This window comes from Primulina eburnea, chromosome 18 (assembly GCF_022965805.1).
Source record: "Primulina eburnea isolate SZY01 chromosome 18, ASM2296580v1, whole genome shotgun sequence".
NCBI classification, from domain to species: domain Eukaryota; kingdom Viridiplantae; phylum Streptophyta; class Magnoliopsida; order Lamiales; family Gesneriaceae; genus Primulina; species Primulina eburnea.
In genome coordinates, this window is record NC_133118.1 from 10,223,142 (window position 1) to 10,295,230 (window position 72,089).

The 72,089-nt window shown below is 38.5% G+C and overlaps 5 protein-coding genes across 6 annotated transcripts; 3 read left to right on the plus strand and 2 right to left on the minus strand.

Moving 5' to 3' along the window:
* Window positions 1-18,873: 18,873 nt before the first annotated feature.
* Window positions 18,874-19,919, plus strand: LOC140819103 (serine/threonine-protein phosphatase 7 long form homolog). Its single transcript, XM_073179112.1, has 3 exons — window positions 18,874-19,632; window positions 19,709-19,819; window positions 19,908-19,919. Exons 1-3 carry the CDS (start codon window positions 18,874-18,876, stop codon window positions 19,917-19,919), a joined length of 882 nt encoding a protein of 293 aa, XP_073035213.1.
* On the plus strand, window positions 19,256-21,022 carry LOC140819940 (uncharacterized). Its single transcript, XM_073180215.1, has 4 exons — window positions 19,256-19,632; window positions 19,729-19,824; window positions 19,908-19,995; window positions 20,067-21,022. Exons 3-4 carry the CDS (start codon window positions 19,981-19,983, stop codon window positions 20,961-20,963), a joined length of 912 nt encoding a protein of 303 aa, XP_073036316.1. The 5' UTR covers window positions 19,256-19,632; window positions 19,729-19,824; window positions 19,908-19,980; the 3' UTR covers window positions 20,964-21,022.
* Window positions 21,023-22,071: 1,049 nt separating this feature from the next.
* Window positions 22,072-23,970, minus strand: LOC140819104 (uncharacterized). The gene has a single exon (XM_073179113.1). The coding sequence runs from the start codon at window positions 23,968-23,970 to the stop codon at window positions 22,072-22,074; it is 1,899 nt and encodes a 632-aa protein (XP_073035214.1).
* A 1,566-nt stretch (window positions 23,971-25,536) lies between these two features.
* Window positions 25,537-37,150, plus strand: LOC140819383 (OVARIAN TUMOR DOMAIN-containing deubiquitinating enzyme 11-like). Of its 2 annotated transcripts, none has more exons than XM_073179460.1 (10): window positions 25,537-25,676; window positions 25,987-26,164; window positions 26,732-26,805; window positions 33,946-34,000; window positions 34,163-34,237; window positions 35,793-35,866; window positions 35,952-36,000; window positions 36,434-36,518; window positions 36,634-36,690; window positions 36,810-37,150. In XM_073179460.1, the coding sequence occupies exons 2-10, from the start codon at window positions 25,997-25,999 to the stop codon at window positions 36,851-36,853; spliced, it is 681 nt and encodes a 226-aa protein (XP_073035561.1). In that variant the 5' UTR covers window positions 25,537-25,676; window positions 25,987-25,996; the 3' UTR covers window positions 36,854-37,150. The 2 variants fall into 2 exon arrangements, with proteins under 2 accessions (XP_073035561.1, XP_073035562.1); XM_073179461.1 differs by having other exon boundaries at window positions 25,996-26,164.
* Window positions 31,051-33,935, minus strand: LOC140819382 (uncharacterized). Its single transcript, XM_073179458.1, has one exon. It carries the CDS (start codon window positions 33,169-33,171, stop codon window positions 31,057-31,059), a length of 2,115 nt encoding a protein of 704 aa, XP_073035559.1. The 5' UTR covers window positions 33,172-33,935; the 3' UTR covers window positions 31,051-31,056.
* Window positions 37,151-72,089: the final 34,939 nt, after the last annotated feature.

The window sequence follows — 72,089 nt, forward strand, 5'->3', positions numbered from 1 at the left end:
ATATTAACTGGACCTAATTACCTCACTTGGCTAAGAAATTTGAAAATAGTCTTAAATTCGGAAAGGGTAACATATACACTAACTCAGTCGCCCCCTGTTGAGGCTCCGACTGACTGCAATCCTGAGGAATTGCAGGCTTACAAGGAATGGTGTGACCATGACTTGATAGCCAGGTGTTATATGCTGACTTCTATGAACGATGAGCTACAGAGGCGTTTTGAGGATGCAAAGAGTGCTGCTGACATTCATTTGCATCTCAAAGAGCTCTTTGGAGAGCAAACGCGTCCTCTTAGGCATGCTACCGTCAAAGAGCTGATCACTTTGCGCATGCGAGATGGGGCCTCGGTCCATGAGCATGGCCTTAAGGTGATCGGGCTCGTGGACAAGCTCGTTGGCATGGATCTGATCCTGCCTTCGGAGTTGACCACCGACATGTTGCTGTTATCGCTGCCTAGCTCATTTGATCCTTTTGTGGTGAACTTCAACATGAACAAGATGGAACCGACCCTTGAGGAGTTGGTGAACATGCTTGTTACGTTTGAATCCACCATCAAGAAAGAGAAGTTGGTTCTTTATGTGGGTTCTTCATCTGGTACGAAGATTGATCCACATGGGAAGGGAAAGAAGAGTTCTTTCCAACGTCCCGAGAAGAACGTGCCCTTGTTGAGGCAATCTCCGAACCCTGTTGAGGCAGCCAGACCAGTTAAGGCTGACAAGACTAATGATGTATGTCATCACTGCAAGAAGCCTGGACATTGGAGGCGTATTTGCAAAGAATATCTTGCCCAGAAGTGTTCTGGAAACGGTATGTTCTAAATTTAAGTAAACATTTTAATTAACTCTACTTCTTGGGTATTAGATACCGGTTGTGACTCACATCTCTGTAATGGGTTATAGGTGATGGGAAGAAGTAGGAAGCCTAAGGAAGGTGTGACCTTCTTGAGGATGGGCAATGGAGCAAGAGTTGCTGCCAAGGCTATTAAGGATGTTTACTTATTGTTGAACAATGACTTTAAGTTAATTTTAAGAGATGTTTTGTTTGTACCTGTTTGGTGTAAAACATTGTTTCCATTTCTATTGTGATAAAAATGGATATTCTTGTTTATTTAGCAAAGGTGTTTGCAACATTTATAAGAATGAATGTTTAATTGGTACTTGAGAACTTGAAAAACGATCTCTATAACTTAAAAGTAAAAGATATTCTACTAAATGTCCATTCAAAGGCAGATACCATATGAGATATGGATGGGTAAGCCTCCCAAATATTCTTATCTTAGAATATGGGGAGCCCTGCTTATGTGAAGCAGGTAGTGGGAGATAAATTGGATTGTTGATCCATTTTATGTTACTTTGTGGGATATCCAAGGAATTAAGTTGGATATCATTTCTATCATCCCCAAGAAACAAAAGTGTTTGTTTCTAGGAATGCAACCCTTTTGGGAAAAGGATTTTCTATTGGATAGAAAAAGGGAGATGATAGAACTCGAAGAGGTTCGAGAGAAACCCACAATTATGGAACCCACACCCGATGAGCCAAGAGAGGAGATACAAGCTCCTAAAATATCCGAGAGACTCTCGAGACCACCTATGAGGTATGGTCAGCTTCTTGAAGAGGGCCATGATGAGCCTAACCATGGATGTGATCCAAGGACCTTCAAGGAAGCGTTATCGGATGCCGATTCATCCAAGTGGCTTGAAGCAATGGAATCTGAGATGAATTCCATGCATTCGAACCAAGTGTAGGATCTTGTGGATCCACCTGAGGGAACTGTTCCCATAGGGACTTGGGGCGGATGGGAAGGTATTGACTTTCAAGGCGCGATTGGTGGCAAAAGGATGTACTCAAAGACAAGGAGTTGACTTTGAGGAAACCTTTTCCCAGTCGTAATGTTCAAGTCCATAAGGATTTTGCTAGCCATAGCTGCATGGTATGACTATGAGATATGGCAGATGGATGTTAAGACAGTCTTTCTTAATGGGGATTTTAAGAAAGTGATTTACATGTCTCAACCTGAAGGGTTTACATCTATCGGAAGTGAGCATATGGTATGTAAACTTCAGAGATCTATTTATGATCTAAAGCAGGCATCAAGGAGTTGGAACCTTAGATTCGATAGTACAATCAAAGAGTTTGATTTACTAAAAATCATGAGGGACCCTGTGTGTATAAAAAGGTCAGTGGGAGTGTTGTGACATTCCTGGTGTTATATGTTGATGACATTCTACTCATTGGGAATGATGTAGGAATGTTGCAATCAACTGAGATATGGTTAGCAAGTAAGTTCTCGATGCAGGACTTGGGTGAAGCATCTTTTGTATTGGGATACATATCTATAGAGATAGATCGAAAAGATGGCTTGGTCTCACCCAGTCCACATACATGATACCATCGTGAAGCGGTTCTCGATGGATGCGTCCTTGAGAGGACATCTACCAATGTGTCATGGCGTGTCCCTATCCAAGTCTGTCTCCTGAGACTGATGCAGAGATAGTGACGATGACACGCATTCCGTATGCTTCGGCAATTGGTAACATCATGTATAGGATGATATCTACACGTCCTGACGTGGCGTTTTCACTATGTGTAGTGAAAAGATATCAATCGAACCCCGGTCTTCCACAACTAGAAAGCTGTGAAAGACATCCTCAAGTTGTTGAGAAGGATCAATAAGTTGTTCTTGGTCTATGGGGGTAGAGAACTGAAATTGGAAGGCTATACCGACTCTAGCTTCCAAAGCGATATCGATAACTCGAAGTCAACCTCTAGTTTTGTATTCATGCTCAACGGTGCTGCTGTCTCTTGGAAGAGTTCCAAGTAAGACAATAATACGGATTCCAGCACAGAGGCCGAATACATTGCTGCATCAGATGCAGCAAGAGAGGCTGTTTGGATAAGGAATTTCGTCCAAGAGTTGGACGTCATTCCTAATGGAATTGCTCCTATCCCGGTGTTGTGTGACAACACGGGAGCTATAGCTCAAGCAAAGGAGCCAAGGTCTCATCAGAAATCCAAACTAGTACTGAGAAAGTACCACATCCTCGGAGAGATTGTGGAATGAAGAGTAGTGTCTATTGACAAAGTCGGCTCCGCAGATTATGTTGTTGATCCACTAGCTAAGCCTTTACCTGGACCATTATTCGACAAGCATCGCGAATCAATGGGTTTTAAGCATATGGGTAGTTGGCTCTAGTGCAAGTGGGAGATTGTTAGAGTAGGTGCCCGTCGAGCCAAGTGTTGGCCGAGTGTTCACAATGAAACTCTATGTATAAGCAATCTTTATTTTAATAATATTTGAAATTATTACTTTGGCAAATCTTTATCTGTATACCCATGCTAGCTGCATAGATAAAGCCCTTGAATATACAAATAGTAGAAAGAATATGAGATGCTCATATGATGAGTATCATGAAACTCATATTTGTAATACTGTATATTCTAAACGGTTCCTAGTCGATTCAGCCACCACTAAGAAGGATATAGGCCGCTCGAGTTAGAGACTAGTATCTGCGATGTGAGTACCATGTTTCATTGGTAGGGGACATTGTGATGTCCGAACATGCAGATAGGTGCTCCTGGTAGAGTGCACTGAACAACCCTCCATAAAAGGACTTTCCAAGTGGTTCTCACTTATCGAGTGGAAAAGTCCTGGTTTATGGTTGTACAGAATTAGTCCTTATGACCCGGGACAACATTGAGACTCTATGTGCTAGAATTACACTTTGACTTGTTTACCGACTCTCATGGGGTCATCAGGTGGCAAGGTTGGGTGTTCTGTCGAAACACATAGGAGTCGATGCATTGTAGTCGGGGATTCACCGCTTACCTTCGGGTATGGATATCCTATGTGTAATCATGTGTATGTAGGTTGAAATCTCTGGCCAGAGTATGGTTGTAATTATGAAAGGTGTTTCATAGATTGCACCATCGATGCAACTACGACATGACACATAGTATCGATTCATTGACAACTCTCGATAAACCAATGGTTGTCGAATCGATCGGGATATATGAGTTGAAGGGACCGTACTGTACGCTAACCATAATTGAATGGTTCTTGCAGGCACTATCATGTGATACCTAGGGAATCACGTAAGCGATGCTGCTAGGCGTTTAACGTGATTGGTTGGGTACTATCAGACTTGAGTTCTGACGTTCTTACTATCAAGGAGTTGATAAGTAAGAATGGAGCAATTGGGGTATGCTCGAATAAGGACATGTTTAGTCCGAATCACATGGAGATGTGAACCCACGGCTAGTTGTATCAATGAACCATTGAGGGCCACACAAGTACTAGCTTTGTAAATCCCGATGAGAAGTAAAAATAGTTCAATGTGTTGAACGGCTTATAAAGGAGTTTATAAGCGTAAGGAAAATTAGAAGTATGACTTCTATAAAGGAAAAAAAAGTTCAATGTGTTGAACGACTTATAAATGAGTTTATAAGTGCAAAGAAAAATAGAAGTATGACTTCTATGAGAGAAATGTAAATTTTGATTTATGGAAGTGTTCCTAAATTAAAATTTGGCCAAGGAATAATGTAATTGAAAATTGTGATTTTCATAAACATTATAATGGACTAAATTAAATTAATTCAAGTGTTGAATTAATCAAACACTAGTGGGCCTTGTAGAGCCCAAATGATTAAATTAATTCAAGTGTTGGATTAATTAAATAATATTGAGTCTTGTAGAGCTCAATTAAAATAATTATTTAACTAGTGGGACTTGGGTAAATTCAAGTAATGTTTAATTAGTCTCAAATATGTTTGAGATAATTAAATTTAGTCCAAAGTTTTTAATTTGATTAAAAACTATATTGTATGCATGCATGGGAGGTGAAGGGTTGGAGATTACTTTTGAATAAAATAATGGCATGGCATGCTACTTTTCACTTTTGCTTTTTGCAACACCAAGACATGGAATTAAAATTATTCTACCTTCCCTCCCAAGTGACATGGCCGAAACTCATCAATTTTTCTCTCAAGTTTTTCTCCATTTTTGTGTTCTTGAATTGTTTAAGAACACACACTTCTCTTTGAAAAAATCCTCACATTTTTCTAGTGCAAATTGTGAGGGGATCTACCTAGTTGGTGGTGGGCCTAATTTGAAGGAAATTTTTCAAGGATTTGGAGGAGGAGCTTGTAGATCTTCATGCCTTGAAGAGCTTTGTTGTTTGACAACAAAGTTGGAGCCAACATCAACTTTTTAAAGTTGATAGGTAAAACTTCTAAACATCCTATGTATGTTTTTGATTTTGTAAATATTACACAAGATTCATTTGGGGTGGCCGAAATTTCCTCCTTAAAATTTCGAATTTTTGCTTCCGTTGCGGCTTCCGGCCACCGTAACCGGTCCGCTTTCATGTACGAACATGCAGATAGGTGCTCCTTGTAGAGTGCACTGAACAACCCTCCATAAAAGGACTTTCCAAGTGGTTCTCACTTATCGAGTGGAATAGTCCTAGTTTATGGTTGTACACCATTAGTCCTTATGACCCGGGACAACATTGAGACTCTATGTGCTAGAATTATACTTTGGCTTGTTTACCGACTCTCATGGGGTCATCAGGTGGCAAGGTTGGGTGTTCTTTCGAAACATATAGGAGTCGATGCATTGTAGTCGGGGATTCACCCCTTACCTTCGAGTATGGATATCTTATGTGTCCTCATGTGTATGTAGATTGAAATCTCTGATCAGAGTATGGTGGTAATTATGAAAGGGGTTTCATAGATTACACCATCGATGCAACTACAACATGACACATAGTATCGATTCATTGACAACTCTCGATAAACCAATGGTTGTCGAATCGGTCGGGATATATGAGTTGAAGGGACCGTTCTGTACGCTAACCATAATTGAATGGTTCTTGCAGGCACTATCATTTGATACCTAGGGAATCATGTAAGCGATGTTGCTAGGCGTTTAACATGATTCGTTGGGTGCTATCAGACTTGAGTTCTGACGTCCTTGTTATCAAAGAGTTGATAAGTAAGAATGGAGCAATTGGGGTATGCTCATATAAGGACATGTTTAGTCCGAATCACATGGAGATGTGAACCCACGGCTAGTTGTATTAATGAACCATTGAGGGCCACACAAGTGCTGGCTTTCTAGATCCCGTTGAGAAGTAAAATTAGTTCAATGTGTTGAACGACTTATAAATGAGTTTATAAGTGTATGGAAAAATAGAAGTATGACTTCTATGAGAGAAATGTAAATTTTAATTTATGGAAGTGTTCCTAAATTAAAATTTGGCCAATTGAATAATGTATTTGAAAATTGTGATTTTCATAAACGTTATTATGGACTAAATTAAATTAATTCAAGTGTTGAATTAATTAAACACTAGTGGACCTAGTAGAGTCCAAATAATTAAATTAATTCAGGTGTTGAATTAATTAAATTATATTGAGTCTTGTAGAGCTCAATTTAAATTAATTATTTAACTAGTGGGACTTGGGTAAATTCAAGTAATGTTTAATTAGTCTCAAATATGTTTGAGATAATTAAATTTAGTCCATGGTTTTTATTTTGATAATAAACCATATAATATGCATGCATGGGAGGTGAAGGGTTGGAGACAACTTTTGCAACTATCAAGGCTTGGCATGCTACTTTTGTCTCTACTTTTTGCAAGTCCAAGACAAGTCTCCCTTCCCCCATTCAAGACATGCAATGGCCGAAATTCCTCTAACAATTCTCTCAAGTTTTCTCTCAATTTTTCTCTTCAAGTGTTGAGGAAGAAAAATACTTCTCCTTGAAAAATCCTTTTATTTTTCTAGTGCAAAATAAAAGGGGTTCTAGTTTGCTAGTGGTGGGCCTAATTTTGAAGGAAAGATTCAAGAACAAGGTGAAGCTTGTAGATTGTCTTGCCATCAAGAGCTTAGTTGTATATCAACTAAGTTGGAGCCATCATCAACCTCAAGAGGTTGATAGGTAACTATTTCTAAACACACTATGAATGTCATTTTGTGTTTATTGTATTTGCTACACACTATCCTCATGGTGGCCGAAATTTTTCTTGTAAAAATCAAATTTTTAACTTCCGTTGCGCTTCCGGTCACCGTAACCGATCCCCTTTCATGATATTGATTTATGTTTCTGATTTGATACAGATTAAGAATATTTCTTATATATGCTTTTGTATATGCTTTTATATGATTGCATGTATACATTGTTTATACTGGGATATTTATATCTCACCGAGTTATCCGGCTGTTGTCTTGTTTTGTATGTGTGCATGACAACAGGTGGGGCTGGATCAGGGTCAAGAAGAGGATGAGAGAAGATTAGATAGCGTGGAGATCCGTGCGTCGAAGCAACATAGGATTCAGCACTGATATGTAGTTGAACCTAGTTGAATTCTTGTAGATAACACAAGATTTGTATGTTCATGTTTAATATGTAATTTGAGTAAATTACATTACGTTTCCGCTTTGTATTTTAAAAAAAATTTAGACCCTGTTTTATAATTGATTAATTAGTCCCAATAATAACTAAGAACTTGATTAGCGTCCGGGTCCCCACAGGTATCGTTCGGTTAGGAATTTGACAAAACTTTCAATAAGAGAATTCAAGATCATAAAAATGTTACACATGATGGAAAAAAATGGGCCGCGCGTGGCCACCAGATGGCCAGCCACGCGCCGGCACCATCAGCGTGTGTACCACACGCGCCGCCGGAACGGCGATTTTCCGGCGGCCGAACGTTCCTGAGGTTATTTCCGACTTTTTGGCCAACTTTCGTAATATTTGGATATACCTTATAATTAATATGAATTTTTGAAACTTAAGTAAAATCAACCGGGTTAAATTTTGAACAAAAAAATGATTTGGAAATGATCAGCTAATTAATTAAAAACCTCTAACATATAAATATCATTCATAATATATTTTAGGACTTGCTCCAGGAACTCGAAGTATTAATCAAGCCTAAACTGTAAGTTATCAGGTGAGGAAATTACTATTCATTCTTCTATTAAAGCCTTTGGCATTTGGCCTGGAAATTTCAATAGCATTGATTTAATGTTCAAATATCATCCACTATTCATTTCAATTACTGATATATTTTCTTGCATATTTATGAATGGATTGATATATCATGAATGAACGGAGTCATGGACAACGGATTTCGGTCCGGAAATTGAGTCCACTGGACAACGTGGCTTCGGCCCGGAAAATGAGTCCAATGAACAACGGGTCAAAAGTCCCGGGTATATGGTTCATCTGAACAACGCGCACCGAATATTCGGTCCGGAGAATGGTTCACCCGGCTCGTAAAAAGTGCTCAATTAGAGCCACCAATGTTAATTTATGGATTTTTCATTTATCTATTATTTCATTGCATATTATTCATAATATCTAAATTGTTATGCATATTATTACGATGAAGTGTTATTTAAAAGCTATATACTGATTTAAACTCACTAAGTCCTCAAAAACTTAACCATCTGTTTCTTTTCGTCTATTGTAATTTTCAGACACAGGAACCCCCGAATTGGAACAAGAGGAAAATAACTGAAGCTGAAATAAGAGCATTTGAAAGTTGGAATGATCTGTTTATAAATAAATGTTAAACTTCCGCTGTAATATAATTGTACATATGAATGTTAAACTTCCGCTGTAAAATAATTGTACATATTTGAAATAAGAATGTAAATATTTTTAGATAATCCTTAAATTATTGTAGAAAATATTAAATTTTTATCTACAATATCTTTCTAATAATAATAATGGTAAAAATAAAAATAGAAGTTCAATAAAGAAAGATGAAGGTAAATGTGGCACCTAGTAAGGGAATAATTATGAATTCCTAAACCAGGCGCCAAAAATACAAATCCGAACTCGGATTGAAATTTGGATGGCTAGATGTTGCACAAGTTCAATTCTAGGATGAAGGAAATCTTGCACTTTTCATGGAATTCCCAGAGCTTTTCTCGGTGTTTGCCTGCTGAAGAAATGGTGAACAAGAAACAACACATTATATTGCATGCTCAAGGCAAGTGTCATTATTTTTCACTCAACACGTGTGACCGCGGGTACGCTCCTTAATAACCGCGGGTGCGCCCAAGCTTCGGCAAGTCTTTTAATTTTTCAATATTCGACGACCGCGGGTGCGGTGTCTTTTAGACCGCGGGTGCGGTCTTGGTTCGTACCAAAATTCCTACCCTACTGGCCATCAACCGCGGGTGCGGTATGGCTTCGGCATCACCTTCAAAATTTCAGAATTAATGACCGTGGGTGTAGTCTTTTTCTAGGCGTGGGTGCGATCTTCCTTTATTCAAAAATTCTCATTACATGTCATGCATACTCATATCTTCCGAGTCTCACCTCAATGAAGACTAATAAAGAAATCTCAAGCCTTACAGTATCAGTTGAAGTACGCATGAACTGTATTATTATGACGTCTATAGTGACGTGGAATGACATTGAGTATTTTGTAATGAGTTGTGGCGTGCTTTATATGCTTCTGTGAATACGTGATTGCATTCATGTATTTATTTGAGTTGATACTATTAGTGCATTGCATTTCGAGCCTTGACTCCATTGATTGCTATCATTACTGATCTGTTGAGCTGTTTAGTCATCTATGGAGCGAGTGATAGGATTAGATCACTCTTGATATCTCATCGATGGAACGAGTGATAGAATTAGCACACTCCTGATGACTGCACGAGGACTGACCGGGTCGCTACCGGACACACGATGCTACGTGCATGGATGAGTGGCGGCATGATATTTCGTTGCTGTATTCCTGGCACGGGTGGCCACTGTTCCTGTTGCTGATGCGTTTCATTTGGACTCTGTTTTGGTATCCGTTATTCTGTTGTTACCGACACGCATTGCATTGCATTTTACTTGATTTTATTTCATGTCATTTATAATTGTCATAATTTTACTGTTTCGTCGTACTGAGGCCTGACCCCTCATTTCTGTTTATGTTGTGGTTGTTTTTTATGCCATAACTGATTATCCAGGAGGATTTGACATGTCTGATGGAGCGTCAGGTAGCGGTGCCCAATAATTGGATTATTGTCGAGAGTTCCCAGCTATATAAGTAAATATATGTATGTATTATCTTGACGAGTTATATATTTGCCAGGAGATGCCCTACGTAAAGTTGTAGTGTTACTTTTACAATGTTTTGGATTGTTGTTGTGTGATCGAGCCTTATCGGCTCTGCATATGTTAGTCCTCACGAGTGCAGCTATAGGTTTGTGAATTGATGTAATGACTTTTTTCCGAGTATATAAATGTTGTTTGTGTTGTTTGAAAATTTTTGGAATGTCCTACTTACGGAGAGGCCATGCAGAAATTTCTATTGGCCCAAAAGGAAAATTTTTAATCACTTTCTCTATTTGTATGAACGAATCATGGTTGTTTGATCATTAAACGATAATCAGGAGCACGGACCACAACAAAAATAAATTAAGTTATACAAAAATAAATAAATGATAACATTTACATATTAAAATAGAACTACACTGAAAATAAACAAATGCTAACATTTACATATTAAAATAGAATAGAAATTGTTGAAAATAATATTTAAAATGTGTGTGTTGAATATTTGAATGTTGAAAATAAGAGTTGTAAATATTGAAAATTAGTGTGTGATGATGTAGGTAATGATGTATTTTATTTTTGGATTATTTGTAAAGATTTCCTATAAATAGATCTCTCATTTGTGAAGAAAATCACAATTGATTAGAGAGAAAAATATTATAAAGTGTGTAATTTGGTAAATTTTGAGAGTTTGAGATTTTTACTTTATACCATAAATTTTTACTTTTTCACAACACGTTATCAGCACGAAGCTCTAAAAGTCCTCCATATTTTTCCAAGCTCCAAACAGAAGAAAAAGGTAAGAAAAGTAATAATATTTATTTTACTGTTATTTATTTATTGTGTATATATTTAATATATACTATAATGTTATTATTAGAAATAATAAAAATAAATTTTTCAAAAACTTGTTATAAATCCTGGGAGGATGTTAAGACGACATCCCACACTCCCGGTAAGGGATACGACAAGTATAAAAGCCTATAAGGTTTTTAAACAAAATAACTATGACACATCATTATAATAATGTGATATGATATACATAATTATTTAAACATAACTAATATTATATACATCATATTATTACCATAAAATTATACAAATACATACAATTATTTTTTGTACACCAACGTTCATAAACGGTAACAAAACGGCTAGTTTTTCCCTATAAATATGATCTCACAAACTCTTTCAATCACTCCAACTTTCTCTTCTTCTCTAAAAATTATTCTTCATCAAATTTTTCGAAGAAAAAAGAAGATGGCTTTCTCAAGGTTATTTTTAATTATTTTGGTTGTCATACTCACGAATCTTGTATTTATCGGAGAATATCCTCCTCATGTGTTTTCTTTATTTCTACAAATGCTTGTACTTGTTGTTTATCCATTATTTTGTCTTGCAATATTCATTAACTAATAAAATGTATCGTAAATTTTTTTAGTACCACCAAGCCAAATTTGACAAAGCTCGAATTTGTTGCGCTCGACATCACGGGAAAAAATTATATGCCATGGACTCTTGATGTAGAAATGCATCTTGAGTCATTGGGTCTAAGCGAGACCATTAAAGAAAATGGTATATCTTCATCACAAGAAAAAGCAAAAGCTATAATATTTTTGCGTCGACATCTCGATAAAGGTTTAAAATGTGAATATCTCATAGAAAAAGATCTCATGGCTCTGTGAAAAGGATTGAAAGAAAGATTTGAACATATAAGGGAAGTTATACTTCCGACCACCCGTGATGAATGGAATATGTTAAGATTCCAAGATTTTAAGAAATTCGGTGATTATAATTCAGCGATGTATCGAATAATCTCGCAGCTAAAATTTTGTGGACATGAGGTCACATAATCAGAAATGCTTGAAAAAACATTTTCCACATTTCACGCATCAAATATAACTTTACAGCAACAATATAGAGTGCGTGGATTTGCGAGATATTCTGAGCTCATCGCCTGTCTTCTTGTGGCGAAAAAGAATAATGAGCTGTTAATGAGAAATCATCAGGCACGACCCACTGGTTCAACGGCATTTCCTGAAGTAAATGTCGTAAACAAAAATGAATTTAAATCTGGAAACCCAAATCAAAGTTATAGACAAGATTTTGGTCGAGGACGAAATCGAGGTCGAGGTCGTGGTCGTGGATGTGGACGTGGTCGTGGTCGTGGACGCGGCCGTGGTTTTGAAAATAATCGAGATAGTTACTTTTATAACTCATCTCAAAAGAGCGACCCAAACCATCCACTAAAAAGGCATCATGAGAATACAAGTGTTAATGAAAATCACTCAAAAAGATTTGAAAGTTCTTGTTTCAGATGTGGTACTCCAGTACATTGGTCCAAAATTTGTCGAGCCCCTGAACACCTTTGTAAACTTTATAAAGAATCATTAAAGGGGAAAGAAAAGGAGACCAACTTCACTGAACGCAGTGACCGTTTGAGTGATTCAACTTATTTTGATGCTGGTGATTTTATGAATGATTTCTCTGGAAATGATCAATATGTTGGTGGGATAGAAATGAGCAATATTGATGTTGCAGATTTTCTCAATGATTTCTCTGAAAATGAACAATATAGTGGTAGAATATAAATGTACAATAATTTATTTTTCATGTATCCATATAATGTTTTATTGTATAATTATGATATGTGTTATATTTAAATATATATTACCAGTAATTTTACTTCATTGCATATTTTTTTGAAGTTCAAATATGGAAAATGCTATGAGAAAAGCTGAAGTTTGCATACCCTTTTCGACTCGAGTTCCATCGTAGATTATTTACAACCCAACAAAAAAACAAAGGATTCAGGTGTAACAGAACAAACGATGTCGAGCCAAGAGCATCTTCATTCCTCGATAAATCGAAAATAAGATGGTGGATCTAAAAATCCACAACGGATCGTGTCCTTCAAGTCGCACGTTGCTTTCTACCACATCGTTTCAAACGAAGTTTTACCATCACATTCACGTGCCTTTCTCGTAAGACCGAGCGAAATGAAAAAAATGAAAAAAAAAAAATCAAATCACACCATCTCTGTAATAGGTAAATGCCTCCTTTTCTCCTGAAGTTGTTGGAATTATTTGCAATAAGATATTGGCTACAATTGAAAAGGTCTTATCAATAAAATTTAGTGGTAAAACGCGCACTATCCTCCGAGATAAAATATATTTATTGGAACTAAAACCAACAAAAACAACGGTGAATACAATATCAGGTCATGTATAATTGATTAAAGGATGTGGTAAAGCACAATTTTTGTTACCTAATGGTACAAAATTTTTGATCAATGATGCTTTATATTCACCACAATCAAAAAGAAATTTGTTGAGTTTTAATGATATATATTCTCATGGGTATGATACTCAAACAATGAATAAAGGGAATGAGAAATATATGTGTCTTATCACATATAAATCACGAAAGAAATATGTGATTGAAAAACTACCAATGCTCCATACTGAATTGCATTATACACATATAAGTCTCATTGAATCAAACATGGTAGTTGATAATTCTTCCATATTAAAAAATTGGCATGACCGATTGGGACATCCTGGTTCAACAATGATGCGAAGAATTATAGAAATTACATATGTCATCCGCTGAAAGACCAGAAGATCTTTCAGAATAATAAGTTTCAATGTAAAGCATGTTCTCTTGGAAAACTTATTATAAGACCATCACCAGCCAAAATCCAAACTGAATCACCAATGTTTCTTGAACATATTTAGGGTGATATTTGTGGAACAATCCATCCACCATGTGGACAATTCAGATATTTTATGGTATTGATATATGCCTCCAGCAGATGGTCACATGTATGTTTATTGTCAACTCGAAATGTTGCATTTGCAAGATTACTTGCTCAAATAATAAAATTGAGGAATCAATTTCCCAATTATACAATCAAGAAAATTAGACTTGATAATGCTGGTGAATTTACTTCCCAAACTTTCTATGATTATTGTATGTCTATGGGAGTCATTGTTGAGCATCATGTTGCTCATGTACATACACAGAATGGATTGGCTGAATCATTGATTAAACGTCTGCAAATGATTGCTAGACCAATGATTATGAAAACAAAGCTCCCTATTTCTATATGGGGACATGCAATTTTACACGCTGCTTCATTAATTCGCATCAGACCAAGTGCATATCATAAATACTCCCCATTGCAGCTTGCATTTGGTAAAAAATCAGACATTTCTCATCTGAGAATTTTTGGATGTATGGTGTATGTGCCTATTGCACCACCACAATGAAAGAAAATGAGACCTCAAAGAAATGTTGGAATTTATATCGGTTATGATAGTCCATCAATCATTCGATATCTTGAACCTCAGACAGGCGATGTGTTCACAGCACGTTTTGCTGATTGTCATTTTAATGAGGAAATATTCCCAATGTTAGGGGGAGAACATAAACATACCGAAAAAGAAATTACATGGTATGTATCATCATTGTTACATCTGGATCCAAGAACAAAACAATGTGAAAAAGATGTACAACAAATTGTGCACTTGTAAAGAATAGCAAATCAAATACCAGATGCATTTGCAGACACAAAAGGGGTAACTAAATCATATATACATGCTGCAAATGCCCCTGCTGGAATTGAAATTCCAAAGAAACAAATTGAAGATACTCATGATGTCATTAAACGCCTGAAGCATGGAAGGCCAGTCGGTTCCAAGGATAAAAATCCTCGAAAAAGAAAATTCATAGAGAAACACGATGATCACAAAAGAGAAAATGATGTTCCTGAAGAAACACATGATAATCACAAAATAGAGAATGGTGTTCCTGAAGAAACATATGATGATAAAAATGTTCTGTCAGAACCACAAACTGACGAGAATCATGAAATCTCTATCAATTATATTAATACTGGAAAAATATGGAACCGAAAAGATATAGAAGAAATTGATGATATATTTTCTTATAATGTGGCAATCGACATCATAAATGATAATGAAGATCATGAACCAAAATCTTTTGGTGAATGTAAAAATCGGCAGGATTGGATAAAATGGAAAGAAGCCATCCAGGTTCAATTGGATTCGCTAAATAAACGTAATGTTTTTGGACTTATAGTCCTTACACCTGAAGGTGTAAAACCTGTTGGATACAAATGGGTTTTTATTCGAAAGCGAAATGAGAAAAATGAAATAGTAAGATATAAAGCTCGACTTGTCGCACAAGGTTTTTCTCAAAGGCCTGGAATTGATTATGAAGAAACGTATTCTCCCGTGATGGATGCAATTACGTTTCGGTATTTGATTAGCTTGGCGGTATATGAAAATTTAGAAATGCGTCTTATGGATGCTGTTACAGCTTACTTATATGGATCACTTGATAGTAATATATATATATGAAAATCCCTGAAGGATTTAAGATGCCTGAAGCACAAAGTTCAAAACCCAGAGAATGTTATTCTATGAAATTACAAAGATCATTATATGGGTTAAAGCAATCCGGTCGAATGTGGTATAATCGACTAAGTGATCACTTGATGAAAAAGGGATATGTAAATAATTCAATATGCCCTTGTGTTTTCATTAAGAAAACAACATCCGGATGCGTAATTATTGTTGTATATGTTGATGATTTAAACATCATTGGAACGAATAAGGAAATTCAAGAAGTTGTGTCATACTTGAAGGAAGAATTTGAAATGAAGGATCTTAGAAAAACCAAGTATTGTCTGGGTTTACAAATTGAACAAAAAGAATGCGGAATGTTTGTTCACAAGACAAATTATACAGAAAAGATCCTTAAACGTTTTCATATGGATAAATCAAATCCTTTAAGTACTCTAATGGTTGTTAGATCATTAAACATAGAAAAGGATCCATTCCGTCTATGTGAAGATGATGAAGATATTCTTGGTCCAGAAGTACCATATCTAAGTGTTATCGGTGCCCTTATGTATCTTACAAATTGTACAAGGCCTGATATATCTTTTGCCGTAAATTTGTTGGCAAGATTTAGCACATATCCATCAAAGAGACACTGGAACTGTAATGCCCGAGAATTAATCACTGTTAATCAAGGATTATTGATTTATAATTTAACGTGATTACGAAGGGGCCAACTGAGACATGATTTAAGATAATCTGCGGTCATTTATTTTGAATTTTAGAATGTGTTGCCGAAGCAACACCGCACCCGCGCTCATGGTTAGACCGCACCCGCGATCGATGTCCAGTAGGGTAGGAAATTTTATTCGAAGCAAGACCGCACCCGCGGTAAGAAACAAGACCGCACCCGCGGTCGTAGTTTCTGGAAAATGGATGTAGATCAGTACGCTGAGCGCACCCGCGGTCCGGAATGTAGCGCACCCGCGGTGTGACGTGTTTTGCGAAGGAATGGACACGTTTTGGAAATCATGCATGGTATATATATATATATGATAGCCATTCGTTCCTTCGGAATTAAACACAAAAAATCGAGAAAAGGGTCAGGAGAAGATTATGGAAAATCCTTACGCCTTTTGTGCAAAATCCGTCCGTCTGATTTTGAATCCGACTTCGGTATTGAGTTCCTATCGACGTAGGCTACAGCTAGACGTAAGTTTTACTACGTTTTGACATGTTTTGGAATTATGATATTGTCAGAATTGAATGGAACTCATATATGTTGTTCTTAACATGTTAGACATCATAGAATCGAAGTCAGATTAAGAAACGGACTGATTATGGAATTGTTATGAATTTTCTGGGGTATATTGATTTATACCGGACAGATTTGAATTACGGATTGTATTGGATATGGGTTATGGACTATAACTTCTATCTGGTGATGTGTTATTGACGGGAATATTGAAATTGTACCGTTATGCCGTTGATTTTGAATTAAATCAAGATTGATCAGATTGTTATTGATTTGAAAGGTATATTGACATGAGATTATTGATATTGTCATTGCCAGACAGACTGAGAATTCAGGACTTCGACTGAGCCAAAAACCGACGAAAGAAAGGTATAAGTCAATGTGGTATTGGGAGATCGACTTGAGTCGGATTAGACTTGAGTTTCCCTAAATCACATACTTTACTTTATTGCATTGATATTTGCATTGATTTGATTGATGTACTTGTTCTCTTGAATTATAGACAACAGGTAGTAGATGAGAAATCTTGTGACAGAAGTTCCTGATAGTGGTGGGATCGCCACGGGAACATTGCACGATGTCACAAGATAGTATAGAAATCTGGGGATGGAAGTGCCTGATAGTGGCGGGATCGCCACGGGCGCATTGCACGATGTCTCAAGATAAGGATATTAGCGATAGAGCTACAGTCCATGACGGTTAGGTCAGGACACCGGATGTTGGTTATATCGAGTAAATAGGATTGGAATTCTTCTATTACGGAATTCGATATAGGAATACCATATTTGGTTATATCGAGTAATAGGAACAGAGTTCCTTCTATTACGGAATTCGATAGAGGAACACCACATTTGGAAACCGGGATCCCTAGACTAGGATTGAGTCTAGTCTGAATTGTAGAATTGTAATTATGTTTCAGATATTGATACATATTACTGTTACCTGATTACATGCTTTATATTTGTTTATATGATTGCATGTTTCATTGATTTATACTGGGATTTATTCTCACCGGAGTTATCCGGCTGTTGTCTTGTCTGTATGTGTACATGACAACAGGTGGGACAAGATCAGGGTCCAGGAGATGAGGAGAGATCGTGATTAGAGTGGAGGCTCCGGACTTGGATTATGATGTATAATAGGGTTGTGACACTTGACATTAGTTGTTAAACCTTAGTTTAGTTGAATGCATGCAGTACAGGACTTGTATTGTATTTTATACTGATATGTATATGAGTTTGATTTCACTACGTTCCGCATTTAAAAAATAATAATTTAGATCCTGTTTTATAATTGTTTAATTAGTCCCAATGATGATTAAGAACTTGATTAGCGTCCGGGTCCCCACATGAACGGAATTAAACATATATTCCGTTATCTACGAGGAACGACAGACTTGGGACTTTTGTATTCAAAAGATGCTAATCCAAGTATAATTGGTTATGCCGATGCTGGATACTTATCTGATCCCCACAAGGCACGTTCTCAAACTGGATATGTATTTACTCGTGGAGGCACTGCAATTTCTTGGCGTTCACAGAAACAAACGCTCGTAACAACTTCATCAAATCATGCCGAGATTATTGCACTACATGAAGCAAGTCGTGAATGTGTGTGGTTAAAATCAATGACCCAACATATCCAAATTTCATGCTGATTATCATTCGACGAGAAGCCTATGATACTATATGAAGATAATGCTGCATGTGTTGCTCAAATAAAAGAAGGATACATAAAAAGCGACAGAACTATGGGTTTTTTTTTAAAACTAATTTAGATTTTAATTTTTTTTTCAAAAATAATGTAAGAAAAAAAAGGGTTTGCAAATTTACGGCAAACCGTGCTTTGTAAGCACGGACGCTGCACACGTGGAGCAGCGTCCGTGCTTACAAAGCACGGAGCATGCTCCACGTTGGACGAAGCGCGGACGCTCCAACGTGGAGTAGCGTCCGCGCTTCGTAAGCGCGGACGCTGCTCCACCTACTTTTTTTTTTATTTTTTTTGTTTTTTTGCATTCTTTTTCTTCTATTGGACCGACACTAATCTAGTTGGATTCGTTATCCTTCCTTCCTTCCTCCTCTTTCTACCTCTCATTTCTCATTCACCTGTTTCTCCTTCTTCCTGGAAAATTTTTTGAGATCGTTGTCGTAGAACAAAATTTAAAAGATCTATATCATATTTCAGAATGGCAGATAATCAAAGTCCAGAAGATCACAGTGTCCTCTATTTACAAGCGACACATATGTCTTCAAATGTTTCTTCCTCAACCGTTGATGATATTGTTAAAGTGAGGAGGTCAGACAATTTGATTTGGAAGTTATTTACTGATAATTACGTACACAATCGTGTCATTGCATATTTAAATCATATGGGTTTTTATGGAGTTTTAGAATGTGGTTCACAAGTTTATGACAATCATCTAATTACTGCTCTTGTTGAACGTTGTCGACGTGAGACACATACGTTTCATTTTACATGTGGTGAAGCAACAATCACGTTAGAAGATGTTTCGATAATTTGGGATCTACCAATTGATGGTGAAGCAGTAACATGGGTAGATGTGTCAAATAAAGTTGAGGAATGGCAACACATATGTTTGGATATGTTGGGATTTTTGCCAGCCTCAAAATATTTGAAAGGTGGTCATCTGTCTATGACTGCACTATATGATCATTGTATGTCTAACCTTGTTACTGATGATACTTCGGAAGTAGATGTTGTGAAATTTACACGTTGTATAGCGTTGATGATTATTGGAGGAATAATGTTACCTGACTATCAAGGAGGGTCTGCTAGACTAATATTTTTGCAACTGCTACGGGATATTGATACCGTGAAGTCGTATAATTGGGGTAGTGCAGTTTTAGCATTTCTATACCGTGAGTTGTGTAGCGCGTCACGTATAGAGAAGACAACAATTGCTGGACCTTTATATATCCTGCAGGTATATCGTTAATGTAATGTGATTATTTAACATAATTTTTATCTTAATTTTGTTTAACTATTTTTATTATTATAAGCATATATGGGCATGGAGCAGGATTAAATGTGTTAACCCCGACCGAGATGGGTTAACATTAGGTGTACCTCCCGTTGATCCAGATGCTTTTATTCCAATTTCTCCATATGGTGTACGGTAATCTGTAAAAAAATATTTTGTTTATATCATATATATCTTGTATAATTTTTTGATATGTAAGATTTTTTTTAAAATTGTAGGTGGAAGATTGAATTTAGTTACACACATTCGCCAACACATGCTGTAAGAAGTATAAGGGATTCTCTAGATCGTATGAACAATAACGAGGTATTATGTAATTTTAATATTTTTGTTTTGAATATATGAATTTGTAATTTGAACATTATAATTTTTTACAGTTTAATTGGGTCGTTTACCCAAAAAATGACATAGATGTGAAAACGATTACCGATTCATACGACAACAAAATATGGCGATGTGTTTGTCCCCTTATATGCTTCGACATCGTGGAGATGCATCGTCCTAATCGGGTGATGCGACAATTTCGAAGACGTCAATCAATTCCAAAGTCTGCCGTGGACAATGATGATATGCATAATATCACCAGAATAGGACATCGTAACACCGATTGGAGAGATTATCATAGACATTCAATTGGATTGTGGAACAATAGGCTGAGATATGTTGCTAAAGGAGTGCGACACGGGCGATCGATGCAAACAGACGAAGACTACTTCCAATGGTATAATCGAATAACTGTGCGCACCATATCACCTGCAGTTACTACTGTTGGTTTTCAACCACTTCCGTACAACACTTTTGTCGGACAACTTAATTTTGAACAAAATTTCAGTACGCCTTCTCCTTTCTCGCATCAGTCATCATTTGGGCGGGGAAGTGACATGGTTAGGCAACCAAGTGGGTTCGCAAGAAACTCTACTATTATTCCGTCAACTGAATGGAATGTTGCAGGAACCTCTACTTCTCAACCTGGTTTTTTCAGTGATTCAAGGTTTGTTGACTTTCGTTCGTTTGGTCAGCCGAATTTTCAGACTCCTTATTGGTCGAACACACAAAGTTTTACGAATTTGCTTAATGTTGGTCCTAAGCATCTTGTGCATGACACTCGACCACAAAGGAATATTATTTCACCTATCACTTTTCCAGGTTACTCGAACGAGGAAAATCCAGAGGATGTAGGATTGCGTAGAGGGACGAGGAGACGGAATCCACCTGATTGTGGTACCGGGAGCCATTTGTATCATTATAATTATGACGATGATTCTTCTACTTAATTGCAACTATATAATTTTTGTTATTGTATCGTTTGCTTTGTTGAATTGTCTAAATTGTCTTATTTATACTATATATTGATCGTAAACGAAACACGTCAAAAAAAAGCGAAATATCATATCAATTTTTTGATAAGTGCCGACTAAAAACAAACGTACATAAATTAAACAAACACGTCCAACATAATGTTTTTAATATTACATGTCTAAATACCAAATAATTACAAGTTTATATGAAGAATGGGGAAGAATGAGTTAAGGGAGAGGAGGGAGAACGTGGGATCTGCCATTCGCGACGGTTTCATAAACCGTCTCTAATAGCGACGGTTTTATCGTCGCTAATAGCGACGTTTTATTATAAACCGTCGCTAACAAGCGCTCGAGCGGTATTTATTCACCATTCGAGCGCGACTAGTTCTGGAGGATTTCCCACATAGTGCCGCGCCCGAGCGGTATTTTTTCACCGCTCGTGCGCGGATTCTTCTGGAGAACGCGGTCCGCTTTTGGAAATTCACCAGAACATACCGCGCCCGAGCGGTGAAAAAATACCTCTCGGGTTCGCATTTGCGACGGTTTTGTTTAAAACCTTCGCAAAAGGCGACGGTTTATTGGCGACGGTGTCTCTAACCGTCGCAAAAAGCGACAGAGGTTCAAAAACCGTCGCGAATTCCAGACCTACAGCTCTTTTCACGCACTCGCGGTGAAAAAATACCGCTCGGGCTTAGTTACAATGAGAGAAATTGTCCAAAATTAATAATGCGTTCCACAAACCAATTAAACTTATGAGTAATTGAACAAAATTAATTAAAAAAAATGGAAAAAAAGACATTAATAGTCTTTAAACATATCAAACCTCAGTACAAATTAACAAAATACTTCATCGATGTTGTCTATGTCTAGAAACGGCTGTGTCCATCTCGTTCCTCAATCGCGTTGTTCTGTCTCTACCAACTCTTCTTCTCTCACGTCTAACAGGGTTGTGGTGCAACTCAAATGTTGGAGGATCCCAGTATCGCTCATCTGCAAGTGGTTGAAATTGTGCTTCGTACATTGCCAAATACTCTGATATGTTATACCAGGGCTGCACAAGTGTCGTGGGATCCAATGAGTGCTACTTAGCTGTGCAAATAGCATGAGAACATGGGATGCCAAAAATGGTCCATTTACCACATGAACAATCACTGGTTGATAACTTGACGACCTGCATATGTTGGCCACGACTTGGTCTTCCTACAGTTGCGACCGAAGCAGTTTGCTCACGTACATCGTATTTGGCAACACGATGTTCACTAGATTTTCTCGACCATTCCTCAAACTTCCGACATGCATAATCTGACCACAACTGATTTTCCTGAACCATACGACCACCTTTTGTCACACGCTCAATAAAATATTGTACGCACCTCAGAAGTGTCAGGTGTACTATGGCAGATATTGGAAGTCTACGAGCACCCTTCAACACACTGTTTAAACACTCTGACATATTGGTTGTCATCACCCCACGACGCCAACCACCGTCATGAGCCAAGCTCCATTTCTCTTTTGCAATTCCATCCAAATATCGGTGAGCCAAAATGTTTTTTTGTTTGATTGCCTCCATTATTGATTCAAACTTACAAATTTGATTCTGTGTGCCTGCCGCCCAGCATAAATCTTTCAAATGCACGTCTTTGAATTTAGCATTGAAGTTTGAACAAACATGTCTCAAACAAAAACGATGCACACCGTAAGGAGGTTGAAAATACGGTAGATCTGCAGTTGCTCGAACGATTCCTTTATGCCTATCAGAAATAGGACACACACCATTTTCACCACGAACAACATGTTTTCCTAAGTTCTCCAAGAACCATTTCCAAGAATCAATTGTCTCTTCATCAACAATAGCAAATGCTAGCGGTAGAACCTGATTGTTCGCATCCAGAGTAACAGCGATCAACATTTTGTGCTTGTATTTGGTATACAAGTGTGTACCATCGACACTAATTATTTTCCGACAATGCCGAAAACCATCAACACATTGCCTGAATGCCCAAAAAACATAGTTCAGTGTCTGACTCATTTCATTGTGGACTCTGAGATGCTTCCACTCCACAGCTGTTCCCGAATTATATTTGCACAAAGCACACATATATTTGGGAAGTAATTGAACGGAGCTCTCCCATGTACCATAAGCAATTTCCATAGCACGTTTCAAACTACGCCATGCCTTTGTGTACGAGATTTGATATCCATATTTATCTTTCACATTTTCGATGATATACTTAATCTCGTAAGCAGGATCACAACGAACAACTCCCAGTAGCGTGTGTGCCACCATATCACTGTTCAAATTCTTATGGTCTACACCAACAGAGGTAGATATACATGTGTGAGGCCCGCCATATTTTGTTATTTTCCAATAATCAGTCTTGGCCTTCAAAGAAGCGCGAAGTCCCCATCGACAAATGACCGTAGAAGAATTGTTTTTACAACGTAACTTCCACAAACTGCATGTGCTTTCCACAACACGGTACTCACGCCTAACAACTCTGACTGAATAATCTTTCACAGATGCAATAAGATCATTCTTATCTTTAAATAACATATTAACGCATAATTCACCACTATCCGGATTGTAATAGCTTGATTGCACTCCAGAAGGTACATCGACAGAATCAGGACGCTCTTCCCCAAAAAATTTATTGAAAAACGATGGCATTTCAGAAGTGTTTGAAAGAAATGGTACGGTCTGCCTCTGTAATGTGTCACGAGGGGGTTGTCGAGATGATGTCCCCTCATCTGGATTTGTAAAAGTATTCACTTCATCATCAACATTCAATTCTTCATCTTCAGACTCGCTGTATGACATATCAGGTTCAGAATCAGTCCTCCAAATATCATCATTATTGGCCTGATCCGGACAACGAGTACTCGTATCTAATGTTGGATGCGGCCAATATGGAGCATTATTTTGCTCCGACGAGACATTGATATATTGATCCCAAGACCCACTTACATCATTGAAACTCATATTACCGAGTCCTTCAGTAACCTGTGGAACATAAGATTCTACATCCTGGAAACCACCATACGTACGTAGATGTACCGGGTTGATTATTGAAACCTGAATCGGATGCATGTGGAACGTAGGATTCAGGATCATCAAATCCAGCATCACGCTCAATTGAATTTGCTTCCACGTATAAATGCAACATACGCATATTGTCACATTGCATTATAAACTGTAGAGCATCATCATCAACGAGATTGACTTGAATTTCATGCCAAGATGATCTTTCCATGAATGAATATTTTGTTGACAACTTCAAAGAAAAATTCGTCGGATCGATTCCTAACATTTTATGCACAACTTCAACCAACTCCAACAAATTAATAGACCGTACTACTCGTATCGGTCTAACAAATGGAATGCTATATTCAACAGATCCATTATCGAGAACCACATGACCACCAAAATATAAGAGTATATCGATGTTAGACATTTTTCCAATGAAGATCTAAGAGGAAATTGAAGAAGAAATTGATCAACCAATAAATCTGAGAGGAAAATGAAGAGGAAATTGATCAACCATCCGTCGAATATATGATCTATATATTGAAATCAATTTTCATTGTATATAATCGAAGCACGTGAACTTCTGAAAATATCGTACAAAACAAAGAAAATGAATGCAAAAAAACAAAAGTCACGGTCAAAAGTAATTACGGAACGAAGAAAATGAATGGACCAAAAAAAAAAAAAGTAGGTGGAGCAGTAAGCGCGGACGCTGCTCCACGTGTGCAGCGTCCGTGCTTACAAAGCACGGTTTGCCGTAAATTTGCAATCCTTTTTTTTTTACATTATTTTTGAAAAAAAAATTAAAATTTAAATTAGTTTTGAAAAAAACCCCAGAACTAAACATATTCCTCCTAAATTTTTCGCATTCACCACGGAGCTTGAGAAAAATAAATGTATTGATGTTCGTCACATTCAATCAAGTGAAAACTCATCAGATCTCTTCACAAAGGCATTTCCTACGTCAATATTCAGAAAACATATATATAATATTGGGATGCGCAATCTACGAAATTTGTGAAGAATTGTTCGTGTCAACATGAGGGGGAGTTTACGTGACTGCACTCTTTTTTCCTTGCTATGGTTTTTATCCTAATGGGTTTTTCCTAGTAAGGTTTTTAACGAGGCAGTATAAAAACACGTAATGAAGACAATCATTATGATCATCATCACAAGGGGGAGTGTTGAAAAATAATATTTAAAATATGTGTGTTGAATATTTGAATGTTGAAAATAAGAGTTGTAAATATTGAAAATTAGTGTGTGATGATGTAGGTAATGATATATTTTATTTTTGGATTATTTGTAAAGATTTCCTATAAATAGATCTCTCATTTGTGAAGAAAATCACAATTAAGTAAAGAGAAAAATATTATAAAGTGTTTAGTTTGATAAATTTTGAGAGTTTGAAATTTTTATTTTTACTATAAATTTTTACTTTTTCACTGTAGAAATGATTTATTTGATTTTAAAATGATTTATGTTTAAAAATAAAATAAAATTTGATTTTATGTACGGTGGTTGGAAAATGTGGGATTCCCCACAGAGTTCATTCCTCAACCTCTTCGTTCTTCCCCATTTTCATCAAACATCCAAAATTTCTGGATTCCATTAAAAAATTTTCCGAATACCCATTAATCCTTTTACATTATTTTTCATAGGTACGTCTCAATTTCCAGTTTAACACTGTAATTCCTTGTATTTTTGGCACAATTCTTGTTTTCTTCCTCTTTTTTAAGCATCCTTCTTTCTTTTAATCTGATGGGGAGTCTGTTGTTCGGACATCAAGATCTTCATAATCTAATTTGGATCATCATGTTAATCCGACCCATTTGTAAAGATTTCCTTTTTGGGACTTATTTTAGGTTATCGGATCAAAAAAATTTATTTTATGATGATTGTGTGGAATTTCACTTTTGTTTGTGATCCATTTGTCGGTTGTTTCTGATTGAAATGTATTTCATTGTTGAGGTGTCTTAGTATGAGTGGGTTCTATGGAAACGCAAGTGTTAGCTCAGGTTCTAGTTGGAATAGCAGCTCAAATGATACTGAGGATGATCATGCCATTGCTACCATCTTAGCTGAAGAAGAAAGATTGAAACATGATGGCAAGCTTGGCAAAAGGCTTTCTCATCTTGACTCGATCCCGGTATATATAAGATCATTTGAGTGCCGATTTCTGTTTAATATTCTCCATTATGATTTTCTGGGATTGTTGTTATGGTAATTGGTAAAAAGAAAAAGAGTAGTGAAATATTTTTTTGACTATGGGTTAGTGACTAAATCTGATTTTTTTTGTTGGATTTGGGGGTGGGATTCAATCATGAATCTTGTATAAGCTTGACCACGAAAATAGTTTTTTTTGTTTTTTGAAGTAGTTTATTGAGTCTAATAATATTTGTTGTTAATATAAGGTATATTATGAAATGTACGTAGACAATGACCAAATAAGTGGCTAGCATGTTCCCAAATGGGTGGTGTTTATTTGCATATGGCTTGAATCGCTTCTTGTGGTTAATAACATATGGATTTATTTGTTGATTAATATTATTAGGAAGAATAGTTAGCCATTTGCTTTCTCCTTCTCGAAACTATTTATGGATGGTAATCATGACCATGCTGTTCATACTTGATACTAGATAAGAACTCACAGAAGTGAAATCTGTGTTGGCTTACTTCGGTACTATGCAGACTTACAAGTTTATGGTATTGGCAGCACATTCCTCGGGTCATTGGGGGTATTCCTGATGCAAATGATGCAACTTTAGATCACGAGAGGCTATCAAAGAGGTTGTTACTTATTTATGACTTACTTCTGATTATTTTAGTGTACAATAAATTTTTAAAGAAATCTAATAAATCGTGGCATCATGTTAAAAGTTGCGGAAATCACTACTAAAAACAACAATTATGTTTATGGGCTGTTTTAGTGCAAGAAGGTCGGCCGGTGGCCTTCGAGCTGGAAACAACTTTTCACTTCTCTACCTTTTTTTAGTGTTATTCTTTCTGCTTTGCATAGCTACCTTAAGATAGTCAAGTTATAGTTCAAATTTTTACGTTTTCATTTCGGAACATACATCGTAAAGTTTACTTTTGTCCATGGTTATTGGGATTTTGATTTTAGCTATGTATATAAGGAGTTGAGCAAATGCTTGTCTTCATTGTACCGAATTCTTCTTCTTTCTTACCCTTTTACATGTTCGTATTAGTTGGACAGATTACCAGGATTTGACTTCTCTTGTTTTGTGATTAATCAAACAATAGTTGAAAGTGCTGGTTGCTGGGACAAGGAGATTGTGGTGAGAGGTTATTAATTGAGTAGTTAAATAAATTGAGATGATGCCCAACTTCTATAGATGAAGTTCAGGTTTGGTGTGGGAAGATGGAGCCCAATGATGGGAATGAAATTGAGAATGAAAATGGAATAAAATATCATATCGAGCTCGAGATCCACCATGGAACATTGACTTCGAGCTTGCCACAAAAGATGACTCGCGAGCTCAGATTATGTTACAAAAATTATTAATAGACATGCTCGTAAACTAAGATCGGGAACTTGGTTTGCAAACTGAAATGTATGAATGCATTCATGATCTTTATGTATAAAATTAGTATCAAATATTAAGCATTAATTATAATTAAAAATAAATATTACAAAAATATTAAATTTTATATTATTAAATATAATTTTTTTAAAAAAATTTCTTTAGCTATCGAGCCACTTTTGAGCTCGAGCTGATGAACAAATTTTGAACCCAATCTCATCATAAAACTTGAGCTAAAAAATCCTGAACTCAATGGAGTTTGAATCGAGCTGACTTGATTCACTTAACATCCTAGTATATCCCATTGCTGGTATATTCCTCGGGCCTTAATTAGAGAATAAAAATCTCAAAAAACTTTTGTTCCTGGCTTTGCTCTCCCTCGCACTTGACTGATAGAGAATGGCTCGTAGCATTAAAATGTGCACTCTTCCATATGTATTTGAGCCGTAAATTCCTTCTTTACGTAGAATTCAAAATTACGTGGAGTCGGCTATTATTTGCAAAAGTTACTTTAAGTTCGACTTAGTGGTTGTCTATAAATTACATCTCTGTACTCTCTGATATATAATTAGATAATATACTGCATGTATTGGCTGTGATATTTAAATTGGATGGTGTTAGATTCCTCCCGGAATTTATCTCCGTTAGGATCTCCGAGACCAACAAACAAATCAAAGGAAAATGTATTACTGAATAACCAACTCTGTTACATTCACTCTCTCTCTCCACTAACGTATTGTTAGTGATCACTCTACAATTGATAACTGAATACCCCTATAGCTATAGCTCTCCTCTCTTTTATACATTCCTCTCCCTTGTTTCTCCTTTCCTTCTTCTAGAATATACGTTGACAACTTTGGGCCTAAGCCTATTTATTTCTTCAGCTGGTGGGCCTGGGTCTGCTAGCATAGCAGTCTCTGGGCTCAATGTGTTTGGGCCCGTAACATGCCCTGTTTCTTCAAAATTCGACTTGTCCTCAAGGCGAAATCCTGGAAATTGTGCTGCAAAATCATCCTTGTCTTCCCAGGTTGCTTCCTCCATTGTTCTGCCTTTCCATTGGACCAGCAACTGTCGGACTGTTGTTCCTTTCACTTTCTTATCTCGTTCAGCCAAAATCCCTTCAGGCTCGAAAGAGAGAAACAAATCTGTGTCTACTTCACTCGGCAATTTAACCTCATTAGGATCTCTGCCCACTGCTTTTTTTAAACACGAGACGTGAAATACTGGATGTACTTTGGACCCTTCGGGCAACTTTAAACGATAAGCCACTTGCCCCACTTTTTTAGCACCTTATAAGGCCCATAATACCTTGCTGCTAGTTTCTGGAACACTCTCGTTGATACCGAATTTTGGCGGTGTGGTCGTAGTTTCAAATACACCACATCACCTTCTTGAAATTGTACCTCCCTCCTCTTCTTATTGGCATATTTGGTCATTCGTTGTTGAGCTCGCTCTAGGTTGTATTTGAGCTGTCTCAACAACTCATCTCTGTCCATGAGTGCTTGTGACACAGCAGGTACTTTCGTTTCTCCTGGTAGGAACTTAGTCAAAGTAGGGGGTTTCCTTCCATACACCACTTCAAAAGGAGTCATTCCTGCTGCAGTTTGATATGATGTGTTGTACCAATATTCTGCCCAATGCAACCATTGTGACCAGCTCTTGGGTTGTTCGGAGCAGAAACAACGCAGATATGTTTCCACGCATTTATTCAGAGCCTCACTTTGTCCATCTGTTTCTGGGTGGTAGGCTGTGCTCATTTTGAGTTGGGTTCTTTGTAGTCGAAACAACTCTGCCCAAAACAAACTCATAAAAACTGCGTCTCTGTCACTGACAATTGTTTTTGGTACCCCATGTAATTTGATCACATTGCGTGTGAAAATTTCTGCCACGGAGTTGGCAGTGTAAGGCCTTTTAAGTAGAAGAAAGTGCCCGTATTTGGATAAACGGTCAACCACCACTAATATGACCTCATAGCCTTGTGATTTCGGCAGCCCACTGATGAAATCCATGGCCAGGTCCTCCCAAATAGCTTCTGGGATTGCCAAGGGTTGCAGCAACCCGGCTGGTGACGCGGCTTCATATTTGTGTTTTTGACACACCCCACATTCGGACACAAACTGGTAGATATCCTTCTTCATCTTTGGCCAAAAAAAATTGTTCGCAATTCGTTTATACATTCGGAAAGCCCCCGAGTGCCCGCCAATAGGAGTGGTGTGAAATTCAATCAACAACTTGAGAACCCATGAAGAGGTTGGTGGAACAACCATTCTGCCTTTAAAGAGTAAACACCCATTTATCAATGAGTAGTGCTTGATACTCTCAGGAGCTGTCTTAACACTCTCTATGATGTGTTTGAACGCGGGGTCATTTTGCACTGCCTCCTGAATCTCCTGAGCTCCTACCCACTCTGTTTTTGTCAAGGCATTCAGCCCCCCCATGTCTTCTCTTCTAGATAGGGCATCTGCTGCTCCATTGTCTGCCCCGGCTCGGTGTTTTATTTCAAACTCATATCCCAGCAACTTAGCCAACCGATATTGCTGGTCTGGCGTTGATATACGTTGCTGCAACAAATTCTTCAAGGGCTTATGATCGGTTATGACCACAAATTTGCGCCCCAGAAGGTAGTGACGCCAATGTTGCACTGCCCAGACTAATGCCATTAATTCCCTCTCATATGTCGATTTAGACAAAGCTCGTTCTGCCAAGGCCTTACTATAGTAAGCAATCGGCCCACCCTCCTGGGTTAGAACCGCCCCTATTCCCACCCCTGAAGCGTCACACTCTATCACGAACTCCTTAGAAAAGTCGGGCATTCGGAGCACCGGGGCAGTCACCATGGCTTGCTTAAGCTCCTCAAAAGCTCCCTGAACTTTTTCATCCCACCCAAAGTTATTCTTCTTCAGCTGTTCGGTTAGAGGTCTCGCGATCTTACCGTAGTTCTTAATAAACTTCCGGTAATACCCCGTCAACCCCAAGAACCCCCTCACCCCCTTTGTGTTCTGCGGTTGTGGCCAATGCACCACACTCTCAACTTTATTCTGGTCCACTTCTACTCCCTGAGGCGAGATTATATGCCCTAGGTACTCAACTTGTTTCAATCCAAATTGGCATTTTTTTTGGTTTAGCACCAACTTGTGTTGCTGCAGCACCTTTAACACCCCTTCTACATGTTGCATATGATCCTCCCATCCTTTACTGTAAACCAAAACATCATCAAAGAAAACTAATACAAATTTTCGCAAATAAGGGCGGAATACCTCATTCATGGTGGCTTGGAAGGTTGCCGGTGCATTTTTTAGCCCAAAAGGCATAACTAAGAACTCGTAATGGCCTTCGTGAGTTCTAAATGCAGTTTTATGCACATCAGTAGCTTGAACTCGAATCTGGTGATATCCAGATTTGAGGTCTAGCTTGGTAAAATGTGTTGCTCCATGCAATTCATCAAATAACTCTTCCACCACTGGAATCGGGTATTTATCAGCAATGGTGATATCGTTTAATGCCCGGTAATCGATGCAAAAACGCCAACTTCCATCTTTTTTTTTACTAATATCACGGGGCTCGAATAAGGACTATTGCTGACTTGTATCACCCCTGAGGTGAGCATTTCCCTCACCATTTTTTCAATTTCATCTTTTTGATGGTGAGCATAACGATAGGGCCTTACTGAAACCGGTCCGCAGCCCTCTTTTATACTGATAGCATGATCTTGGCTTCTCCTAGGAGGTAATCCACAAGGTTCTTGGAATACCTCCTCATATTTGGCTAACAGGCTGTTCATTGCTTCCTCTCCTCCCCCTCTTTCTGTCACACCCCCTTCTTCTCCTTTCCCCTTGAATACTATTGCTCCATAGAACTCGACTTCACTCACTTTGGCTATTATTTTTAGGGATACCATAGACCTGCTAAGGGATGGGTCCCCTTTCAAAGTTACAGTTTGATCACGCCAACTAAACCGCATTTCCATTTTGGCCCAATTCAACAACACATCCCCTAATGTACGAAGCCAATCAACCCCCAAAATCATGTCAATTCCTCCTAACTCAAACAGATATCCATCAATTTGAATTTGGCATTGCCCCATATCCGCCACTAAATCCCTGCACACTCCTTGACATGACACCCGACATCCGTCTCCAAGACACACCCCAAAAAATACATTCTTGTCAACTACGAGCCCCAACTGGTTTATTAATTCGTTTGAAACGAAGTTGTGACTCGCGCCACTGTCTACCATCGCCACCACTTCTCTCCCCGCCACCCTCGCTCTCATTTTCAATGTTTGCGGTTGGTTTATGCCATTGACAGAGTACAACGGTAACTCAAGGGTGTGGCATTCTGCTCTGGTTTCTCCCATCTCCTCTACTTCTCGCCTCGCCTCCTCGTTCTTTTCTTCCAGCTCGACCTGTTCCCATTCACCATCCTCCCCCTCATCTTCTGCTAGAATTGTCACTCTCAAGGTTTTGTTGGCACATCGGTGCATCGGATGGTAGGGTTCTCCGCACCTAAAACATAACCCCTTTTCTCGCCTGTGTAAGAATTCTTGATGAGATACCACCCTCCCGTCACGGTTCTTTTGGTCGGGGGCTCTCATCATCATCCCCCCACCACCGCTTCCTGGGTAACCCCGAGACCCACCACCATAAGATTGTGGTGTAGGTGGGCTTCGTGTTTTTTGTTCCCCTGGGTTTGAGGTCCGCATATTGCTATGGGTTGATGGATAATGCTTGTTCCGGTCTCTTTCATGCATTGGGGCCTGATTTGTCCAGCCCATATTTGCCACTGGTTTCACCGTACTCCCCAAGCCCAACCCGAATTTATTTCTTCCTCGATCCACCGCCATCCCATACAACTCCCTCTCCAGCCCTCTTGCCAACATCATCGCGTGATCCACCGTTCGTGGTGCGTGCACAATCATCCTCCGCCGTATCTCCTCCCTTAATCCACTCATGAAATAGCCAAGGCTCTGGTCCTCCTGGACCTCACCCAGTTGTGCAATCAACATCTCAAAACGCTCGATGTAGGCGTCCACTGATTGCTGTTCTTGATTCAACGATGCCATTAGTTCAAAAGGGTTGGCATCAAATCCACTGAAGCGTTTGATCCATTCTTCCGCAAATCTATCCCACCCTATGTTTGGGATTCTTACTTTCACCCATCGGAACCAGTGTACGGTGGTACCATGCATGCAGATGTAAGCTAACTTGAGCCGACAATCCCTTGGTGTTTCATGAACTTCGAAGTACTGCTCCATTCTACCCAGCCACCCCATTGGATCTTCCCCTTCGAAAACCGGTAATTCGATTTTCTTTAATGCCATTCTCACCTCCTCTGTTGCTTCTTCCCTCACCCCTACCTGTCGCGCTGCACTCTCCTCTTTCCCGTGCGCCTCGCTTTCATCCCCTGGCTGTCCTCCCCCTTCATTGCTCACTACCGTTGCTCCCCCTCGTGTCTTGAGTATCTGTTCCATCATTACTTTTAGGCTTAACAATCCTTCCACAGCTCTGTCAATATTGTCCAGTCTCCCTTGCACCTGTGACATGTTGTCCTGCACTCCGAGCAACGCCTTTTCCATGCTTTCGATCTTGGCTTCCGATCTTGTGCTGGCCATTGTGTTTCGTCGTTCCTTCGAATCCGGCAGGTCGGACCAATTGTTAGATTCCTCCCGGAATTTACCTCCGTTAGGATCTCCGAGACCAACAAACAAATCAAAGGAAAATGTATTACTGAATAACCAACTCTGTTACATTCACTCTCTCTCTCCACTAACGTATTGTTAGTGATCACTCTACAATTGATAACTGAATACCCCTATAGCTATAGCTCTCCTCTCTTTTATACATTCCTCTCCCTTGTTTCTCCTTTCCTTCTTCTAGAATATACGTTGACAACTTTGGGCCTAAGCCTATTTATTTCTTCAGCTGGTGGGCCTGGGTCTGCTAGCATAGCAGTCTCTGGGCTCAATGTGTTTGGGCCCGTAACAGATGGCTAGAAGTTTCCGTGGCACAATGATGCGGTGAGCCAGTGACAGTGGATAATTGTCGCATGGGGTTGATAGAGGGTGTTAGTTTTGAGGTTTCAGGTACTGATTGACTTGTGTGGTCAATTTTTTAAAGCATGGGGTCTGGGCCAGAGCTGATTCTTGTAAATTTTTTCTAATCATCTCCTCATTTCTCTGATTAATTTAATGCAGTACTTGGCATCTAGGTATTTGTAAAGTTGTTTAACAGTTGCCTTCATATCGAAGCCTGATTCATCCGCGTATAGAAGCATGCTCGGACAATATCACAATGTTAATAATTGATCTTCCTTGCTTTTGCATCCTTTCTTTAGTGGTATGCTCATCTTTTGAGGCACATCATTCATATGTTTAGCTTATCATCAGGCTGGTGGCATATAGCTTAGCTGAACTTCAAATTGAAGGAGATGGAAACTGCCAGGTTGGTTTCTTGATGGAGCTTACCATTGTATTATGTCACTGCCTTTTCCTTTTCAGAAATCAAGCGTAGTTGTATTAACTTTTTAAAGTAATTTCATCATTTTTCAGTTACTGATTTTTAGTGTTTTAACTATTCCAGTTAGTTGCTTGTTTTACTTTACAGTTTCGAGCTATAGCTGATCAACTGCTTAAGAATCCAGAGTACCACAAATATGTGAGAAAGGAAGTTGTCAAACAGGTGTGGTCCAGCTACACACATACATATGGATTATATTAATCATTTTTCAGCCCGTCGGTTAATGTATCATTTAACTTAAAACATATTATATTATTTTGGGACACTAACTCTCTATCCGTGTCTTCTCTTCTGAAAAACATCTTGCTTCCAAGGGTAATGATGAGATTATCTTCTGAAACTGTGCTTGTTTCCTTTCAATTTGGTGAGAATTAGGATATGATATAATGTCTTCTGTATAACCATGATTTTCGCAAATCCACTCACTTTATTAAAAATGCTAATTGTTTAATCGTGGTACTTGGTATGCTTATTTGAAGTTGTACCCCTTCACTTAGAATGAATTTATGCATTAATTTCTTTTTACCTTCACTTTGAAACTGTATCTAACATTATTTCTTAGTTAAAAACCCCTTTGCACTTGTCTATTTTATTCTACACAAAAATTAGAAAATTACCGAACTCTAGAAAATATGCCCCTTCAGCAATTCTTGCTTTAGTAACTTTTTCAATTAAAATGGAAGGCTTTTATTTATATGAGGATATAGGGTGCTTAGAGTTACTGAAGTTTTAATTAGTAGCTTGGCCCAGAAGGCTTAAACGTTCTAAGAAAAGCAAACTCGTTCTCTGAATTGGAATTATTGTAAGAATGAGCATCACATTTATGACAGTAAGATAGATTTAACAATTTTACTTGACATGTTTAGAAAAGGTTAATTACATACACTACCCATGTGAAGTCATGAAATTGCTGAACACTATTAATTCCCGGTGTTTTCAAATATTGAGCACATATACCTTTGAAAACATGTACAAACAAAGGTGCGTGTGTTTAAGATTTGAAAACATAGGGATGTGTGTGCTCAAGATTTGAAAACACGGAGAGGTAGTAAATCATTTGACCTTCCACACCAAAATATTTCCAGATTTGACATGTTGAATAATTTTTTTTAGCATGGCCTTTCGGTTGAGGCATCACTTTTTTAGTACATTATATTTTTACATCTTTTGATTCGATTGACAGACATGATGGAACCAACATATTACATTGAAATTTTTTAGAATAACCCTATCTATCACGATGTTATACTTGTGGTTCATACTCCATTTTTCTCATTTCAATAGCTCCTCAGTTCAGGTCTGGCCCTCCTTCGGATTTTTGATAATGTTTACAAGTTGGGGTTTGCCTAACTTTACCCGCCACACTGATGGATTATTTTTGAAGGAAAAATGAAAGGAAAAAATCTAATATTTATATTAGGAAATTGTTGAAACAAGCATATTTTGGTGTTGCATGAGGGCGTCGGCCATCAGATCTCAATGTAGCTAACATCACTTATTCATGGTCGACTTTGAGCTTTAAACAAATAGTGTTTCTTTATTCGCATTTTAGAAAATGTCGTTTTGCAGTTTTATGGACTTTAGAAAACTAAATCTCGTTACATTTGATGCAACATTTCCAAATTTTACTTCTTTATTAGGAACAAGTTATTTGTATCTGAATGCTGTATTTTGAGTTGAATTTTTACTGTCCCTCATCTGAGTTTCTTGCTTGCAGCTAAAACTCCACAGAAATTTATATGAAAGTTATGTACCCATGAAGTACAGAAGATATGTGCAAAAGATGAAAAGGTCTAATTGTGGGTATAAAATATTACTTTTCTCATATAAAAGGATTAGAATCATTAGATGTTGACATATTTTTGGTTGTAACTAGATCGACTGAATGGGGAGACCACGTTACTCTTCAAGCCGCTGCAGATCGAGTAAGCTAAACTTTATCGATCCATTACTTTGAAATTTGTCTTAGTTCAGTTTAAAATGTCCCTTAGAATTCTTCCATTAAATTTGTTTATCACCACTCGTAAGAAAATAGCCAGATGTGATGATGCTTATTGATGAATTGTGATTTGGGGTGCTCGTGCTGAGGTTTAGGAGAAGTTCATTGAAAATTGAAACTAATTTTAGATTTTAAATTTTGTATGGAAAAAAAGGAACTTTACAGTAGTGATATGCCATTCCATGTGATTCGTGGTGTTCGAAATTTTTTAGCTTTTAGATTAGATTCTCCCAATAGTTATCATTTATGATTGCACGTGGTAATGTAATGCCTGTATTCTCCTACATTTCCAGAACTTGAACTTGTTTTCGAGTATACGTTAACACTGGCACCTGATTTCAAAGTTGAACTTTCTGTAGTTTGAAGTAAGAATCTGTTTGGTCACCTCTTTTCGGGACACCTGCTTCATCGAAATCCTTCCAAAGGAAAAAAATCCATCGAGAGGTTCGTTTAATAGACAGTCATAACTTTAACAGCAGTCGAAGTACAGGCCAGTTTAAAGTCCTAGAACGACGACTATGCTCGATTCTTTTATTGACTTTCTTGTATATGTTCATAGACTTGTGGCTGAGCTTTTGGAGTGAAGTTCACTATAATTCTTTGTATCAAGCTGGAGGTGACACGATTCTTTATATTTTTTCAAAATCTTCCCTCTGTTTTTTTATTTTTATTTTCTTTATTTAATTCTAATGGATTATTTTGCTATTACATCCTATAATGTGCAATACTTTGCAGAAGTTCCTCCAAGAGTACACAGAAAGAAGCATTGGCTTTTTTGAAGTTCATATGCAGCTCAAAGATCAATACAATCTTCATGTTTCCTTTTCACGTTTTGTGACCAAATGTCACACCATGCACCATCGCTTTTTTCCTGAAATATGTATGGTTTTTTAACTCGGATGTTTCTTATCGGCGACGACTTAGGATCCTGGTTCCTTGCACGCGATTATTTATATTATTTGTACACAATATAGAAGAAGATGGTCACTATAATATGGGATTGTATTTACACAATTAATTATATTGTAAATGTTACATTTTTTGTTTGTTTTAGAGAATTTTGTTGGCTGCCTTAATTTTTTGGTGTGTTATGACTTCTTTTTTACCCAGATTTGTTTGTTCAAAACATATAGTCCAGAAAATTAAGGTCCACAAAAGTGCTCTTACTCCATAAAAACATCTAGAAGAGTATCAGTCATGTCAAAAAAAATATTAGTTAAATACCATTCGGCCGCAAAAATTAAAGATCTGCTAGCTCAAAGAATTTGAATAAAGCCAACCACAATCTTAAAGAATCTGAATAAAAGCTGGGAGAGAAGAAACGAAATAGAAAAATCAACTACAATCATCAACAAATTTCAGCAAACACTATCTGCAATATTTCTCAAATTTCAGCAACTTTATGTTTTCAATTTCATGCTTTTAATGTCCAGTAGAGTTTTCCGTAAATTCCTAGCGTTTAGAAACAAATCTTTCACATTGTTTCGCTCAATTCTAGTTCATAAATATGTTTATTGTTGTTCAAAATAATATCATTAATTTGATGTAGTTTGCGGTTTAATGTCTCGTCGTTTTCTTTTTTAAACGTTCATTTTTTTGGTATCTAGACTTGGTCAGTCTTAATCTAACGACTAATCTAGGAATTTACATTGTTTAGATGGAGGTCAGATTTTATTTTTTCTTGTTTTTGTTAGGATTGGGAAAGAGTTTAGAGGGAGGGGAGGGGAGGGGAATAAAATTTTTCAGAAATTTACATTTTTAAAGTTTGTTTTCAATCGTTTTTAGGCGGTTGAAACTTTTCTCAAATAGTTAGAAATAAGAACCACTTGAAAAGTGTGGAAAACGGTCCAGAATTTCTAATGATAGCTACAACCGGTTGACAAGCTTGTTAACAAGAAATAATTCAAAATTTAAGTCTTTGCAGAAAGTAAAGACACTGGATTTTATGGATGTTCGGAGATAAAACTCCTACGTCACTCCTTCCTTTTTAGAAGGATTCAACTAAAAGACTTTGACTTTACAAAATGTTGCAACATCCCACTCCAATTAGGATTTATCACACTGCTTGTTTTGGAGCTCTTAGTAATCACTTTACACTTCTAGATATTTAAGAACCCTCGGTTAACCAGACCACTCAGTAAATCAAATAACCAAAAACTGAGATAAAGAAACAATATGTTTTGATTAGCATGAGGTTGATTCTTGAATGATCAGATATATTTCTAATGAATGTTGATGAGCGATGAAGTATGGAACTCTCAAAATCTTCAGATGTGCAAGCTTAGTTATGTGGCAATGTAGCGGTTGAAAAGCTTGTATGTCATATGCAAAAGTCAGCGGGCTACTTTGCATTCTTCAACTCTTCATTTATATAGGTCATCAGTCCAACGGTCGGCAAAGGGTATGTAACGTAAACCTGTAGCATTGAAGTGATGTGTCACTATCAGCTGCAACAACATTTAATGTCCTCTTTGCTTGTGCAGCTTTGAATCTCGTTCATCTGAAGAGTTGTTGTTAGATATCCTTTTTGTAGTAACTATTAGCTTCATCAGAACTTGTAGAATATTTGAACTATCTTTCCATTTTGAGATAGTGACATTAATGAAGATCTTTATCGGGACTGAAGCAAGATATGGTTAACTTATTGTGGTGCAAAACCATTGAATATTCTGAGCCAGTGAGAGAATGTTCTTTGTTAAGTGTTCAATAAATAGTTCTTTTAAATGAAGCTGTTGAAGCCTTTAAGTATCCGATTGGAAAACTTCTAACGGTTGAAACTCTTCAAGCTGCTACCATCGTTTGAGATCCAAGCAGTTGAAGTGTTCCTATTATACAAGATAAATTGTGGCTGTTTCCTGAAATAGTTAGGTGCTGTTTTGATTTTTTCAATCACAAAAACTTAAGGGTAAATCAATATTTTAACAATTTCATCTCTTTTGGTGATGAAAAAACCCAGCTGCAGAATTATACAACAAATTACAGATAATCATGAAAGGGTGATAAAAGAAAGAGTGTATTTCATTGAGTGAATGAAATTAAAAACTTCAAGTGATACAAACATTTATATTAACCTAGTGCATCCCCCCTTTTTTTCTACTTGTCTCTTCTTTTCTCTTTCAATATGTTTTTGTATCAAAGCTTCATAAGCTTTGGCACGCTCTGCAACCATTTTCCTGACAGCTTCTTCAGCTTTCTGAACTTCCTTTTACCTCTCTTTTTCCTTCTTTTTCCATCACCATGCATAATAAATTTCATGATTTCAGTAAGTTGAGCTCCTTGGGCATCCATCTGCTGATCAACGTGTGCCTGTAATCTAAAAATTTGCCCTGAAAGCTCGGTGCACATGTTGATATATGAGGAATTGTGCCGTTCTCGTCAGAGGGAAAGACTGCCATCATTGCGAGAAATTCTTTAGAGATTTCAGATTTCATAGTTTGAAAAGATTCCTTAAGATCAAATTGCTTCCGATTGAGGGCCAAAATTTATTTTTCCATAAGCTCAAGGCGTCCAAAACTAACTTTTGGCCGTCTTCCTCAAAAAATTCTTCCTCTAGTTTGAAGAGGTCCGATGAAGAAGTCATTCTAGCCTTGATGGAATCAAGGCGGGAAGAGGCTGCTTTCCCGGTTGACTTTAAAGGCTGTGGTTCAACGATTTTGGAAGCTAGTACATCAACCACCTTGTCATAAGCAACAAAAGAAATAAGAATTGCTTCGTTGGGGACTTCTTGTGCACAAGACCCGTCGATGGATCCTTAGGAATAAAAGAGACTATAGGCAAAGAAGCAACAATTACAGTGTTATCCTTGGGTACAACAGGTGAAGATACTGACGGTTCTTGAGGAATGCCTTGAGCGGGCTCAACAGCTTATTCAGACTTTGAAGGAGAAAAGGTGTCCATATGGGTTGTTACTTGATCAAAGTCAGAAAGAGATTGCACCACTTTTTCGGCAGAGATGAGTGGTACTTTAGACAGACCAATGTGCGCCGATAAAGTAGGTACAGCTGATTCAGACTCTTGAATGGGTGTAACTTCCACATGAATCTCGTTCTGAGAGTCAGGGGAGCCGGATGCATTTTGTGTGGTGGTCGTCTCAGTGACTGGAACATCTATTGACATAATGATTTTGGCGGTTTGCAGGATGTTGTCAGCATCAATGTCACAATGTTTTTAACCGAAACCTCTGGAATAGAAGAAGTAGTGAGCACGACAGTAGATAAAGTTGGTGGTACCTGAATGGTAGAGAGATCTGAAATGTGTTCAGAGGCCAGCACTTCATCAAGATTCAATTCACTGTCAAACTTGCCCTTATCGCCATTTGCAAGCAATTGAAGTTCCTGCTGCTTAATAGTGATAATTGCTGAGAGTTGTAGGGCGTCCATTTCAAGTTGAGTTATGACACATGAGTCATCCTTTGCGGTTGGACAAGTAGGAACAAAATTGTTCCTCTTCAGTTGAATTAGTGCTCGGAGAACACTTTCTTTCAGCTGTAACTCCAGGAAGTCTCTTTGGAACAAAGCGGTTGGAATATCAGAGGCTTCTGTCCACTCCATTATTGAAAGCTCAAGTTTTGCAACCGCTGTGATTTTGCCGGTTTGAACAAGAGAGTCGAATGTTGTGAACGTTTGAAATTCAACCCACTTATCAAACATCTCCATTTTCTTTTGGACAATCTCATTGACCCTTTCTCTTATGAGCACTATGGCAATGTCCACGTTGTTTTGTTTGAGGAGGTCTTCAACCAAAACCTTCTTCCCTTTTTCTGTAGGATGAATTAGAGGAACACTGGAGAAGAAGGATGTGATTTCCGGTTCGACGATTTGAATCCCCTTCAGACTCCTTACTTTAACTGCAGGAATTGGAAGAGGAATCAACGGTGCGGAGAGATGCTTGATCATCTTTATTTTTGCAGCATTGGGCTTTTTTGACTGTTTCTTCTTAAAGACCTGGGAGATCGGCACATCATCCTAAGATTCTTCATCAGAGCTGGATTTCAAAACCTACTTTCACTTGGTGATCTTTTGTAACGTCCCAAAAATTTGGAGGTCCACGTAAACCACATGCATGCAAGTTGTCAAATTTCTTATGTATTTTATTAAATTATTTTAATTCATCAAATGCATGTTTATTGCATGGTTATGTGTTTTAATTCATGGTTTATTAAAGTTTGATGCATAAGAACTTTTAATAGTTTTCGCGCTCGAACGAGGAACAGAGACCGATGATAATTAAGAAAAAATGTTTTTTTATTAAATAATTAGTTTTAATTATTTAATATATGGTGTATTTAAGTGTGATTTTCAAAAATTGGCCTTGGTGGAGTATTTTTACTCTCCGGGTCGTATTTTAAACAGGTACGCAAATTTTATCGATTCGAATGACTCTTTGAGGATTCGGGCAATATTTTCCAAAACGTACCTAAACAAAATATTTTACGGGAGTGTTTTTCGGCTTGTTGGATTATTTTAGTGCTTAATGGACCCAAAACCCTTTTAACCCTTTAATTTTTAATTAAGGACCCATTAGTGTATTATATTATGACTTAAACCTAAAAGATAAGCCCTAAACCTAATCCCTTCAAGGTGCCCCTACCTCATTCAGCAGCTCTCTTTGCTCGAAAAACCAGCAGCCACCTAAAAGTTTCTCCAAAGCTTTCAAGAAAAATCCCTCCATGTCTCTCCGGTGTGCGTTCTACGCAAAGGTCTTAAAGTTTTCGAGCGTTTATACGCAAAGACAAGCCTTGTATCTCTTTTCTCATCATTCACACCATTTATATGTTGGTATATATTTATTTTCATGAGAAATCCTTTTATTTATCATGTGGTGCCATTTTTGCAAAGATTTGACATGAAATATGCTCTTGGCTCATAACTCACGCTTTCTTGTGTTTGTGTAAGGGGCTGCCGATTTTGAGATGCTAGGGGGATGCATAGCTCGAGATTGAAGGTGACAAAGGGCTGGAGTCGAGACATGGTCGGCTGGAGGGAAGGACGATTGGTTTTGGGTGAAGGACCTAGGGTTTTCGTGGCTAGATCGAGGGAAAAGGGTTGGTGCAGCCGTGCATGGCTTGATTCCAGCCATGTATCAGACCTTATTGGGTCCATGACTAGGCTGGGAAATGGCTGTGTGCAGCTGGACGTGAAGGTAGAAGGAATGGGTAGGGTTAAGGGCTTGTTGTGTCACTCTTTGGCAAGATCGAATTAGGCGCGTGCGTGGGGCTGTAGGTGAGGTTAAGTCAGTTCAGTAGGGTTTTCTTGGCTTGATCTTGGTCCTAGATAACATTGGTTCAAGGTTGGTTCGAGTTGGTTAGGTCTAGGGTCGAAGGTTTGAAGGCTTGGTGCATTAGGGTTTGTGGATTGTCAAAGGGCCGAAAAATACAGCAACTTGCAGGGCTGTTCGAGGGGCTTAAGTGGACTAGTATAGGTGGTTTAGGGGCTGGTAGGATTTGTATAAGGCGTGATAAAAAAGTTGGGAGAAATTTGGTTAAGATTCGGGTTGATTCGGGTTAAAACAGGGACCCCGGTCTAAGTTTTAAAACAAATCGTATAAATTTTTGAAACGGGCTCGAGTTTATATCTAAGAATTGATTGAAAATATGTTTCGAGGTGTTTTATGGAGTTTGCTTGGCTTCGGGCCGAAATTTTGAGGTCCAGGGGTAAAACTGTCATTTTAGGTTTCTAAAGGAAAAATGATCATTTTGCACTCGAGTCGAGTTTTTAGTCCTTGCAGCACCCTAAACACGATTTTTCATGTTTTAAACATTTACGCTATCATGTATATGACTTTTTATGTAATCATGAAGAATACGTTGCATGCCTGATTTTAAGGAAAAATTGCGTATATGCATGATTTTGTTTAGTGATGAATATGATGACACGTTTTTGAAGGAAGGGAGTTGGTTGTGACTAATATGAATAAGATAATACGATGATATGTAAGACCAAGGATCATTGGATGGGTAACAATGTCGTTGATGTCGTCACCGGGTACCGCGGTTACACCTAGATGGATTCATCGCCTAATGCAATGATAAGAAAGTCACAACTAATGAACGGAATTCAAATAAGAAAACGAATACGTATACGATGATATGTTGAGACATGTTTTGACACGCTATGCTATGATATGATATGTTTAAATTCACTCTTTTAAGATCATGAAACGTATGTTGATTACAGTACTTTTCACTGTGGCATATTATGTATATGTACTCGTTATACCGTTACAGGTGTGTTGAGTCTTTAGACTCATTAGGTGTGAATGATGCAGGTGAGCATGATGTTATGCAGACTGGAGGCGTTAAAGACTGAGTAGTTGGAGCTGTTTGGTGCACTGGATAACCCGATAACCTTGCATTTCTTCCGCATTATATGTTTATGAGACATGAGTTTAAATTATATGTATATGGGTCATGTATGATCATTGTCTGTTTTATTCATTTTCATCTTTTACTACATTGATGATTTAGCAAGGTTTTTTAAGGTTACGCTTGAATTCTTTTAAACAACAGTCTATGGTTTTGAAGATGTTAAATATTTTTAACTGCAGTATTTTTATCAGTATTGGAATCCTCGTATTTTAAATGTGTGTTTTGCACCAGTTACTATATGCATGCTTGAATATATTAATTTCGAGATTTAGCTTTTTTTTTTTTAAAAAAATTAGTAGATGTTTCATTGGTATCGGAGCAAAGAATCTTGTAAAGGGTTGTGCCACCGCCAGCTTCCGAAACTCAGTTGACAAGCCTCAAGTCTGTAAGTTTATATTTTTTTAATGCTCTCACCTGCGTGTTTACATGATATATGTTTTACAGTACATGTTTAGCTGTTTACATGATTTGAAGAATAATTTTTTTGAAAACATAGATTGGATTTCATTTTGGTTACATTTGGAATTGGACATGTCTAAGAACTCGAATATTAGGCGTTGAGAGAAGTTGAAAATGATTTGACGATTAGCTATTAATTTTGGTTATTAGTACTGTTGTTCTACTTATGAGTCATAAGTTATAGGTGTTGTTTTTACATGTTTCATTGGATTAGCTTTGAGTGTGTTTGAATTGTGTATGCGTGCATTTCATATACATTTTTTTTATTTTGGAAATAGCATATGCATATGATCGTGTCTAACTCGTACATGATGAATTTGTAGGTGAAGTGACCGGAGAACTGAAATCGGGACAGAAAGACGCAAGCCACAAGAAACTTGGTAGAAAGATCGGTGCTCGAGCGGTATCATCTTACCTTGGACAGAAGAGTTGGGGCCCGGGCGGTAGAATCTTACTGCTCGGGCGTGAGATGTGCCTTCCGAAGACTAGATTACAGAAGACTCGGCGCTCAGGCGGTATAATCTTACCGATCGAGCGCGAGTGTAACAAGCAAACTTACAGAGGAGTTGGCGCTCGGGCGTTAGAATCATACCACCCGAGCGGTACTAAATTTGGAAAAAAATATGGAAGATTATTTCTTTCCTTCCGAGAGAAGTTTCCAAGGGTGGCTACACAAAAACAACACTAGGTACGATTTTCAGAGATATTATTCAGCAGCCAAGGAGCTTGGGAGGAGAAAAAAAGCTTGGAGCAAGGCTTGGAGTGAAGATTTTCGGGCACCGTTCTTCGCATTTTTGTCATGACTAGTATTTCTAGTTTAATTTCTATTGATTAAACATTGTGTTGCTTATTTTAATCATGACATCGAGTAGCTAATTTACATTATTGTTGGGATTTAAGGGGATCCTACATCGAAACCGAGTTTAGTTAATTCATCTATCGACTTTTTATTTATTCTTAATTGTGCTATTGTTTTTATTGCGTTGTTGAATCGTAGCTAACTTTAATAACGATTTTATATTGCAACTGAGTTTGAGAGAATAGATCGTAATAGGAAAAAGTAGCATAGTCCGTGGATTTAAAATTTACATAGAAATATGAAGTCGGATACACATCGATAGTCGTAGTCCGGTAGGGCGAAAGCTAGGGGATTTCATAGAACGACATGAAATTTACCTTTGATATGTAATTAAAGAGATTTATTTACTTCTTTGAGTAGAATTAGTTTGACATAGATCAAGAGGACATGTTCAATTGGATAGGAAATCCCGTCGGAAGCATAGATAACTGTCGAACGAATTAAGTAAATGATGAGGGGTAGGTGAACCGAGATTCCCAACAAATTCATTTCTCATTGAGCTTTAATCAACTATTCTAGCTTATTTATTTCGTTATTTAATTCTTGAACTATTTCATTAAGCTTTTATTTAAACATATTTAAACATAATAGTAGTAAACAATCATCCAAATTATCGTTGCTAAAGATTTTAATAACTAAGAATAAAAATTGTAAAATACAATCTCTAGAGGAGCGATACTCGTACTCTTGTACACTATATTATTACCTGACATTGTGCACTTTCGATTATTTCGAGCGTGAATATTATTAATTTTTACTATGGATTTTACATTGCAAGTTTTGCTCGATCAAGTTTTTGGCGCCGTTGTCGGGTACTATTAATCCAAAATTTTATTCTTTGTTATTTACTTTAGCATTCTTTATTTTGTTTTGTTTGACACCTTTGATTTATTTGCAGGTATCTCTCTCTGTGCATGCCAAGATCTCTAGAGTCTGAACTAGAGATATTCGATCCCAAGATAGAAAGAACCCTACGTTGAAGAAGACAACAACAGAGGCTGAATAGAAACGAACGTGAGCAAGAGCATCATGAAGATCTAAGAGTCAAAGAACCAAAGCGTATACCCATGTTGGAGTACGCACAACCATCGCTTGATGGAGCACGTCCAAGTATAGTGCGACCAACCGTCAGGGCGAACCAGTTTGAGATCAAACAAGACATAATTCAGATGATCCAGAACATTGTCCAATTTGGGGGATATGTGCTAGATGATCCAAACACTCACATCGCCGACTTATTATAAATTTGCGAGACTTTTAAATTTAATGGAGTTTTTAAGAAGCTGTTAGACTACGTTTGTAAGGCTCGAGATTTATTAGTCTTTATTGACGAAATACTCGGAAGATATGAGTATGCATGATATAGGGTTTGAGATTTATTAGTCTTCATTAATGCGATATTCGAAGATATGAGAATGCATGACATTGCATGAGAAGTACTAAGTGAGATGGGAGTAGGAAAGACATGGAAAAGATGAGAAAATATTCAAAATAGGACAGAATAGATGGCGCATATGCGCGAAGATATGCGCGCATACGCGCGAGAATTACAATAGCATCGGCGCACATGCGCGAGATAAGGCGCGCATATGCGCGACCCGTCCAGAGACATTGGCGCACATGCGTGAGATAAGGCGCGCATATGCGCGACACCTCCAGAAGCTTTGGCGCATATGCGCGAGGTGTTGCATTGCCGAGACCCGTAGGTCTAGCGCATATGCGCGAGTGATGTCGCGCATATGCGCGAGACGTGTAATACAAAGAATTATAACACTTGTCCTTGCCATGCAATATTAGGGGAGGTGTCTTCTTTCCTTGCCATTTCAGCATCAGATAACCGAGAATAGTTCCAGGAAAGGTGCAAGCTTTTTCATAGATTTGAATTAGACTTATGCAAGATTTAGCCATCCAAATTTAAATCGAGACAAGATTTGGACTTCTCTTGACAAGGGCTTCAAAAGGGTATACTTTTTATATCTTTTCAGAATGTTTTGAGAGTTACATGTTGAGAAAATTATGATATGATACCTATTATGTGTTCTTGTGAAGTTGGTGATCATATATTCGAAGTCGGATCGATTATCGGATGTCATACGCAATTGTTACGATTTTCCAGCATGTTTAGAGTTAAATATGCAGATTTTGAGTACTATCATATTCTTATGATGATGTTTATGAGTTGAGAATTATGGATTGGTGATATATGTTGAGAATTGGATTGACCGGTATCGAGAAATTACGTCGTTATGCCGTCAAATTGTACCGAGGTCATATATTGAATTGGATATGTGTTGATTGAGATTAGAGATTGATAGAATATATATCAACATTCCATTTCAGATTCGATATTGACAGATTCGCCTTCGAGACTTCAACTACGACACAGATTGTGTGACGAAAGGTATAATTCATGTTTTGTTTGGGGAAGACACAACTCAAATGAGATTCAATTTGAGTTTCCCAACAAAATTACATACTAGATTTATTGTTTATTCCTTTGATATGAATTGGATGTGTTTATATAATTTTATTCAAATCTCTTGATATGATTTTGATTTGTCTATAGATTTATATTCAAATCTTTCGATATGATTATGCTTTGTCTATAGATTTATATCCAAGCATTGAGATAGGAGAGTCATTGACAGATTTGTCACACTAGAATTCGGTGGTATCGACGTATAGGAGCATACTTCCTCCGATTGTAGACATTCGATACAGACACGACCGAAGTCTAGGAATAAGACGTACAGTTACCCCGATTGGGAGGGTAGGTAACAGACAGTGACGTCTCATTCACACCGGGATCCCTAGAGTAGAGTCAAGTTGAGTCAAGACATGATTTGATTTGCAGTGCATGCTTATATATATTGGTTTCATAGACTATGGAACCCATTATTATTGCTTTTATGCATGATTCATGATTTTGTGTTAGCATGCATACATGTTTTATACTGGGATTTGTTCTCACCGGAGTTTCCGGCTCTTGTTATGTCTGTATGTGTGCATAACAACAGGTGGGGCAGGATCTGGGTCACGACAGAGATGAGATCGAGATAGCGTGGTGACTACGGGCGCAGAAAATCAGTAGCAGTTTGTACATTTGATATGCAATGTATTTAGTGACAGGTTTGTGGAATACGGATGAAACAAGACATGTATATTATTTTGTTGTATTAAACTAAACACAGACCTTGTGCTTGTTCATATACATTTGAACTAATGTTAAAAAGAAAAAAATTTGACCCACATTTTTTATTAAAGATCCGTTTAATCCCGATAAGAACTGAGTTAGAGCCAGGGTCCCCACAACGTTTATTTCCGTTTTTTTTGCGTGACAAAGCTAAATCTTTGTTGAATTGTTTGCATGTAGGTTCAATCACAACTTGGGAAGATATCGCCAAGGCGTTCATCTTGAAATACTTTCCTACATAAAAAACCATGAAGCTACGAGCGGACATAACCACCTTCTCTCAATTTGAGCAGGAGTCACTCTAGGAAGCTTGGGAACGCTACAAATACTTATTGCGGAGATGCCCACATCCTGAGTTTCCTCTTGGGTTAGTTTTCCAAAAATTTTACTATGGTTTAATTTCGTCTAACCATGCCATGATAGATGTCGTGGCTTGTGCGAATCTGTTGAGGAAAACGGCCGAAGAAGGGTATGAATTACTAGAGGAGATGGCTGCTAGCAGTTATCACCCACAATCTGAGAGGAACAATCAGAGGAGGAGTGCAGGAGTTCACCAAATAACTGACTTTTCTATTGTCACTGTGAAATTAAAAGCACTTAACAGAAAAATAGACAGCTTGAATCTAAACGTGACATCGATGCACCTGCAAGAGATATTCTGTGATAAATACGGAGGGAAACACTATGTTAAGAATTGTCAAGACTGTGGTCGTTTCTATGCACAAGACGAAGCACCAGTGAATCAATTCAAAACCGTACTAGGAATGATCCATATTCGAACACATATAATCCTGGATGGAGGCAACACCCCAACTTCTCATGGGGTGATTGGGGTGGGCAAAGCAGTCAAAATCGACCCCAAGGAGTACTAGCAGAGATCCGGGCACCTTGCCAAGCAACATGAAGGCTAACCCGAAAGAGCAAGTGAAAGCCATAGCATTGAGGAGTGGAAAAGTGCTTGAACAAGATGAGAAAGAAAAAGAGGATCAAGGAGAGGAAGCGGCTGACACGTCAATAGTTAAGTCTTATAACTTTACACCCGCACCCACTGCACAATCTAAAATTGTTATCCCTCCACATTTCTCTGCAGCATTGAAAAAAGCGAAATTGGATGCGCAATTCGGTAATTTCTTAGAAGTATTCAAGAAATGGCACATTAATATTCCCTTTGTTGATGCTTTGATGCAAATTCTGAGTTATGATAAATTTCTAAAAGACATCTTAGCTAATAAGATGAATTTGGAGGATCAAATGACGATAAACTTGATTGAAAATTGCTCTATATTGGTACAAAACAAGATCCCACCAAAACTAAAAGATCCAGGGAGTTTTTCCATTCCTTGCATGATTGGTGATGTTGTTTTTCATAAAGATTTATGTGATCTTGGTGCGAGTATTAACCTTATGCTTTTAACTGTATTCAGGGAACTTGCACTGGGAGAGCCTAAGCCCACAAGGATGTCCTTAAAACTAGCAGACAGATCCATGAAATATCCTCGAGGAGTCATAGAGGATGTGTTGGTGAAAGTGGACAAGTTCATATTTCCAGCAGATTTTATAGTACTTGACATAGAGGAAGACATGTAAATGCCCTTGATTTTGGGAAGATCGTTCATTGCAACTGGCAAGGCCCTGATTGATGTTAAAGAAAGGAAGTTGAGATTGAGAGTGGGTGATGAAGAAATTACTTTTGATGTCTTTAATGCTCTTAAGCACACACTGCACACTGATGATTGTTTTAGAATTGATTTTGTGAATTCACTTGTGTGTAATTTTGTGTAGGATGCTATGAAGGACCCATTGGAAGCCATTCTCACTACTGAATTGAAGGAGGATGACTTGGACAAAGAAAGAGCGGAAATAATGGCATACTTTAATGCCAACCATCCATAGAAGAAGCCAATAAGGATGACATTGGAGGATTTGGGAGACCGAAGAGACTTTACTCCTCCGAAGTCAAGCATTGAGGAACCACCAACACTTGAGCTCAAGCCACTGCCTCCGCACCTAAACTACATATACCTAGGTGAGAATAACAATTTACCTGGCATTATTTCTGCTGCTTTGACAGATGCAATGGAGGGGAAACTGCTGAAAGTTCTTAAAGAACACAAGAGGGCGTTTGCCTGGAAAGTCCATCAATCTGAATGAACAAAATCTTGATGGAGGAGAAGTATTCACCTCTTGTACAACCACAGAGACGACTCAATGCAAAGATGCAAGAGGTAGTGAAGGCTGAAACTATAAACTTCTCGATGCAGATATTATCTATCCTATCTCCGATAGCACATGGGTAAGCCATGTTCAGTGTGTGCCTAAGAAAGGTGGGATTACTGTGATCACTAATGAAAAGAATGAACTTATTCCCACCAGGACTATTACGGGGTGGAGAGTGTGTATTGATAATAGGAAATTGAATGATGCAACCTATAAGGACCATTTTCCCCTCCCCTTTATTGATAAGATGTTAGAGAGACTACCGGGGCATGAATTTTACTGTTTTATAGATGGGTATTCGGGGTATATTCAAATCACTATTGCACTCGAGGACCAAGAGAAAACCACGTTCACTTGTCCTTATGGCAGTTTTTCTTTCCGTCGTATGCCTTTCGGTCTTTGTAATGCCACTGATACTTTTCAGTGATGCATGACTGTTATATTGCATGATACGATTGAAACTTTTCTTGAAATATTTATGGATTATTTTCTATCTTTGGTGCAACTTTTGATGAGTGTTTGCAGAATCTGAACTCAGTGTTGAGGAGGTGCGAGGAGACAAACCTGGTACTGAATTGGGAGAAGTGCTACTTAATGGTACAAGAAGGGATTGTACTAGGGCACAAGATTTCGAAACAAGGGATTGAGGTGGACAAAGTTAAAGTAGAAGTCATCAAGAACCTACCACCACTGGCTTAAATAAAGGGAGCTAGAAGTTTTCTAGGACATGCCGGGTTCTACCGACTTTTCAGTAGAGATTTTTCTAAAATTTCAAAGCCTCTATCGTCCCTACTCATGAAAGATGTGCCATTTACTTTCAATTCTAACTGTTTACAAGCATACGAGAACCTAAAGGAGCGCTTGGTGATGGCTCCTGTATTGGTGGCACCGGATTGATATCTTTCTTTCGAGGTAATTTGCGATGCCAATGATATAGCGGTTGGTGCTGTTCTAGGCCAAAGGCAGAACAATTTCACACTATATACTATGCGAGTAAGACTTAAGATGAAGCACAATTAAATTATAGAACAACTGAAAAATAATTACTTGCAGTAGTATTTTCTCTTGATAAATTCCATTTATATCTTGTTTTGTCGAAAGTCATTAGGTTTACTGACCACTCTGCACTTAAATATTTGTTTGCCAAGAAAGAGGCCAAACCATGATTGCTTAGAAGGATTTTACTTCTTCAAGAGTTTGACATCAAAATAAAAGATAAAAAAGGTGTAGAGAATGTAGTAGCTGATCATCTTTCTAGGCTTGAGCATGTTAGCAACAATTGTGAAAATTATGCGATAGATAATTGGTTTACAGATGAACAGCTATTAGTGGTGAAAAATTGTCCATGGTTTGCGGATTTTGCGAATTTCCTTGTTACAGGCTTTTAAAACATCTTTTAAAACTCCTATAGGCACAACATCGTATAGATTATTTTTTGGAAACCATTTACCGATTGAGTTAGGACATAGAGCTTATTGGGCAACAAAAGCACCGAATCCTGATTTTGCCCTTGCAGGTGAACACAGGTTGCTGCAGTTTGACCAATTGGAAGAATTCCGGGGTCAAGCCTATGATCTGGCATTGACCTACAAGGAGCGTACAAAGCAAGCAGACGACAAGCGCATTACATGGAGGGGATTCAAAGAAGGCGAAACGGTGCTACTGTACAACTGCTAGCTGCTCTTATTTCCTGGCAAGCTCAAGTCAAGATGGACAAGCCCTTACATGATCACCAAAGTATTCAACTCGGGAGCCATAACTTTGCGACATGGGAAAATGAGTCGTTCACAGTCAAGGCTCAACGAATGAAGTACTATTTGGGTGGCACAGTGGAGCCATGTAGCGCTCTTACCCGAGCCACTACTAAACAGACTAATAAACATGCAACATTAACTTAATACCAACAATTAAACAGCGGAAACCAAATACTTAATCATCTTACAACCCAAACGAAAAAAAAACAATAACAGCAGTCTTAAACATTAATACAACCATAACAAATACATGATTCTGAACGTGAAAACGATAAACCACAGAAACCTCCACTGTATCACCACCGAAATCCCAACTGCTCTAGCCACTGCCCTGGTCATCCGAACCGTCCAAACTAAGACCTGTCCCGTGGAATGGGGTACCCAAGATGAAAACAAGGACGTGAGCGACAATCGCCCAATACGAGAATGTACGAGTATACAAACTGATATGATGCATGCGAAATGCAATATGCTCGGATATCAAGGATCAAGTCAATCTCATGCTCAGTCTAGAGGCACCTGAGTGTGTAGTCTCTGATCTGCCCTAGACATGTTTTGGCTCCCACACTCATCATCAAGACGTGGACCTGCAATGTCCAGGTCATCAAAGCCCGCGGGTCCCATCGAACACTGTAGCTCTGGATGCCCCATCGTCCACAATACAGAATAGGGCTGAGCGGCCCCAACAAACGAGGTATATCTCAAAAGATATCACGTTCAATATGATATGTCATGAATAATATGCCAAAGCAGTAAAACATGTATCATGCAACAGATAAATATACAGCATATAAGTGTGTATACTACGCTTGGATATCTCAGTCAGTACATCACGTACCTCACTAAAACAATCTGACAGAAAGCTCTGAACCTACACAATACCAACATAATGAAATCACTAACAAACCAAATCAAACATGCTACAAAGATCTCCCTAATTATCCTTAAATCACTATCTAAGGATTTAGGATTATACCTGCGTCCGTCGTCAGCCCGCTGATGATGTCTCGATCTCAGTTCACCGACCCCTTCTCGAGTCGATACTAGCTCCGAAACTTCCCGACACCAAAGTGCACTAGAAACTGGCTAGAAAACCTAAGGTACAACTAGAACTCTCTCTGAAGAATGCGGTGAAGGAAACAAAAGAATCGGCTTCCATTTATAGGCTGCATCCGCACTATTTCAGAAAATCCGAACAAATATTATCTGCCACGTGTCAAAATCTCGTTGGTCTAGTTGAATTTCTCGAGATAATGTAATCCGAAGTAGTTCGGGTTATCCATTTAAAATTCGGTGGATACCAACAGTTTAATCCCGAATTATCAATTCTTTAATAATACTTAATTAACAACTCATTAATTATGTCTTAATTAATGCTTCATTCAAAACAAATATTCGGGTCATTACATCCTCCCCTCCTTACAAAGATTTCGTCCTCGAAATTGAAACTGAAGTACAATACAACTGAATAAAATACAACTCAAAACAAATGTGGATACTCTGAGCGCATACGACTCTCTAACTCCCAAGTCGCTTCTGCAGTACCTCGGCGTTGCCATTGCCCTAGAACAAGTGGAATGGTCTTGTTTCTGAGCTTTTTCTCTTTCCTACCCAGGATTAAAAGCGGCTGCTCGACATAAGTCAAGTCTTCTTCAAGTTGAACATATGTCGGACTAAGAACGTGTGACTCATCTGCTACATATCGTCGTAGCAACGATACATGAAAGACATTATGAATGCTGGACAGATACGGCGGTCAAGCCAATCGATACGCAAAATTTCCAACACATTCCAAGATCTCAAAAGGTCCGATGAATCTTGGGGCTAATTTTCCCTTGAGTCCAAATATCATCACCCTGCGGAACGGTGAAACTTTAAGGAAAACTTTTTCCCCTGACTGAAACTGTAGAGGTCTACTCTTGGTATTCACGTAACTCGATTGACGATCTTGTGCAGTTTTAATTCTCTTCTTAATCAATTCCACTACGTCAATCGCTTGTTGCACTAATTCAGGTCCTTGCACTTGTCGTTCTCCTACTTCGTCCCAAAACAAAGGAGTACGACAACGTCTACCATACAATGCTTTGAACGAAGCCATACCAATGCTACTGTGGTAGCTATTGTTATATGCAAACTCCACAAGCGGCAGATGATCATGCCATGCTGGTCCAAAATCCAAAGCACAAGCATGCAACATATCCTCAAGCGTCTGAATAGTCCTCTCAGACTGACCATCGATCTCTGGATGATAGGCAGTACTCAGACTCAATGTCGTTCCCGACGCTTTTTGAAAACTTCCCCAGAACCTTGAGGTAAAGCGTGAATCTCTATCACTGACTATACTTGTTGGCACACCATGATATTTAAGAATCTCTTGGATGTATAGTCTTGCCATGCGATCGAAACTATATTCCCGACTATACGGAATGAAATGTGCTGACTTAGTCAGTCGGTCCACAACAACCCAAATTGCATCACAATTCTTAGAAGACATCGGCAAGCGGTTGAAAAAATCCATCGTTACATGCTCCCACTTCCACTCAGGAATAGGAAGATTCTGAAGTAATCCTCCTGGTCGTCGATGTTCAGATTTCACTTGCTGACAAACCAAACACTTGGCTACAAACTGGTAAACACTTCTCTTCATACCTTTACACCAAAACCTGGTCTTCAAATCCTTATACATTTTCATGCTTCCTGGGTGGATACTCAACTTACTCCTATGAGCTTGAGATAAAATCTCGTCTCTCAATTTAGAATCTTCTGGAACTACGATTCTTCCTGACAGACACAAGGTTCCATCTGTTTGGAACGCAAAGCCAGATGTGTTGTCTCCGTTAGCTAAACTTGCTAACTTTTCCACCTTCGGATCAGAAAACTGAGCTTCTCTGATTTTGGCGTACAACATCGGTTCAGATAAAATGCTCGTTACTCGAATGTGTTCCATTCCTTTCTTATGACGGAAGTGAAATCCCAGAGAACAACAATCTTGGATTACACTTGATATGAAACTTGTCTGAAGTGCAGATAATTTCACCTTGCGACTAAGTGCATCAGTTGTAAGATTCGCTGATCGTGGATGATACTTGATTTCACAATCATAATCCTTTAACAAATCCATCCATCTTCTTTGACGCATATTCAACTCTGCTTGAGTGAAGATATATGACCGACGATTTCGGTTGGGAATAAATCTAGCAAGCGGACTAGGTCAAGTAATTGTAATTGGAGATGAGTCCAGGTATCGTACCCACAGAGATCGATGTTTAATTACTAGAATATGAATTATTTTTCCTAATTTAGGCTAATAAAGTCAATTGAGGGGAGATAAATTAATGAAAACTAAATCAAACAATTTAAATAAATTAACTAAAGCAAAACTAATCCAAACTATTAATTTAGACGAAAATTCAAATTATTTAAAGACGACTAAGGCGCACAACGGTACCGAGACAAGCTTATAATCTACGTGTCAAATTTAAATTCAATAAATTATTTATTTAATTCACGACGGAATTCCCGAAATTATTTATTAAACGATTCCTCGAATTAATAAACCTAATTAAATCTAACAGTCCAATTATTCCTAACTGAATTTAATTAGATTCAACCGCATTAGATCGCTGTGAAATTCCAGTTTTCCAACCTAAAGTCGCACACTGAAATCGAATACTATTTCTAGTCAATTTAACCATGTGTTGATTGATGTGTGAAGCAAATATTAATCTATCGCCTTCCGGTTTTAGATTAACCAACAAATATTCTATTTAATTGGCCAGATTAAAAGAACACGTGATAAACGACACCAATCAATGAATAAAATAAATAATCAACTTGAATCAAACTCAAAACTTCAAAAAAATAATATGTCTCGGCCCTCTATCGTGGCCTTAGTCTATAAAAATCTACTCCATAAACTTAAAACAAAAGCCAAAATCAGTGTTTAAATTAAATGTAGAAAACATGATTAAGAAGGAATGAAAGAAATCTCAGTGATTTGTATCGTGTGTGAGGAATTCCTCGCTGGTTTTGCCTTCCTTCTTCCTCCCTTCTTTTCCTTCTTCCACGCTGTTCTGCTATTCCGTCTCCTTCTGTGCTTCTGTTTTGGCAGCTTCCTCTGTACGCTTTTTTTTTCTTCCGCCTCTCTTTACGCTTCTTTTATCCCTCTCAATGGGCCTCTCCTTCAATTCTTTTTAAGCCCATATCAAGTAAACCTTGTAGAATAATAAAACTGTAGATTTATTTTCAAAGATTAGACTCCATCTTTATCAATAATTCAATAATATCAAGATAATAAAATAAAAATATTTTATTTCATTTCTTTTAATATTTTTTCTTTTGAAGTATTGTAAATTTATTTCATTTCAAGATTTAATAATTTTTCATCTTTTATTTAAATCTACAATAATTAATTCAATTAAGCACAAAATTAGGGATAAAAGGCCTAGATAAGCACAAATAAAATCCCTAAAAATCTCTATAAGATTTGGGCTTATCAATCCCCCCACACTTAGCCTTTGTTCGTCCTCGAACAAATCAGAGAATAAAAATATTATGAAGGAATATTCAATGATTCACCACAACAAATGACACAATCAACACTTCTCAACCTACCAAATTCCGTCACACTCAATCAAAAGACCACACTTCGAAAATCATAAAATTCACTTTCGTTGCAACTTTAAAACTCAAGCATTCACTAGAAAAGATCAAGATAATGAGACGTGTGTAGTGTGGAAGTCAAAACTCATATTCCTCAAAGGTGTTTTAGTTCAAGGAATGCTCATATTTTCTGATTTTTTTTTTCAAAAAAACTCTCCATAAGCTTATCTTTCATATCTTTCTCCACTAAATGTTGGAGGAATATTACCCGGTTAATAGGTCTTTTTAAGCTTATAACGTTAGGCCACGGCTCACGGCTACAATAAAGGTTGGGAGATTCAAAATGAGAGAAAACAAACAATTATTCCTTCAGCGCATTCCTTCATCTCTTATCTTCCTCCTCATTGAATTTCATCATTCCTCCAGCTAACTTTTTCATCTTCCTTGTACTTTCATTCATATTCCCCCATATTTTTTTTCTCCAGCTTCTTTCAATCTTCAACAACATTCCTTTTTAGGTTTTTCAATCACCACATCATACAACATTCATTCCTCTTTTTTTTTTATATATATAATTATATATATCTTTTCATCCATCCCTTTCTCATTCTTCATGATTTTTTTTTTTCAAATTCCTCCAACTTTTTCTTATCAATTATCAACACATGGGAGTTATTGAAAATTTTAAAGCGCTAAAGGGGTTTATTTCTCTCAAAATTAAGGTAGAGGAATAGTGCATGAGCTAAAAATGGGTAGTTGATGTGGGAGTTTGAAGGAATACGAATGGGGGCTAATTGTATGTCTTTGACACACTCCATTCGATTTTTTATAGGCTCAAAAGAGGATACTAGGGATATAAATGATGCATTTGGTAGGCTCGAAAGGCTCAAACGGTCCAAAGATCGCCTAAATCATCCCTAAGTAATTCTCCTCCGTATTTTCGCCTCGAAAGATAATCAGACAAGTTCTAGATTGTTTCTTTTCTTTCTCTCTTTTTTTTCAATTTTTTTTATGAGCTCACCTTTTACTAATTCACGATTAATTCATATAAGTATGACCTAAAGTGCATAGATGATGTCTCAAAACATGATACAAATCTAGTTTGTGTTCAAATCCTTCGGCTACAACTACAGCTCATCTCAATCAATTCTAGGTATGATGTAATTTCTTGGGTGATCAAAAATTTAGAAAATCAATTAGTGTGTCATGTAATCACAAGTGCAGTTTCTCAAAGAATAACCAGAAAAATTTTCATGCTCGAGGATTAAACATTGAAGCACATGCTAAGTGTGGTGACGTGAAACAAACACAAATAAAATCTCCCCCACACTTTAGATTTACACTGCCCTCAGTGTCATGCCATTCAAAAAGAATATAGAAGTTTGATGTAGAATAGCAAGAGAACACTTCCCTGGCAGTGTGCTTTAAATTCCATGGAGTGCTGCATGTAGATGGTAGAATTCCTCATTGCTGGAAATATTTTATTGCAACAGTTTAGCTTTTCCAGAATCTAAATCATATTCCTGTATTCCACTATTCCCTACACACACCAAAATCACAGTGAATTAACCTAATAGAATGAAAAAGTAAAAAAAATAAAATGAAACGAAAAAAAATAAATCACTGGGTTGCCTCCCAGCAAGCGCTAAATTTCTTGTCTATAGCTAGACAACTCCCTTTATGGATTAGGTTGGATCGTGCAAAGGAGTACTCGGCTCCTCTTGCTCCACAATTCCTTCATGAAAAATTTTCAGTCGATGTCCATTCACCTTAAAGGGATTTCCAGATTCTCCACAGATTTCTACAACACCAAAGGGAAAAACTTCAGTAACAGTAAAAGGCCCGGACCATTTGGAACGAAGTTTACCTGGCATGAGTTTCAAACGAGAGTTATAAAGAAGAACTTTTTGTTCAGACTCAAATTCCCTGTGCACAATCCTTGCATCATGCCACTTCTTTGTCTTTTCCTTGTAGATTTTGCCATTCTCATATGCATCAAGACGAAATTCCTCCAGCTCATTGAGTTGTAGAAGACGCTGATAACCTGTAGCTTGCACATCAAAGTTCAAAAATTTAGTAGCCCATAATGCCCTATGCTCTAGTTCAACAGGAAGGTGACAAGCTTTTCCATAGACCAAACGAAAAGGGGAAGTTCCTATAAGGGTTTTAAATGCTGTTCTATATGCCCATAATGCATCATCCAATTTACTAGCCCATTCTTTCCTCGAAGATCCAACGGTCTTCTCAAGAATTTTCTTAATCTCCCTATTTGACACTTCTACTTGACCACTAGTTTGAGGATGATAAGGTGTTGCCACCTTGTGCGTAACCCCATACTTAGTTAACAGAGACTCAAAATAACGATTACAAAAGTGTTTTCCCCCATCGCTAATAATGGCTCTAGGTGTGCCAAATCTTGCAAAAATATTTTTCTTTAAAAATTGGATCACAACCTTAGAGTCATTGGCTCTACAAGCACTTGCTTCCACCCACTTGGATACGTAATCCACAGCCACCAAAATATATTTATTTCCTAAGGAATCTGGAAATGGCCCCATGAAATCAATTCCCCACACATCAAACAATTCACAGACTAAAATATTATTCAATGGCATTTCGTGTCTCCTTGAAATATTACCAACACGTTGGCATTCATTGCAATTCAAAACATAAGTGTGTGCATCCTTGAACAGTGTAGGCCAGTAGAATCCAGCTTGAAGGATTTTTGTAGCAGTTTTACTTGCCCCAAAATGTCCTCCAGTTGGACCACTATGGCAATGAGAAAGTATAGAACTTACCTCTTTCGCTGGAATACACCTACGAATAATGCCATCTGCACAAATTCTAAACAAAAGAGGATCTTCCCAAAGATAATATTTTAAATCTGAAAAGAACTTCTTTTTCTGCTGATATGTAAGATGAAAAGGAATAAATTTGCATGACAAATAATTGACGAAATTAGCATACCATGGTAAATTAGAGATGGCATAAAGTTTCTCGTCAGGGAATTCATCTCTAATTACATACTTACCTTCCTCGGGCTTCTCCAATCTCGATAGATGATCAGCAACTTGGTTTTCAGTCCCCTTGCGATCCACGATCTCTATGTCAAATTCTTGCTGTAGAAGGATCCATCTTATCAATCTTGGCTTGGCATCCTTCTTGTTTAAGAGATACTTCAAAGCTGAATGATCCGTGTGGACTATCACTTTACTCCCTACAAGGTATGGCCGAAACTTGTCCAAAGAAAAAACAACAGCCAACAACTCTTTTTCTGTGGTGGAGTAGTTCAATTGAGCTCCTGAAAGTGTCATACTTGCATAGTAGATTACATGCAAGAATTTGTCCCTCTTTTGCCCCAAAACAGCCCCTAAAGCAATATCACTTGCGTCACACATGAGTTCAAACGGTAGATGCCAATCTGGTGCAACAATGATCGGGGTTGTTGTCAACTTTTGCTTTAATGCCTGAAAAGCTTGTAAACAATCCTCAGAAAAAACAAAAGGAACATCTTTCATTAGCAAATTAGTTAAAAGCTTAGTAATACTTGAGAAATCCTTGATAAATCGCCTATAAAAACCTGCATGCCCAATAAAGCTACGAATTCCTTTGACATTAGTGGGAGGAGGAAGCTTTTCTATGATCTCTACCTTAGCTCTATCCACTTCAATACCTTTTTCAGAAATTTTGTGACCAAGGACAATTCCTTCCTTTACCATGAAATGACATTTCTCCCAGTTAAGTACAAGATTCGTTTCTTCACATCTCTTTAGCACTTTTGACAAATTAATCAAACAAGAGTCGAAGGAAGAACCAAAAACAGAAAAGTCATCCATGAAGACCTCAATATACTTTTCAACAATATCATGAAAAATCGACATCATACAACGTTGAAAAGTAGCAGGAGCATTACACAAACCAAATGGCATTCTTTTATAAGCAAATGTACCATAGGGACAAGTAAAAGTGGTCTTATCTTGATCTTCGGGGTCTATGGGGATTTGCATATATCCAGAATAACCATCTAGAAAACAATAGAAAGCATGACCTGCCAAACGCTCTAACATTTGATCAACAAAAGGTAAGGGGAAGTGATCTTTTCTTGTGGCATCATTCAATTTGCAATAATCAATACAAACACGCCACCCAGTCACAGTTCTAGTGGGGATTAATTCGTTATTTTCATTTTCAACAACAGTGATTCCCCCTTTCTTAGGAACAACATGCACAGGACTTACCCACTTGCTATCGGATATAGGAAAGATCATACCTGCATCAAGGAGTTTGATTAACTCCTTTTTGACGACCTCTTGCATAGCTGGGTTCAATCTCCTTTGAGGTTGAGTAGTGGGAGAGTGCTCCTTCTCCATTAAAATTTTGTGCATGCACATGGATGGATTTATTCCCTTGATGTCAGCTATGCTCCATCCAATGGCACATATGTTGTCCTTCAGCACTCTCACGAGCTTTTCTTCTTCATCACCTGTCAAGTAAGAAGAAACAATTACTGGCAGTTTATGTTCTTCCTTCAAAAATAAATATTTTAAATGAGGAGGAAGTGGTTTGAGTTCGAGGAATGGGGGTTCTTCTATGGAAGGTTTAAGTGATTTTGGAATATGTCCAAGCTCCCCAATCTTCGCATTCACCGATCTTGGCAGTGGCTTTGATCCCTCTAAAAAGTTCATACATTCCTCCACCTCTTCTCTGCTGGATTCCGCGGACTTTGGGCTAACCAAAAGCTTTTCCAGTGGGTCTTCAATCAAAGTATCCTGCACACTACACTCAACAATATCATCAATAGCATCTATTCTATAACAATCAGAAGATCCAGGATATTTCATACTACGAAAAACATTAAGGCTGCGTTTGGTTCGAGGGATTAGGAGTGATAGACTAATTTATCCGGCCCAATCAAGTGTTTGGTTCAATTTTAAATAAACATACCTTATCCCTCCTAGGTATGATTAGGTTATATTAGGTAGGTTAAAATAATACCTCCTCACCCCCTAGGATTATTTATCCCACTCTTAATACCTCCTATTTTTCCGATTTTATCCTTCTCCTAAATTTAAACTCACCACCATTTCCCGCCACCGACCGCCGCCTCCACGGTCGCCGCCGGCCAACCACAGACGGACCGCCGACCACGGCGAGCACCGGCCGACCAGCGACGAACTGCCGACCACCGGCCGAACACCGGCTGACAGCGGTTAGCGACGGTTTTTCAAAAAACCGTCGCTATTAGCGACGGTTTGTGTAGAAAGGTTTGTCAAAACACCGTCGCTATTAGCAACGGTTTGTTTATAAAACGTCGCAATTAGCGACGGTAAGTTTAAAATATGTCGCTAAATGTCTAATTTTTAGTAATTAAAATAATTCAAAACAAGATCGGCGACGGATTATAAAAAACCGTCGCTATTAGCGACGGATTGTTTTCTCAAAAACCGTCGCTATGATCGACGGTTTTTGAGAATCCGTCGGTAATTTTCCGGTCGACCATTTCCGCCGGCCGCCGGCCGCCACTGTCGCCGTCGCGAAGGGGAAGGGCAATTTCGTCTTTTCATCAAAAAATTCAAAATTATCCTACACTTAAAAATCTTACTAAACATAATATTATTTTACATCATATATTACAATTCTATCACAATCATTTTCTTTATCATTTATATACTAATCATTAGTTTATCCTATCCTTCCAACCAAACGCAGCCTAAAAGTTACCTTCTCATCATTCAACCTCAAAACTAACTCACCTTTTTGCACATCTATTAAAGCTCTTCCAGTAGCTAAGAAAGGACGACCTAAAATTAGGGGGATCTCACGATCCTCTTCCATGTATAGCACAACAAAATCAATTGGAAATATAAATTTATCAACTTTAACCAAAACATCCTCTATAACCCCTCTAGGATATTTAATAGACCTATCAGCAAGTTGAAGGGAAATAGTTGTTGGTTTAACTTCTCCAATTCCCAATTTCTCAAAGCATGAATAAGGCATAAGATTTATGCTAGCACCAAGATCACATAATGCTTTGTTAAAATTAGAATTACCTATTGTAATAGCCGAGCCCGGTGTACGGTACGATTTAAGTTTCGTTTGTTATTTGGGATATTTGATTAGATGTTCAGAGTTGTATTTTTGGGCTATAGTATTGTTAGTTTTATTGTCTTGAGGTGTTAGTTGATGTTGGTTGTTCGTTTCAGAGTTTCGGATCGATTCTAGTTGCATGGGAATAGTGCTTGGCCGTGGCTTGAGTGCACCCGCGCTCTTAACTGGAGTGCCCCCGCGGTGTACTGTGCTGTTTTGGAGTTGGAATGCCGTGAGCACACCGCACCCGCGGTGATGTAGAGACCGCCCCTGCGGTAGAGACCGCACCCGCGCTGCTTGCGTCGCCGCACCCGCGATGTTCGTGTTCCAAAATTTTTGAGAATGCCGTAACCATTGCGCACCCGCGGTGCTTAGAGGAGCGCACCCGCGGTGAAGGTATGGGCGAGTTTTTAAGCTACTTTTTGGAGTGGTTGGCCATACTTTCCCTTTCTTTTCTCCTCCATTCTCGACTTTTCTCTCCATTTCTAGGGTTTTTAGTCATTTCTTTCCATTCCTATCTTCGATTCAGGCGTTTGTTTGGAATTTCGACTTGAGTTCGACGTTCTCCTTGGTGCTAGGAAGCTTGGGTAAGCTTTTGGTGCGATTCTGTTAAGGTTGTAAATTAAGAGTTGTTTAGGTTGGTTGTTTATGTGGATTTATGGATTATTTAGCTTGTAATCTTGGATATTTAGTTGATATTGGTGTTATTTGTGGATTATTTGTTGTAGGTGGTGATCAAGAGCTAAGTTGAGGTGTTTGTTGTGGTTTGTAAGTGGAAATTCATTCCTTTTGCTCACATGATTTTATATGTATGTGTTTCAAAGAGTTTATTGTGTTATTCCCTTTCATTTGATCCATAGTATGTATTGTTATATGTATTGGAGGCATTGTATGTCTCATTATTGATTAAAGGGAATACAAAGAGATATATAGAGTTCAAAGTGATTGTTAAAACCAGAGAAGAGTTTAAATGTTTTCGGATTGATAAATATATAGTCAGAGCATTGCATGCAATATTAGATGATCATCGCCCAGAGGCTTATATCCCTCAGAGTTATCGGTATTTATATCGATTTGGGATACGAGCAACCCCAGAGCAGAGATACTATTGATATCAATCCCCAGAGCAAAAGAGAAATACCATCATATTTTATGCTATTGCTATATTATTGATATTCAGAGTTTACAGTTCAGAGTTGATGGTATTTATGATTTCAAAGAGATGTTTTACAGAGTTATTGTTCATTGTTATATAAGAGTTCCACTTGCTGAGATTTATTCTCATTTCAGTTATTTTCATGTGATGCAGATCAGAGTGGTGCCTCGGGACGTTGACTGTAGATCGGGGGTCATATGCATACACCGTTGGAAGGAGGATTTTGGCATGATCATAGGAATGATATTTTGTTTTTGTTATGTCATTTAAATGATCATGTATTTATTTTGTAAAGATATTTGATGAAATGTATTTTGAAACTCCTTCCGTATATTTTAAAGAGAAAATTTTATTTCCGCTGCGTATTTATTTTAATAGAGGATCGGGGTGTCACATTTAGTGGTATCAGAGCGGTGTTCTTCGGACCAATGCATATGACTTCGTCTACTTTCAACTGTCCGGGTATGTTTTCTTTGCATCTATCTATTGTTATGTATTGATTGGTGTCTTGTGAGCATTGTAGAGTAGAGGATGCCTCCTAAGCGTAAGGCGTCAGAGGGGGAGGATAGTTCGTCTTCGAGAGTTGTCGACGAGTTCGGCAAGTTACTGAAGGAGCAGGCTAAGGTTCACAGTGAGCAGATCCAGCAGTTGCTTAGACTGCAAGGAGCAGGCCAGGGCAGAGACCAAGGTAGGGGGCAGGTTGCTCCAGTAGCAGTTGGTTCTGATGCTATCTTTTCTGCGTTTAAGAGGATGGATCCACCCGAGTTTCCAGGCAGCTCTGATCCTTTAGCTGCAGTAGAGTGGGTCAAGGCTTTGGAGGCGATTTTTGATCATCTCCACTATGAGGACAGAGACCGTATCAGTTGTGCTGTTTTCATGCTGGTTAAAGCTGCACGTTTGTGGTGGAATGCGACCAAGGTTGGCATTGATGTTTCTACTTTGAAGTGGTCTGAGTTTACTGAGCTTTTCTACGACAAGTACTTTCCTGATGCACTGCGAGCGAGGAAGGTCACAGAGTTCTTGGAGCTTCGTCAGGGGAGCTTGAATGTGGATGAGTATATTCTCAGGTTCGAGGAGGGTTGCCTTTTTGCTCCGTACATTGCTACCAGTGATAAAGATAAAGGTGCTCACTTCATTCGAGGCCTTAGAGCGGAGATCAGGCGTGATATCAATATGTCCAAGGCTGTGACTTTCAAGGAGATTGTGTCCAAGGCGTTGCTAGCAGAGCAAGACGAGAAGGATATCGCCAGGGAGAGGCAGGCGAGGCACCAGGCTAGTGTTCAAAGAGGCCAGAGTTCAGGTCAGCGTGGCAGAGATCGATTCAAGGGGAAGGGCAAGGTGGATCAGAGTCCTAGGCCACCGTCAGCGCCAGTTGCTCCGTCTGATTCTGAGAGATCTTTGTGTCCCAAGTGTGGCAGACCTCATCGTGGAGAGTGTAGATTTGGCACTCGTTCTTGTTATCGTTGTGGCATGCCAGGCCATATTTCCAGAGATTGTCCTAGGGGAGCTAGCCAGGAGAAGGTGCAGGGTCGTATCTTTTCGATGACTAAGGAAGGTATTAATCGTAATTCTTCTGTAATCTCTAGTTCCATTTTAATTTCAGGCAGAGTAGCTACTACTTTGATTGATACTGGTGCTACTCATTCTTTTATGTCTGAATTGTTTTTGAGATCTTTGGGTATAGTTCCTTCTGTTATTCCCCTTCAGCTTAGTGTTGTTTTGCCTTCGGGAGATGTTTTGTGCCCGACTTCCATAGTGTATGCGTGCCCCGTTCGTTTTGTTGATCGAGAGGTCTTTGCTGATTTGATTGTGATCCCGATGGTTGCCTTTGATGTTATTCTTGGCATGGATTGGCTGTCGAACTATCGTGCTGTTATTGATTGCGTTGCTAAGACGGTGACTTTTGCAGATGATGGCCAGGGAGGAGTTCTCGCCAGCTCAGGTACTTCGCTGGTCCTTCCTTTTATTTCGTGTCTTGATGCTGAGAGGCTATTGTGTAGAGGTTGTGATGTTTTTCTAGCATCTGTTGTGGATATGGATAGACTGATTAAGTTGAATATTGATGATATTGATGTGGTGAGGGAGTTTGCGGATGTGTTTGAGGATGATGTTCCGGGTTTGCCGCCGGATAGAGATGTAGAGTTTGTTATTGATCTTGCTCCAGGTACGGTTCCTATTTCTAAGGCTCCGTATAGGATGGCTCCTACCGAGATGAAAGAGTTGAAGACGCAGTTGCAGGATCTTCTAGATAAGGGTTTCATTCGTCCGAGTTCTTCGCCTTGGGGAGCTCCGGTTCTATTTGTTAAGAAGAAGGACGGGTCTTTGCGTCTGTGTATCGATTACAGAGAGCTCAACAAAGTGACGATCAAGAACAAGTATCCGTTGCCACGGATTGACGATCTATTTGACCAACTCCAGGGTGCCACTGTTTTCTCGAAGATTGATCTTCGGTCTGGCTACTATCAGTTGAAGGTTAGGGGAGTCTGATATCCCTAAGACGGCTTTCAGGACCAGGTATGGTCACTATGAGTTTCTCGTGATGTCTTTTGGTTTGACCAATGCCCCTTCTGTTTTCATGGACCTGATGAACCGTGTGTTCAAGCCGTATTTGGATAGCTTCGTCATTGTCTTTATCGACGATATATTGATCTATTCCAAGACCAGAGAGCTTCATTCAGAGCATCTCAGAGTTGTTCTCCAGTTGCTGAGAGAGCGGAGGTTGTTTGCTAAGTTGAAGAAGTGTGAGTTTTGGCTGGATCAGATTTCTTTTCTAGGCCATGTCGTTTCGAGGGATGGCATTGCTGTTGATCCGATGAAGATAGAGGCGATTCAGAAGTGGCCTATTCCTACGACTGTTTCAGAGGTACGCAGTTTCCTTGGTTTGGCGGGTTATTATCGTCGTTTCATTTCGGATTTTTCCAAGATTGCCCTGCCATTGTCCAATCTGACAAGGAAGACTGTGAAGTTCGAGTGGTCTATAGATTGCCAGAGCGCATTTCAGGAGTTGAAGGATAGATTGACGTCAGCTCCTATTCTCGCATTGCCCAGTGGTTCAGAGGATTTTGTGGTCTTTACCGATGCGTCGAAGAAGGGTCTCGGTGCAGTGTTGATGCAGAGAGGTAAGGTCATTGCCTATGCTTCTCGCCAGTTGAAGGATTATGAGAAGAATTATCCGACGCACGATTTGGAGCTAGCAGCTGTGGTTTTCGCCCTTAAGATTTGGAGACATTATCTGTATGGCGAAAAGTGTGAGATCTTCACAGACCACAAGAGTTTGAAGTATCTGTTCTCGCAGAAAGAGCTCAATATGCGGCAGAGGAGGTGGTTAGAGCTTGTCAAGGATTACGATGTAACTATCAGTTATCACCCAGGGAAGGCGAATGTTGTGGCTGATGCTTTAAGCCGCAAGTCGAGTGTTTCATTGAGTTCTTTGATTCAGAGACCGTTGCTGATGGATTTGCAGAGAGAGGAGATTGATCTGGTGATTCCAGGCACCATTGCTCGTCTTTCAGCGTTAGTTATTCGATCTTCATTGACGGACAGGATCCGTAGAGAGCAGTCGACTGATGTTCAGTTGACAGAGTTGAGAGATAGAGCAGAGATTAGAGGTAATTCAGAGTTTGCCTTGAATGGTGATGGTTTGGTGACTTTCAGAGGTCGTATTTGTGTTCCTTCTGGCGACGATATTCGTAGAGATATTCTGACAGAGGCTCATACCGCGCCGTATTCGATTCATCCAGGCAGTACGAAGATGTATCAGGATCTTCGTCGACTCTACTGGTGGCCAGGTATGAAGAAGGATGTTGCCGTGTTCATTTCTCAGTGCCTTACTTGTCAGCAGGTGAAGATTGAGCACCAGAGACCTGCTGGGACATTGTTGTCGTTGCCGATTCCTCAGTGGAAGTGGGAGCATATTACGATGGATTTCGTGACTGGTCTTCCCAGAGTGCGGAGAGGTTTCAATTCTATTTGGGTTATCGTTGATAGATTGACTAAGTCAGCGCACTTTCTTCCAGTCAAGACGACGTATTCGATGAACCAGTATGCCGAGGACTACATAGCAGAGATTGTCAGACTTCATGGTGTCCCTGTGTCGATCGTGTCTGATCGTGACCCCAGATTTACTTCAGAGTTTTGGAAGAGTTTGCACAGAGCTATGGGTTCGCGATTAGCGTTCAGTACAGCCTATCATCCTCAGAGTGATGGTCAGTCAGAGAGAGTCATTCAGATTCTTGAGGATATGCTCAGAGCTTGTACTATAGACTTTCCAAGTAGCTGGGATTCTTTGTTGCCTTTGGCTGAGTTCACTTATAATAATAGCTACCAGGCGACGATTGGCATGGCACCGTATGAGGCACTTTATGGCAGGAAGTGCAGGTCTCCCTTGTATTGGGACGAGGTTGGTGAGAGGAAGATGTTGGGACCAGAGTTGGTCCAGCAGACTGCTGATGTTGTTGCTGTTATCAGAGAAAGGATGAAGACTGCCCAGTCCAGACAGAAGAGCTATGCAGATGTTCGTCGCAGACCTTTGCAGTTCGAGATTGGCGACCACGTGTTTCTGAAGATAGCACCTCTCAAGGGTGTGATGCGATTTGGCAAGAAGGGCAAGTTGAGTCCTAGATTTATTGGTCCATTCGAGATATTGGACAGAGTTGGCGATCGAGCCTACAGATTAGCCCTACCTCCAGATCTTGACAGAGTTCATAATGTGTTTCACGTTTCGATGCTCAGGAAGTATGTTACAGATCCTTCCCATGTTCTACGCCATGAGCCATTGGACTTGACGCCGAATTTGACATATCAAGAGATTCCGATTCAGATTTTGGATCGCACAGTTAGAGTTCTGAGGAACAAAGAGATCGGCATTGTCAAAGTTCTTTGGAGGAACCATTTGTTAGAGGAGGCTACGTGGGAACCAGAGGATGAGATGAGAGAGAAGTATCCTGAGTTGTTCGTGCCGTGACGTCAATTTCGCGGACGAAATTCCCTTAAGGGGGGGAGATTGTAATAGCCGAGCCCGGTGTACGGTACGATTTAAGTTTCGTTTGTTATTTGGGATATTTGATTAGATGTTCAGAGTTGTATTTTTGGGCTATAGTATTGTTAGTTTTATTGTCTTGAGGTGTTAGTTGATGTTGGTTGTTCGTTTCAGAGTTTCGGATCGATTCTAGTTGCATGGGAATAGTGCTTGGCCGTGGCTTGAGTGCACCCGCGCTCTTAACTGGAGTGCCCCCGCGGTGTACTGTGCTGTTTTGGAGTTGGAATGCCGTGAGCACACCGCACCCGCGGTGATGTAGAGACCGCCCCTGCGGTAGAGACCGCACCCGCGCTGCTTGCGTCGCCGCACCCGCGCTGTTCGTGTTCCAGAATTTTTGAGAATGCCGTAACCATTGCGCACCCGCGGTGCTTAGAGGAGCGCACCCGCGGTGAAGGTATGGGCGAGTTTTTAAGCTACTTTTTGGAGTGGTTGGCCATACTTTCCCTTTCTTTTCTCCTCCATTCTCGACTTTTCTCTCCATTTCTAGGGTTTTTAGTCATTTCTTTCCATTCCTATCTTCGATTCAGGCGTTTGTTTGGAATTTCGACTTGAGTTCGACGTTCTCCTTGGTGCTAGGAAGCTTGGGTAAGCTTTTGGTGCGATTCTGTTAAGGTTGTAAATTAAGAGTTGTTTAGGTTGGTTGTTTATGTGGATTTATGGATTATTTAGCTTGTAATCTTGGATATTTAGTTGATATTGGTGTTATTTGTGGATTATTTGTTGTAGGTGGTGATCAAGAGCTAAGTTGAGGTGTTTGTTGTGGTTTGTAAGTGGAAATTCATTCCTTTTGCTCACATGATTTTATATGTATGTGTTTCAAAGAGTTTATTGTGTTATTCCCTTTCATTTGATCCATAGTATGTATTGTTATATGTATTGGAGGCATTGTATGTCTCATTATTGATTAAAGGGAATACAAAGAGATATATAGAGTTCAAAGTGATTGTTAAAACCAGAGAAGAGTTTAAATGTTTTCGGATTGATAAATATATAGTCAGAGCATTGCATGCAATATTAGATGATCATCGCCCAGAGGCTTATATCCCTCAGAGTTATCGGTATTTATATCGATTTGGGATACGAGCAACCCCAGAGCAGAGATACTATTGATATCAATCCCCAGAGCAAAAGAGAAATACCATCATATTTTATGCTATTGCTATATTATTGATATTCAGAGTTTACAGTTCAGAGTTGATGGTATTTATGATTTCAAAGAGATGTTTTACAGAGTTATTGTTCATTGTTATATAAGAGTTCCACTTGCTGAGATTTATTCTCATTTCAGTTATTTTCATGTGATGCAGATCAGAGTGGTGCCTCGGGACGTTGACTGTAGATCGGGGGTCATATGCATACACCGTTGGAAGGAGGATTTTGGCATGATCATAGGAATGATATTTTGTTTTTGTTATGTCATTTAAATGATCATGTATTTATTTTGTAAAGATATTTGATGAAATGTATTTTGAAACTCCTTCCGTATATTTTAAAGAGAAAATTTTATTTCCGCTGCGTATTTATTTTAATAGAGGATCGGGGTGTCACACCTATAGTGCAAGGAATGGAGAAACTACCCGGATCCTTAAGCTTTGGAGGCAATTTGTTTTGCAAAATAGCTGAACATTCCTCAGAAAGCTTAACAGTTTCAAAATCAACAAGTTTTCTTTTTTTAGTCAAAATATCTTTCAAGAATTTAGCATAAGAAGGCATTTGACCCAAAGCCTCTACAAAAGGAATATTTATGTGCAATTTCTTAAAAACTTCAAGAAATTTCGAAAATTGTTGATCCAATTGTAGTTGCCTTGCTCTTTGAGGAAAAGGAAGTGTATTAATATCAATATTATCATTAGAATCAAATTCTTTACCATTCATACCTGTCTTCCGTGTAGTCTGAGTGTTCTGTTCTTTAGCATCTTCCATTTTTGGTTTCATTCCTCCATCATTCTTTGCCTCCATATCTGTAGAATTCTGCCTCTTTGGCTCCTCTTCCTCGGCCTTGACCACTGTAATCACTGCATTCACTCCTTTCGGATTTTTCTTAGTATCACTTGGTAGTGTTCCAAGGGGTCGATTTGCTAATTGATTGGCTATTTGACCCATTTGAGCATCCAATCTTCGTAAGATAGCATCATGATTCTGCAGTCTCGTCTCCATCCCCACAACATGTTTCATCATAAAATCCTCATAAATTGATTTTTGATCTTCTTGCTTGAATCCTGGAGGTGCTGTAGGTACCAATACTCCTTGCTGTCTCATTTGTTGAGGAATGTGCAGTGGAGGAATATGTGTTGGATTAAGGGAATTCTCCGTATTCTTCCAAGAGAAATTAGGGTGATTCTTCCATCCTGGATTGTATGTGGAACTGTATGGATTGGATTGCTGTCTCCATTGATTCCCCACAAAATTCACTGCTTCTTCATCAAAAATGGGTTGTTCCTCGATGACTATTCCTTGGACCTGATTTGCTTGATTTGATTTCAGTTGAGAGAATTGATGGGCCAACCCATCAATCTTAGCAGTAAGTGCATTCAACACATCCATTTCAAGAACTCCAGCTTTCTTTTCTCGTTTAATATCTGTCCAACCCGCACTATTTTCAGCCATATTTAAAATTATTTCAAGTGCAACTCGTGGAGTCTTCCTGTATAAGCTACCATTGGCTGCCGCATCTAGCATGGAACGCACGGAAGGATCAACTCCGTTATAGAAAATCTGAACTTGCTCAGATGAAGAGAAACCATGTTGAGGACACCTCCTCAACATTTTTCTAAATCTTCCCCAAGCTGTATGTAGTGTCTCTCCATCCTTCTGGCGAAAAGATGAAATATCCATACGCAGTTGTGCTAGCTTGGCGGGTGGAAAATATTGATTCATGAATAATTCCACTAAACCATTCCATGTAGTAATAGAGCCAGCTGGTAAATCTCTAAGCCATTCTGCTGCTTCACCATGCAAAGAGAAAGGGAATAGTCTCAATCTTATGGCATCCGTTCTCACTCCATTGAATTTGATTGTATCACAGATAGATAGAAATCCCTCCAGATGTGCATTAGGATCCTCGGTCTGCGATCCTCCAAATCTCACTTGATACTGTATCATTTGAATGATAGATGGCTTCAACTCAAAATTATTTGCTTCCACAGTAGGACGAGTGATGCTAGAACCATAACCTCCAGTGGTTTGTCTAGTAAGATCATAGACAGTGAGATCATCCTCCTCGTTGGCCGTTGCTTCTATCTGTGCTATTTCAACCTTCTTCTCTTGTTTGAACTGCTCTT

What these genes read in the sequence shown, in the direction of transcription:
- LOC140819382 (XM_073179458.1), bottom strand. Translation starts at nt 33,171, where the DNA reads ATGGCCAGCACAAGATCGGAAGCCAAGATCGAAAGCATGGAAAAGGCG.
- LOC140819104 (XM_073179113.1), bottom strand. Translation starts at nt 23,970, where the DNA reads ATGAGTTTCAATGATGTAAGTGGGTCTTGGGATCAATATATCAATGTC.
- LOC140819103 (XM_073179112.1), top strand. Translation starts at nt 18,874, where the DNA reads ATGGCAGATAATCAAAGTCCAGAAGATCACAGTGTCCTCTATTTACAA. An exon ending in GACCTTTATATATCCTGCAG is followed by an intron (nt 19,633 to 19,708) that starts GTATATCGTTAA and finishes TATTATTATAAG; the next exon opens with CATATATGGGCATGGAGCAG.
- LOC140819383 (XM_073179460.1), top strand. Translation starts at nt 25,997, where the DNA reads ATGAGTGGGTTCTATGGAAACGCAAGTGTTAGCTCAGGTTCTAGTTGG. An exon ending in GAAAGGAAGTTGTCAAACAG is followed by an intron (nt 34,238 to 35,792) that starts GTGTGGTCCAGC and finishes TCTTGCTTGCAG; the next exon opens with CTAAAACTCCACAGAAATTT. An exon ending in TATGTGCAAAAGATGAAAAG is followed by an intron (nt 35,867 to 35,951) that starts GTCTAATTGTGG and finishes GGTTGTAACTAG; the next exon opens with ATCGACTGAATGGGGAGACC.